General features: G+C 39.4%; 1 pseudogene; it reads right to left on the bottom strand.

Moving 5' to 3' along the window:
- Nucleotides 1–36231: 36231 nt before the first annotated feature.
- Nucleotides 36232–46480, bottom strand: LOC109679736 (protein lin-28 homolog A pseudogene; annotated as a pseudogene).
- Between the last annotated feature and the right edge of the window lie 25609 nt (nt 46481–72089).

Here is a 72089-nt window from a genome sequence, read left to right as displayed (position 1 = left end):
TTCAGGCAGGAATTATAGAGAGAGTTTACAGGTGACATGGCATGACACACAATCCTGTGCGGTGCTCCTATTTTGCTCTTTCCCTCATCAATAACTCATTTCATCATCTCTGTCACTACAGGAAAGGATGTGAGTGTAGAGGGAAAAAACCTGATGGCCAAGACATGCAGTGAATTCTTGGAGACCAGAATTATGGTGACTTCTCGTGAATTGAATGGGATAGCCTCTGCTGTCTCACCCTTCCTGCACTATACCTTATCCACTGTGTTGTAAGTCTCAGTGACCTTTAAGAATGTGATTGTTAACCTTAACCAGGACTGCTTTTGGTGGGCAAATTTGCGGGGTTTCTATTGGCATAGAAATCCCACACCTTCCATAAAGGTCCCCTCTATTGGCTCTTGGCATGTTAATTTCAGTAGCACTTCAGTTCATCATACTGCTTTAACAGCTGTCCGTCCTGCCACTCTCAGACAACACACCTCAGGACCTCTATATGGAACCAAGAGATATATCCACAATGATCAGTGTCCTGCAACAGAACAACTGTGTGTTCCATGTCTCCATGGGAACATTTCCTGAATTCCACGTTATCATATTAGTATGCCCAGGATAGAGTCAACTGAAAACTCACTGGATGACCATGTGGAGGGCAGGGGGGTCTGGTTCCGTGACAGTGTACTGGCCTAGAAAGTATGAGCTCAAATTCAAACCAAAGTAGCCTCAAAAGTCACCAAAATCTGTGTAGAACCGAGTGTCAGTGAGAAGATCGTGCCAAGTCTCAGAGCAAAACTTCTATGGAGCCAGGGGCAGGTCATCACGGCACTTAGGAAGCTGACATAGGACTATCACTAGTTTCGGATGCCTGGGCTCCAAGATCTGTTGAAAGATATCCTGAGAGGCATAGCGAGATTCTGTCTCAAAAACCAAAGTAGCATGGCAATGGTGGCTCATGCCTGTAATCCTACTTACTCAGGACAGAGATCAGGATGATTGTTGGATGGCAGTCCAGGCAAATAGTTCATGAGACCACATCTCAGCTATACCCAAAACAAACCCCGGCTGGCAGAGTTGCTCAGTAGGCAGACGGCCATAAGGCCAATTAGTTATAATCCAGGCTTTCAATTAGTCACTGGAGGCTGCGTGCTGGTGTCTCACACCTGTAATCCTAGCTCTTCAGGAGGCAGAGAGCAGAAGGATCACAGCTTGAAGCCATCCCTGGCAAATTGTTTGTGAGACCTTCACTGGAAAAAGACATCACAAAAGGGTTTCAGGTGAGACTTCAGGTAGAGGTCCTGATTGAGAACTCCAGTCTCATGGAAAAAACAGATCACTGGAGAACTGTGCTGAAAACCTTTGAAGGGATCTGTCCTTTCTAAATATCTCTTCTCATACAAAATCTACTGCACCCATATGGAGGTCCTCATGTGTGTTTTCTTAGAAGGGCAGGACACATTTAATATGAGGTTTCCCATTGTTAGCAATAGAAAACCGATATTCTTACACACTCTTCTGTGAATATTTGTGGTGTTATCTATTGTTCTTTGGTGTTGAGTATTTCAGTATTGCACTTTCATAATGTACACTAGTGTCAGATAATTATGGGCACTCTTATCCTTAAAATACAGAAGTTTCTCAGCTACTTCACACGTACAAACACATACACACATTCAGAGGAGTTTACACTTTGATTTGTTTATTAAAAGTGAAATATGTTGACATTTAGATTGATTTTGGGGTGAAAACCTAAACGTGTGATGAGTTTTATCTACACATGAGATATGTAACCCAGTTTTCATGTAACTTTTTGCAATTGTATTTTATCCTCAATTCACAATTTTTCCTTTTCCAAACAAGTCCAACTGTGAAACAATACATACATTTGATACTCTATGAAACTTAGGTGGTGCGAACACTGTTTGTTGTACAGGTAGATAAGACCTAGAGTGAGGCTGGGCTATAGAACTCGCCCTACACTTACGTGTTTGCCTCACTTCTTTTTATTTCTTTGGGTGGTACTTGCATTTGAATTCAGAGTCATGTCCTTGCTAAGTGGGTGCTTTACCTCTTGAGCCACACCTTGAGCCCTCTTTTGAGTTGGGTATTTCCAATTGGGTTTGGTGAACTATTTGCCTGGACTGCCCTCCACCATGGTCATCCTGAACAGTGCCTCTTCCGTAGTTAGGATTATAGGCGTGACTCACATTGGCATTCTACTTTGGTTTTTGATACAGGACCTTGCAATGGGGCCCAGGGTATGCAAAAACACACCATGTAATTCACTTACCTGAAACTTTATTCCTCTTATTTCAGCTACCTCCTTTTGGTCTCCTTGTCAGCTTCACACAAAATCCTCACTGTGTTCTGTCACTCACACTCAGTTCTAAACAGCTTTTGATGTCTTTGGATGGTACTTTGGTTTGAATTTGACCTCATACTCGTGAAGAACTACTAAACCACTTAAGTCAGACCCTTGCCCTCCACATGGACATCCAGTGATTTTTCAGTTGACCTCTATCCATGGCATACTGATAGGATTCCATAGCATTCCTGGAAATGTTCCTATGAGACATAGCACACATACTTCCTTTCTTGCCTGATATTAATCCTTGTAGATTTGTCTGCTGGTTGCATATTTAGGTTCTGAGGTGTATTATCTGAGATGGAAAGACAGAAAGCTGTCAAACTGGTATGATGACCTAAGGTCTAATCAAATCTCCATTCCAAGGTCTAAGTGTGGGGGGCATTTATGGAAAGTATCGGGTTTCTATTAGCATTTAAGAAATAGCCACAAATGTGCCTGCTAAAACACTCTTAGCTGAGGATCAAGGTCATATCCTTACAGGTCCCACACTCCTAAAACACCATATATAGAGAGTTGGACTGGGAGAGACAGCACAGTATCTCTTATTCAATTCATGGGAAACCCCCATGATTCGGATCCCCAACTCGATATCCATGACTTGGTCATCAGGATCTTATTCTCTACATTCAGTTCTCTGCCTGTAGTCATTGACATGTAGAATTGAATTATTGTGAAGGGAGAAAAAGCAGCATAGGAGCACCTGTCTGCATTGTGAGTCATGTCACTATCCTGGCATTAATACTTCTATTAAACCTGTACAGGTAACACACCTAAAAAACCAGATAGCATTGGTTGCCCTCAACGCAGAGAAACTAAAAGAGATACTTTAAAGCCACTGAGGCCAATAGGAGAAGGGGACCGGGAGCTAGAGAAAAGTTTAGATCAAGAAGAATTAACCTAGAAGGCAACACACATGCACAGGAAATTAATGTGAGTCAACTCCCTGTATGGCTATCCTTATCTCAACTAGCGAAAACCGTTGGTCCTTCCTATTATTGCTTAGACTCTCTCCTCAAGAAAATTAGAGATAAGGGCAAAATAGTTCCTGCTGGGTAGCGAAGGGGTCGGGGAAAAGGGACACTATGGGGGGGGGGAAGAAAATGGGTGGGGGGAGGGGGGAGAAATGACCCGAACATTGTATGCGCATATGAATAAAAAACAACAGTAAATATTAGAGTACTGACACTGCTCTCCCTGTTGAACGCCTGCTCATCACATTGACCTTGACTCTTATCAGGAAAATTAAGCATTAGAAGGAGCCAGCTACTGGACTCTTACAGCTGTACTTCTTGCTACAGTGGAGACAGAGATCACAAAGTTTGCAGTTCAAAGCCAGTGGAGGAAAATTGTAACACCCTATCACAAAAATACCTAATTACAACAGAAATTAGAGTACTAGAGTGGGGCCAAATCTCACATTCAAGTATAGGGACCGTTCTTGGATCTGTCTTAGGGCTTGCCTGTTTGATTGACCCACAGTACAGACTCCAACAGAATCTCTGTTCCTTTACTACCTACTGGCCACAAAATGACACAAATCCAGAATCTCAGATCATACATTTCTTTTCACTTGAACGTACTCAGAAGGAATCTGTATGTTGCTACTGCTCTTACTTAAGTGTGCCAAGTACCCCATTTACCAATCAGCTGCATGGCCCTTCCAGAAATTATCCAAGACTTACATATCAACAGTAATTCCCGAGAGTTTTTTCACAATGATTGAGGTTTACAACAACAAAGGTATAAAACTATTTCACAAATTTCTTGACAGCTGTGGCCTCATGCACGTGCACAGCCCAAGGGAGAAGCAATCTTCCAATATGAAATACCAATTCTTCTAGCAGTGTAGGCTTGCAATGCTAGAGAAATTTCATGTCATTCAACTCTATTCTCATCTAGTTGCAGCAGAGAAAATCTAAGTGTCCCCTAAAAAGCTCTATGAGCTTCTGAAGGGTGTCATTTCATAGTATACATTGATTTTCCTCATTATTCCCGAACATCAAGGTTTTGGATGGAATGGTTTCTCCTGAGATCTCTCTCCTTGGTTTGTTGTTGTCATCTTGATCTCTTCCTTCTCACGTTTTTCTCTGACTGTCGATGTTATTTACCTTCCAGTTACAGGGAAGGTACCTGAATCCTACTAGGGCCCAACCCCCAATTAACTGAATTTCTTTGAGTTATCAATCGGAGGGAAATATGTCGAAAGCATTGTCCAGTCTGAAGTACCATTGCAACGGATGCAATAAGCCTGGGTCGTCGTGACAAAGAAAAGACAGCAAGATGCAGAAGGAAGTGCTCGGGAAGCTTACATTAGCTCATAAATGTGGCCATAGTAACTGTCTTGTCACGTTAGAGTTTCAGCTGATAGATGACCTCCTGTTCCAGGTTAGCCCCAGGCTGGTTGCGGCAGTTCCTGCAGCTGGGCAGGAAGCGGTGTGGTTTGTGCTGCTTGTGGAGGCCCTGGGTGAATTCCGCTCTTAGCGCAACTACCAGTCTTTGATGTGCAGCCGAAAAAAAAAAAAAGAAAAAGAAAAGCACAACTTCCAACTGCCTTAAACAAGTAACATTGTTCCTCTGACACGTATTTCCCTTATCCGCCAATACTGTGTACAAAAATGAACGCAAATTGCTGGGGCAGGACACATTTCTGCTCATAACATACACGAGCCTTCTTACTAATTCATAGTCCGCTATCATCTTCAATAGCAGGGTAGTTCACCGATTCTATGGCGAACTAGGTCTTCCCTCCATAAGCTGCAGTGTTACAAATGCCATTGTGATCTTTCCCAACCACGCGGGTGTGGATTGTGCACTCTAACGTCAGTCAGGGCCTCGAGCCCTGTCCAATTGGAAGCACGGCGTGTGGGGTGACCAATCAGACACCGACACCGAGGAAAAGGGGCGGGCTTTAAAGACGCAGTTCGGGTCTTTAAGTGAAATTGACCAGCAGGGTCCTTCTAGGAATTAGCTCCAAGCTTTCTCCTCTGTTGAGGATGTTCAGGTGGCTTTGTCACAGCCTCTGTGGCCTTGAGAAAGGTCCGACTCAAGCAGATTAGAGGGAGGATGCCAGGCAACCTAAAACCAAGGATAGGACATGCAGGTCAGTGTCCTGAGGAGAAGGGAGGTGGTTTGTCACCATCGGTTTGCGTCTCCCCACTCCGCGTACTGAGTCCTCCTGGAGGGCAGCTGAACCGGGGTGGCCCCTGGCTTTGGCGGTTTGGGGTCGCGACCTCTAGCGCCTTCAGGCTGTGGGAGGGGCCGTGAGGACAGGGCGCGTGCCTAACGCTCTCCCTACTTGAGATTACGTGGAGGTGAGCCGGCTTGTGGACATGGTAGGATCTGTGTTCATGCCCACCCCAGGCGGCCTTCCTCCCGTTGGGTCCACCTCTTTTGCCCCCTGGTCTGCAAATATGTGGAAAGCAGTCTTCAATACAACCCCACCACCTCCCAGTGCAGCGCTTCTGTGCTCTAACCCGAAATCTCTAAATATCCTCCTCCCAAGCCTCATTGCCCAACACCGGCTTCCCCTGTCCTCGGCATTATCAACTATGTTTTTGCTCATGGCTCAGTTCTCACACCCGCTATTTCACCCTTTTCCTTTTTCAAACGGCAGTCGTACAAGAGGACTCACGAACACACAGTGGGGTGACACAAACCGACGGTTACAAACTGCCTCCCTTCTCCTTCAGGACGCTGACCTGCATGTCCTGTCCTTGCTTCTAGGGTGCCCGGCGTCCTCCCTAGAATATGTTTGACTCTTAGAGTTCTGAAGTGATCAGAGGATGAGGAACAAGCAGCCGGACATCCTCAACAGAGGAGAAAGCTTGGAGCTAATTCCTAGAAGGTCCCTGCTGGTCAATTTGCTTGAGCCTGACAAGTCACCTGAACGTCCTCAACAGAGGACACAGCCTGGACACAAGTCCTAGTTGTTCTCTGACAGCGACTGTCAGTTTAAAAACCGCCCCAGATCGCTGAAGCCCGCCCCGTGGCCTCTGCTTCTGTGTCCGATTGGGCAGCCTACATGCCGTGCCTCCAATCGGCAGAACTCTTCGCTCTGAGTGACATATGATCGCACCAATCCATAACTGCATAGCTGAGGGCGGTAACCATGACGAGGTCGAGACTGCGTCTTCCGGAGGGTGGAGCCGGCTTCATCATAGAACAGGTGTAGTCACCATACTGAAGGTGACAGAGGATTAGGAATCATAGCAAGAGGACAGGAGATGTGAAGAGCTGAAGTGGGAACCCTACAAAAATTCACCTGGATTTTCTTCCACATAGTGTTTGTGGCTAAGTGAAAAGGGCGTCCTAGGAGTAATACTCCTGGATGAAGTCCCCTTTAATTCTGGTTTTAGCTGCTGGTAAAAGACTGGCTGTTAGACAAACGCCCAGACAGCGCTACCGACGAAATCCCAGCATCCCCATCAGCGCCTCAGAGGCAGCGCAAACCACCGTCCTGCGTGGCGGCTCCAAGTGGCCCAACCTGCCTGGCGCTAACCTGCTACACGACGCCATCCCTAGGCTGCAAGTCTAGTTGTCACAATGGTTACCATGGCCACCTCTCTGACGCCAGCTCAGCGTCAAGAAGCGTTCCTGTTGCCATTTCGCTGTTTGCTTCCTCACGCAGATCCGGACCCATTCGGTTACAGTTGTCTGAGAAATAATTTTGTGCTGTTCACTGACAGTCCTCAGAAGCTCATACAGCCTTTTCGGAGACACGTGGAGCTTTCCGTGCAGGAAGGATATGTAAATCTAGACATGACATCAACTTTCTCCACTTTGAAAGCCTGCACGCCTCTAGGAGATTCCACGTCAGCCAGGTGCCTGTGGCTCCCGCCTGGAATCCTAGCTCCTCAGGAGGCAGAGATCAGGAGAATCGGGTACGACTGCAGCCCAGGCAAGTAGTTCTCCAGACCCCATCTGGAAAGAACCCATCACAAAAATAGGACAGTCCAGTGGCTAAAGGGGTGGGCCTTGAATTCAAGTCTAAGTACCCCAAGTAACCAAACAAACGAACAAGCAAACAAACAAAAAAATTGATTTACGTTGAGGCTACTGTACACGGAATTGTTTTCATATATTCTTCCTCTGTTTGTACTTTATTAGTGTATAGAAATGCTAATGATTTTTCTGAGTTGATTATATCTTGCTTCCTTGGTATAGCTATTGGTGGGGTCTAGGAGCTTTTGAGTAGAGGTTTTTGGGTCTTTAAGGTATAGGGTCATATCATTTGCAAATAGGGATATTTTGACAGTTTCTTTACCTATTTGTATTCCTTTTATTCCTTCTTCTTGCCTAATAGCTCTGGCTAGGAATTCCAGTACTATGTTGTATAGGAGTGGAGATAGTGGGCATCCTTGTCTGGTTCCTGATTTTAGAAGGAATGGTTTCAGTTTTTCTCCGTTAAGTATAATGCTGGCTGTAGGTTTGTCATGTATAGCTTTTATAACATTCAGGTACTTTCCTTCTATTCCTAGTTTTCTTAGAGCTTTTATCATGAAATGGTGTTGGATCTTATCAAAAGCTTTTTCTGCATCTATTGAGATGATCAAGTGGTTTTTGTCCTTGCTTCTGTTAGTGTGGTTTATTAAGTTTATTGATTTTCATATGTTGCACCACCCCTGCATTCCTGGGATGAAGCCTACTTGGTTGTGGTAAATGATCTTGTTGATGTGTTGTTGAATTTGGTTTGCCATTATTTTATTGAGGATTTTTGCATCAATGTTCATTAAGGAGATTGGCCTAGAGTTCTCCTTTTTGTAGGTGTCTTTGCCTGGTTTTGGGATGAGTGTAATACTGGCTTCATAAAATGTGTTGGGCAGCTTTCCTTCCCTTTTATGTCGTGCAACAGTTTAAGGAGGTTTGGTATCAATTCTTCTTTAAAGGTCTGATGTAATTCAGCAGAGAATCCATTAGGTCCTGGACATTTCATTTCAGGGAGACTCTTGATTGCTGCTTAATTTCATTTTGTGTTATAGATCTATTCGGGTGATTAATGTCCTCTTGGTTCAGTTTTGGATGATCATAAGTATCTAGAAATCTGTCCATTTCTTTAAGATTTTCGAATTTATTTCAATATAGGTTCTCAAAGTACTCTCTGATTATTTCTTGGACTTCCAAGGTATTTGTTGTTATCTCCCCTTTTGAATTCCTGATTTTACTAATTTGGGTTTTTTCTGTCCTCTTTTAGTCAGGTTTTCCAGGGGTCTATCGATCTTGTTTATTTTTTTCAAAGAATCAGCTTTTTGTTTCATTAATTCTTTGTATGATTTTTTGGTTTCTATTTCATTGATTTCTGCTCTTATTTTTATTATTTCTCTCCTTCTATTTGTTTTGGGATTTGCTTGTTCTTGTTTTTCTAAGAGTTTGAAATGTATCATTAGGTCATTGATATGAGATCTTTCAGTCTTTTTAATATAGGCACTCATTGCTATAAACTTTCCTCTCAGGACTGCCTTTGCTGTGTCCCATAGGTTTGGTACGTTGTGTTTTCATTTTCATTGACTTCCTGGAGCCTTTTAATTTCCTCTTTTATTTCATCAATGACCCATTGTTCATTAAGTAATGGGTTATTCAGTTTCCAGCTGTTTGCATGTTTTTTGTTTTTACTTTTGTTGTTGAGTTCTAGTTTTATTGCATTGTGATCAGATAGCATGCATGGTATAATTTCTGTTTTCTTGTATTTTCTGAGGCTTGCTTTGTGCCCTAGGATATGATCTGTTTTGGGGGAAGGTTTCATGGGCTGCTGTGGAAAATGTACATCGTGTAGAATTTGGATGAAATGTTCTATATACATCAACTAAGTCCATTTGATCTATGTTATGTTTTAGATCTAGGATTTCTTTATTGATTTTTTCTTGGGTGACCTAGCTATTGATAATAGTGGGGTGTTAAAGTCTCCCGCTACCACTGTATTGGAGTTAATATTTGTTTTTGGGTCCTTCAGGGTATGTTTGATGAAATTGGGTACATATAGGTTGATAATTGTTATTTCCTTTTGGTCTATTTCCCCTTTTATTAGTATGGAATGTCCTTCTTTATCTCTTTTGATCAATGTAGGTTTGAGGTCTACTTTGTCTGAGATAAGTATTTCTACTCCTGCCTGTTTTCGGGGGCCATTGGCTTGGTAAATCTTCTTCCAACCTTTCATCCTAAGCCTATGCTTATTTCTGTTGGTGAGATGGGCCTCCCGTAAGCAACAAATTGTTGGATCTTCCTTTTTAATCCAGTTCATCAAATGGTGTCCTTTGGTGGGGGAATTAAGTCCATTAACATTAAGTGTTAGTACTGATAGGTATGTGGTGATTTCTGTGATTTAGTTGTCTTAGTTGTTTGAAGGTTTGATTGTGTGTACCTAAATCGTTGTTACTCTCTACTTTCTTGCTTTTTCTTTTCCTGTACTTTGGTGGTGCCTGCCCTTTCAAGTGTGTGTGCAGAATCCCTTGAAGAATCTTTTGCAGTGGTGGCTTTATCATCATATATTGTTTTAGTTTTTGCTTATCATGGAAGACTTTTATTGCTCCATCTATTTTGAATGATAGTTTTGATGGGTAGAGTATCCTAGGGTTGAAGTTATTTTCACCCAGTGCCTGGAAGACCTCACCCCACGTTCTTCTTGCTTTTAATGTTTCTGTTGAGAAGTCTGCTGTGATTTTGATAGGTTTACCTTTGTATGTTATTTGTTTTTTCTCTCTTAAAGACTCGAATATTCTTTCTCTAGACTCTGTACTTGTTGTTTTAATGATAATATGTTGTGGGGTAGATCTATTTTAGTCAGGTCTGTTTGGTGTTCTGGAGGTTTCCTGTACATGTATGGGCATAGTTTTCTCTAGATTTGGGAAATTTTCTGTTATTATTTTGTTGAGTATATTACACATTCCTTTTGGTTGCACCTATTCTCCTTCTTCAATGCCCATGATTGTCAGGTTTGGTCTTTTGATGGAGTCAGTAAGTTCGTGCATTTTCTTTTCATGTGTCCTGAGTTGTTTAACTAATAGTTCTTTGGTTTTTCCATTAATTACCATTTCATTCGAGTTCTGAGATACTGTCTTCTGCTTGTTCTAGTCTGCTGGATAGGCCTTCCATTTTGTTTTGCATTCCTGTTTCGTTCTTTTTTCTTAGGTTTTCCATATCATGAGTCACTTTCTCTTTAATATTGTCTGTTTTCATCTTGAGTTCATTTATATCTCTTATGGTGTTCTTTGTTTCACTTTGGTGCCTTTACCTTATGGTCATTTTATTCTAAATAGAAGTTTACCCAGGTGAATCCTTAGGCTGATGGTGAGCTAAACAGGCATTAGAAACACAGAGGGTAATAATAATAATAATAAAATAAAATAAATAAAATTTATTTTCCAAGTTCAAAAGCAATAAAGTTTCAGTCTTAATAGATTTGGTGTTAGTCCTTCAGCATCCAGTGTTGGTGTCTGAGTAGTAGTTCTGTTGCTGTGTCATCAAAGTTCAAGTGCAATAAAGTTTCAGTCTCATCAAAAGGATTACCAGCATGAGCCACTTGTGCCCGTTGTTGCTTCCCTATTGTTTGCTTTGTAAAATCTTTTTTCTTTAAATAGCTTTGGATCTATCTTCCACATATGAGAGAACACGTGTCTTTTGTGTTTCTGAACCTGGCTAACTTCAATTAACATGGTGTCCTCCAATTGCATCCATTTACCTTTACACCCCATGTCATTCTTCTGTGGGGTTGAGTAATACTCCCTTAGCTGTTGTGAATAGTACTGTGATAAACATGGCTATACAGGTGTCTTTATTATATCCATTTTTAATGTTCTTTTGGGTAGATGCCCAGAAGCTATATGACTGGATGGTATGGTATGGCATTTCTATCTCTGGGTTTTTGAGGAATCTCCATATTGTTTTCCATAATGGTTGTACTAATTTGCATTCCCACCATCAGTGTGTAATGGTTCCTGTTTCACCACATCCTTGCCAGCATTTGTTGTTGGTATTACCCCTGATTCTGGCCTTTGTAACTGGGGTGAGATGAAATCTAAGTGTTGTTTTGATTTGCATTGTTTTTATAACCAGGAAATATGAACACTTTTTCATGTTTTTACTGGTCATTTTACCTCTTCCTTTGAGAATTCTCAGTTTAATTCATGTGCCACTTTCTTTATTGGGATGTTAATTCTTTGGGGGCTGAGTTTTTTTAGTTCTCTGTGGATTCTGGATATTAGACCCTTGTCAGATGAATAGCTGGCAAAGGTTTTCTCCCATACTGTGGGCTTTCTCTTGAGTCTGGTGATTGTTTCTTTTGCTGAGCAGAAGCTCTTTAGTTTAGTCTAGTCTCATTGGCTCATTGTTTCTCTTAGATGCTGAGCCTTTGGAGTTCTGTTTAGAAAGTTATTCCTTATACCAATCTGTTCTAGTATATTTCCTACTACTTCTTGGAGTTATTTCAAAGTTTCAGGCCTTATATTAAGGTCTTTGATCCACTTGGAATTGATTTTGGTGCAGGGCGAAAGACAGGGAACTAGTTTTAGTCTTCTACACGTGGATATCCAGTTTTCCCAGCAGGATTTGTTGAAGAGGCTCCCTTTTGTCCATTGTGTGTTTTGGGCTCCTTCATTGATAGCGTATGGATTTTCTATTCTGCTCCATTGTTCTTCCTTTCTGTTTTTATGCCAATACCATGTTGTTTTTATTGCTATGCTTCTGTAGTATAGTTTGAGGTCACTATTGTGATCCCTCCAGCACTGGATTTTTTTGCTCAGAATTGCTTTGGCTATTTGAGGTCTTTTATGCTTCCATATGTACTTCACAATATTGATTTTATATTTCTGTGCAGAATGTCCTTGGAATTTTGATGGGGATAGCATTGAACATGTAGATTGCTTTTGGTAGTATAGCTCTTTTCACAATGTTGATTCTACCAATCCATGAGCATGAAAGGAGTCTCAATTCTTCTGAATCTTCAGTTTCTCTCTTCAGTGGTGTATAATTTTCATTAAAAAGTACATTGGTGTCTTATGTTGAATTTATTCTGAGGTACTTTATTGTTTTTGAGGCTATTATAAATGTGATTGTTTCCCTGATTTCTTTCCCAGTCTGTGTATTGTTGGCATATAGAAAAGTTACTAATTCATATATATTAATTGGTTTCCTGCTACTTTGCTGAAAAAACTTATGATTTCTAATAACATTTTGGTAGAGTGTTTGAGGACTCTTAGGTACAGGATCATGTCATCTGGTAATAGGGATGGTTTGGCTTCTTCCTTCCCTATTTGAATTCTTTTTCTTTCTTGCTCTTGTTTTATTACTCTGGCTAGGAATTCCAAAACTCTATTGAATATGAGTGGAGAAATCAGACAGCCCTCTCTCATTCCTGACTTTAAGGGGTACGGTTTTAGTTTTTCTCCATTTAGTAGGATGTTGGCTCTAGGTTTGCAATGTATACCCTATGTTGTGTTGAATATCATTCCTTCTATTCATAATTTCTTCAGAGTTTTTATCATAAAAGTGTGCTGGATTTTATCAAAGGCTTTTTCTGCATTGATTGAGAGAATCAGGTGGTTCCTGTCTTGCCTTCAGTTTGTATGCTGTATAACATTGATTTTCATAAGTTGAACCATCCTTACATACCTGATTGAAACTGAATTGGTCATGGTAAATTATCTTTTTGGTGTGTTGTTGAATTCTGATTGCCAGCATCTTGTTGAGAATTCCTGCATCTATGTTCATTATAGGTATTTGTCTATGATTCTCTTTTCTTGTTAGGTCTTTATTGGAATAAAGTGTACACTGTTGGAATAAGTGTAACGCAGGCTTCATAGAATTAGTTTTATCGTGTTTCTTCCCTTTCTATTTCTTTGAAAATTTTGAGGAATATTGGTATTAGTTCTTCTTTAAATGTTTGGTAAAGTTTGACCATTAATTCATTAAGTCCTTGGTTTTTATTTGTAATGAGACTCTTTATTACTGCTTCAATTTCATTGCAAGTAATAGGACTATTTTTATCGTAATTTTTTTGGTTCAATTTTGTTTGAATACATGCATCTAGGAATTTATCCATTTTGTGTAGATTTTCCAGTTTACTTGAATATGAGTTTTCAAAGTACTCTCTACTTATTTTCTGGATTTCATTGGTACTTGTGGTTATGTCCCCTTTCTAATCTCTGATTTTAGTAATTTGCTTCTTCTCCCTTCTCCATTTTGTCATGTTGGCTAAGGGTTTGTTGATCTTGTTAATCTTTTCAAAGAAGCAACTTTTTGTTTCAATGATTCTTTGTACAGAGTGTTTGGTTTAGATTTCATTAATCTCAGCCCTGATCTTTGTTTTTTCTCTCCAACTGCTGGTTTTGTGATTGGTTTGTTCTTGTTTTTCTAGGAGATTAAGGTGCATCATTATGTAGTTTATTTGACAGATCTGTTTTTTTTAGTGTTATTTTATTTAGAAAGAAACAGTATTATTTTTATCTTTTCCAGTCAGTTGCACTACATTTATGAAATTGTGAATCAATAAGAATTTTTGAGTTCCCACTAAATGATTTATAACACAGAAGACTCAGTTGATTAAGAATTTTTAAGATGATCCACAATAAAGTCATGTGAATACTGAAGACTTTACAAAGTGAATACTGAGCAATCAAATGGGAAAATATTCTCTAATGTACTGTTGTACATTTTTTGAGACTATGTCTCAGTTTTTTTTAAACATAGGCCCTTATAGCTATAAAATTTACCCTTAGCACCGCCTTTGCTCTGTCCCACAGATTCTGCTATGTTGTATTTTCCTTTTTCATTTTCACTGGATTCTAGGAATTTTTTTAGTTCTTCCTTATATCTTTAGTCACCTGTTGTTTTTGTAGCAGTGTGTTGTTCTGTTTCCATATGTTTGAGTATTTTCTGAGGATTCTTTTGTTGAGGTCTAGTTTTTTTCCATTGTGATCTGATATGATGCAGGGGGTTACTTCTAGTTTCTTGAATTTGTTGGGACTTGCTTTGTGTCCTAAAATATGATCCATTTTGGAGAATATTCCATGAGATGCAGAAAAGGTGTATTGCCTAGTTGTTGGGTGAAATACTCTGTAGATGTCAACCTTGTCTATTTGTTCTAATGTGTATAGTAGCTCTGGAGTTTCTTTGTTGATATTTCATCTGGTTGATCTATCTTTTGGTGACAGTGGGATATTCAGGTCTCCCACTACAGCTGTGTTATATCTGTCTGTGCTCTTATGGCAGTTATAGCTTTTTTAAATGTAGGTGGTTGCCTCTATGTTTGTTGCATATATGTTAAGGATTGATATTTTGTCTTGATGAATTGTTCCTTTCATAAATATGAAGTGACCTTCATTGTCTCTTTTCATTGATTTTAGTTTGAAGTCTCCTTTTTCAGATATGAGGATAGATACTTCTTCCTGTTTCTGAAGTCAATTTGCTTGTAATACTTTTTTCCACCTTTTGACTTTGAGACAGTTATTTTCATATGAGTCTCTTGTATGCATCATATGGTTTGATGTTGTTTTTAAGTCCAATTTGCTATTCTATGTCTCTTGATTAGAGTATTGAGGCCATTTACATTCAGTGTTAGTATCAAGAAGTACCTGTTGTTTCCAGTTTTCTTTGTTTCCCTGTTGTTTAGTTTTACCTCTTCCTTGTTTATTGGTTTGCTTGCTTAAAGGCCTTTATTTTCTCTTGAGTCTACCTGTCTCACTCTAGTTTCTTCTTGTACATGTAAAAGTCCTTTATGTAACTTCTGTAGTGCTGGCTTGGGGTCTCAAATTCCTTTAGTTTTTCCTTGTAGAAGGTTTTAGTTTGTTGTTCAATGAGGGAGGATTGTTTTCTTTCAGGGCATGGATTATGTCTTTCCATGACTTTATTGCATTTAGAATTTGAGTTGAGAAATCTTCTGTTATTCTAATGGTTTTGCATTTATATGTGGTCTATCTTTCTCTTTGTGAATTTCAGAATTCTTTCTTTGTTCTGGGTGCTGAGTGTTTTGATTATGATGTGTCTGGAGTGTTCCACTTTTGGTGGTGATGGTTTGGTATTGTGTAAGCTTCTTGTACCTAGGTAACTCTCTCTCAAGGTTTGAAAATTTTTCTGCTATTATTATATTAAATAGGTTGTTAATGCCTTTAGCTTGTGTCTCCTCTCCTTCTTCTACAATCCTGATTTATTGGTCTTTTCATGGTGTCCTAGATATCTTTCATGTTCCAGTCATATTTTCTTACCATTTTTTCATGATCCTTTATTATTTGTTCTAATTCCTCTACTCTGTGTTCAGTTCCTGATACTCTATTTTTAGCTTGCTGCATTTGGTTTGTGAAGTTTCTATTGTGATATTTATTTGGGATATTGAGTTGCTTATACCAGATTGATTACTTTTCTTGGTTTCCTGCCTTTATTGATTTCTTCTTTCGAATCCTACATAGTCTGCTTCATTTCATTCATATGTTTATTTGTATTTTCTTTGGACTCATTTAATTGTTTATTAATGTTTTCTTTTAGGTAAAATATTAACTTTTGTTAATATTTTGTTTTTCTTTTTTGAGGTCATTAATCATTTTTACTCTTGTTTTTTTTTTTGAATTCATTATTTAATAGCTCTTCCTGAACACAGGTGTTTGGATCCTTAGTGGTAGTGGTAGAATTGGCTTTTGATGGAAAGTGGTTGTCTAGTTGTGTCCTTCTGTGTTGAGATTTATGCATCTGGAGTTGCTTTTGGTTATGGTTTTAATCTCTTCTACCCCTGTAGTTGGTGTTTTGGGTTATTTTTCCTACTGGGGCTTCAGCAGTGTTCCTCAGAGAGGGGCATGATAGATATGTTATCCCTTGCAAAGTTCTTGTTGTGCTGCCAATTAACTCTTTTCTCTCCTCTGTGAGGAGGCTGGAGCTCCTTCTTTTTATGGGGGCACAGGGACTCTCCTACAGTCACAATAGTGATCACTGTGTCTCTCCACTGTGAGGGATAGGCCTCCTACAACCAGAAGAGTAGTGGATTGCCACTATAGGGAGTATCTGTGATTCTGGGTCCTTTACAGGAAAGACATGAGTCTCCTGAAGGGAGATGAAGTGTGAAACACTGGGCTTCTGTGTGCCTTGGGGGAAAAGGGCTTTTAGTACCACCTGAAGAGTGCCAGGTTTTAGCCTTCCTATCCTCAATGGGAAGTCTGCCGTTTTTTCTCTTTGATGGGGGAGCAAGGGCTGTCTTGCTGTCATGGACAATGGAGATTGCTAGGCCTCCATGTTCTGTGAGGAGTGAATCCTTCTGGCCAGCAAGTCAGCAAGGCCTGAAGCCAGGAATTCACTTAGATGTGTTGTGGTATGCTACTGGCACTGTGTGGCAAGTTGAATTATTTGGTGCTAACCAGGCAGCAGTGGCCTGAAGCCAGGAATTCACTTAGATGTGTTGTGGTATGCTACTGGCACTGTGTGGCAAGTTGAATTATTTGGTGCTAACCAGGCAGCAGTGCCCCTGGGGTCTACATGCATAGGGGCATGGGCTTCCTGGAGACATGGCAGCTGCTGCCAGCTTAGGAGAACAGAGCCTGCAGGCAGGAAGAATTCCAGGTCCTGATTTCCCACACAGGTCTGGAGGAGTGCAGTTCTGTGGGACTACAACTTGCTTTGTAAAACCAAGCCAGCAAGTGGCAGGAGTTTTGGGGTCTGATTTTCTGCATGGTCTTCTGGAAGCACAGTTCTGTGGTGCTGCTGCTGGCTTAGGAGAAGAAAGCCTGCATGCAGCAGTAGTTCCATGGCCCCAGGTCAGTTTTGTGGTTGCCTGGGCAACCAAGCCTGCTCTCTTGTGCCTTCTGTTGCCCATGGAGCAACAGGAGACATGGGAACTGAGTACATAGGGGCATTGGTTTCTCTGGCACTTCAGGATAAAGGTAGCAGATCATGTATTAAGGGAGGTCATGGAGATCTGAATTCCTGTGCATTCTGGGCAGCAGGACTTACTGCTGAGTAATTAGTCTGGAGTCATGCATGATGTCAGGGGCAAGGCATCAGGAGTGTTGAGCTGAATGTCGTTCTTCCCATGGTTAGTTGTTTCTCTATTTGTGGATTCAGAGAGGGTTTTACATATCACTAGTTATGAAATCTGGTAGGTGCCTTGTGGGTTCCTCTGATTTTCCTTTCTTGGGTAATTGGTTGCCACTAGGCTATAGGAATGTCAACAATTAGCCATCTTGAATGCTGCTGGCCAGCACTATTGACAAATATAGTTCCAAGTCCTCTAGAATCTGTAAGTATTGAAAACGGATGACACCAATGGATGATCTATTGCTTCTTTGGGAGTTTCTGAGAAGAGCTGGGATCTTCCAGGAATTTTGTTTTCTTCTCAATACATTTTTTCAAAGTCTTCAAACTAATGGTTGCTATATGTAGTACTTTCCATGGATACTATAATCAATTATCTAATAAAAAAATTACTACATTTCAGCTCTTAAGGTTGCAAATCTTCTATGCACTTCATTTTGTTAAAATCTGAGGGCTGTAATCCTTTTCACTGCCTTTTCCAGTATTTGAGGCCATCCATTCCCCTTGTTTCATGGCCTCTTCTACCACCTTCATAGCAGGCAATGGTGTATTAAGTCCTCCTGACACTGCCTTATTCTGACATTTCCTATTTTTATCTCTTATAATTGTGAAGATCTTTGTGACTCCTTGGGATCATATAGCTAATTGAGGATAATGTTCATATCTGTTGTCAGTTTATTAAAAGCCTAAATTTTATCTACTACTATATTTGCCCCTAGATAATTAGAATACCATACTCATAGGTTGTAGAGACCAGGGCATGAATGTAATTGGAGTGAATTATTCTACTTGCCTTATCATGTTCCCACTTGAGACAAAGAAGGTGTAACGTGATGTCTGTAGTGTGCAGTTATTCAAAAATCAGGAAATGTTATTTACTCATGTATGAAAATGGAAAAATGAGACCTGCTGAAAAATTACAGTAATGGAAGGAGATGGAGTAAAAGAAAATGAGGGAAGAGGTAAATTCAACTGTGAAGTTCTGTAAGAACTTCTGTAAATGTTACAATTTACACGAAGTACAACAATAATAAAAATTCTAAAAAAGAAAACAGATATTACTGCTCTGAACATAATGCAGCTTCACGGTGTATTATTGAATGAAATAAGGCAGTCTTAAAAATTCACACTGTAGAATTCTATTTATATGATGCTTAAATGGGTCAAGAAGTTATCTACATTATTAATATTATAGATAGTTTTCAACATGGGGCAGAAGTGGTATCTGTAATGGGCATAAAGAACTTCCTGCGTGACTGGCTTGATTCTGTCTCTTGGTCAGGCATCTGTTGACATGAATGTATTCATTTAGTGAAAACTCATTGAGATTGTTTTATATGGCACTTGTCCAATATGTATTCAATGCTAATGTTTGATTTTTTAGAAAGATTCACCAGAAACTCACCTTTTAAATCACCTTTGATTCTTTTACCTGTATTCCTACCTGATATGTGGTTTCAATATATAGAGATGAAAAAGCAGCTACTGTGCAGTAATAGTGATGACAAACACATTTGTGTGGTAGTTTAGAAAATAGAAGAAGCAGGGTGTGCTGGTGTCTGTCCACATTCCCAGCACTACAGACTGAAGCAGGGGGATTTTATACTGAGTTACAGAGCAATTCCACATCAGCTTTGTCTACTTAACAAAAGCCTACTTCCACAAAAAGACAAGCAAAAGAAGACCAAATCTTTAATAATGCTGCACACTTGTCAGAATATTCTTGATTTCTATAACTTAATATCTCTGGTGATGAATAAATCAAGCTTGAATTTATTTTAGCCATGATTTTGGTCTGTGTTTCTGCTATTTGTACCTGATGCCCATCTGTAACTTGAAGCACAGTTCACAGATATTGTAGACTTTTATATACCATGTCACATATGTAAAAGATCATCAAAAGAATCACAAATGGTTGTATTCTACAAATGACAGGATTTCATTGTGATTAAATTGGTTAATTATGCTCTGATATTTATATAGATCATGGTTTCTTTGTTGATTCATCTGTTGATCACTTAGTTTAATTCCATCCAAGGCTTGTGTATTGTGCAAATCACTGCCACCAGTAATCCTTGAGGACATTGTGTTAAGCTAAACATTTTGGACACCCTGAATTTCACTCATGTGAAAAAGGTAAATACACTAATCTCATAGGACATAACATATTGGCTCCCAGAAGGTGGGGAAAGGTCATGGGTTGAGGAGGTAAAAAGAGCTGGTGCACAGATACAAAAATAGTAGGAGAAAAAGATCTAGTGTTCTAAATCACTGCATGGTGACTATAATTAGAATAGCAGTGTACATTTGAAAATAACTAAATTAAAGGAAATTGAATGTTCCCAACACCAGAAATAAAAACAATATTCCAGAGTATGGAGATGTTACTCAGGCTGATTTGATATTTGCACATGGTATACATTTATCAAAATACCACACATTACTCCATAAATATGTACAATTAATAGGTAGCAAGTAACATATTAACAAAGGCTACCTCTTTAACAAAGGGATGCATAACTTGGAGAAATGGCTGTAAAGTTAGAGAATGGTACTCAGAGGGAGGCCCAGGGTAATCACAGTGCCACAAAGAGATGACTAGTGTCAATATTTGGAGGAAATTTTTTATGCTGAGGCCAAAAGTGGGATAAGTTTTAAATGAGGAGTCTAGAGGCCATACCAGTGCCCATTTTTGTCTATTCCTGAAACATTACATTAGTGCTACTTAGGGACCATAACTTTGAGATAAGAATTGGTTCCAAGGGTTGGGTTGGTTAGGTGTGGGTGTGATGTGGAGCTGAGCACAGGGTTTGGGCAAGGCGCTGCTATCCTCCTCCATGCCAGGGACTAGTGACCCTGTCTACTCAGGCCCACCCCTGTGGCCCATTGTTCCACTTCCTGTGTATATGCGTTTATTTATCCTCTCATGCCTTTTTGGTGGAGTGGTTGCAGGTCAGTCACCGCCATGTATGGAGGGCAGCTTTGGATGTGTGCTGGGCCCTTTTTATGTATTGCCTTAGCTATAGTGGGTATCACTGCTGAATCCAGGGAGTCTGGTAGGCTGGGTGGGCATCCCCATGTACAGATGCTTTCCCCTCCTCCCTTTGTGGGGGTGGTGTTAGTGTGTATATGTGGCAGTGGGAGGCTCATGTCAGTCCACAACCCCACTGGGTCCACCCCTGCTGTCCACTGCACCTCCTTCTGTGTGTGCATGAGCATGTGTTTATTTCCCTTCTTATCTCTTTTAGGGGGAGTTGGGCAGTGGTGACAAATTTGAATACCTGCCAGGACCTTCCCAGGATTATCTTAGCTGTGGCAGGGGTTGTGCCTGGGGTGTGGGTTTTGGGCACTTGTGTGTTGTAGAAACCCATGTCTGTCCTTACCCCCACCAGGTCCGCCTCCTAGACCAGTTTTGTGAGTCTCCTTCACCTCTGCCAGAAAGCAGCAGCCAATTTAAAGCAGGTGCAGATGAATGGGCATAGCAAACTAGGTGTGGGAATAACCCAAGAAAGTCATAAAAGACCATGAAATGAGTTTCCCATGGGAGTCCAGGGTCCCAGGAAGTACCAGGAGGGAAAGGCAGAAAGAGATCAAGGACAAGATGACAGGACCAGGGAGGGAGTGTGTGAGCAAAAGTATGTCTGTTGCTTCTGGCAGGGACAGAAGGGACGACCTGACATCCTAGATGTGGGAGAGGGAACAGAGCCAAGAGACAGGACACACTTGAGGGATTAATGGTAAGGCACGCTCTCAGGTCGGTCTCACTAAGTGGTACTGGAACACTGTCAGCCACACAAAATCTCCACTCTTGGGTCGCTGCCTCTGGCAGAAAGGGGTATTGACAACTGGGAGAAGACTAAGATTGCCAGGTACCAAAACCAAGCCAATCTCCTTCAAGTAGCACAAGGCATACCTGAATAAACACTCAGCTTGGTTTCAGCTCACAGGAAGGGAGCAGAAATCACCCCCAGAGGCCGAATCACTGTGAGGACAAAGTTGGCTAGGAGCTGTGGGTTTCATACTGTGACAGGAAAGTCCCTTAGGAAGACAGGAGCAGAGAGAGAGAGACAGGGGTAACAGCACAGGGAAGGTTGCTTTTGGCTAGTCCTCAGCAGATGTTTTTCCCCAGCAGAAGTATCCAGCAGGGCACTGAAGGCTAATGGGTGCACTGTAGGCAAACTCGTGCTGGTATGGTGCTCAGTCATACCAACCTTGGTTCAGGAGAGATGTCCCTTTGTGCAGTCACCAGAAATGTTATCTGCCAGTATGAAATGTTGTGGGTCGGTGTCAAGGGCTCTTGCCTTCACAGGCCAGATAACTGGTTTTTGAGGCAGCTGATTGACTCATGAGACAAGGCTGTTACACAAAGTAGGATTTATTGGAGAGAAAGGTAATGCTATAGCTAGAGCAGTGCAGTGGAGTCTGGAAAACTGTGTCTCCCTGCTCAGGTGAAGGCTGGGCCTTTTTATGGATGCTTTAACTATGCGTTAGGGTAAAGGTTAGGTGGGTTCTTATCCCCGGCTGTGGATTTGCAAGCATGGGCTGTCTTCGATGAGGTGGTCTGTTTGCCCCTTATTGGTGGAAGCAACCTTGAGAGCATTTTGTTTATCAATCCTGTGGCAGATTTATGAGACCATGTATCTCCCCCTCAGGATGCAGTACTCAGTGCTCTTCATGGGGGATGGGGTACTCAATAATCTGTCTTTTAGGTTCCCAGACCCAACATTGCTATTTCCAATTTGTCAATCTATATAAACTTCTCTTGGAGTAATGCATTATATGATCAACTCTAGTCCTTGATTATGATAGTTAGTGTGGTAACTATGCTGAATAAGAAATCACATTTCTGACAATCAAGGACAAAAAAAAATCAGGACCGGTTCTAAAACCACCAAGTTTGCTAAAATTTCCATGAGCAGGAGATAGTGATGCATGGTGATGGTCCCACAAGTGCAAAGCTATGGCAGAATAATGTCCTGTACTACAAAATGATGTAATTGGCCTTTGTTATCAAGGGTGCTTTATTCCAATTGGTAGAGAACACAATATGGACATGGTACATGAGAAAAATGTAACAGTCTCTTCTACAGCATTAAAAAGCATTCTTCTGAAATTCGTGTTATACCAAGAGATAAATGGGCATTTTCTTAGATTTTTAATCCCACTGTGAGAATAAGGAAATGTGAAACTAATGAATAGTAACAGTTGACATGTCAGAGAGAGCAGAAGGCTTAAAGATGGATAACAAAAGATTTGTACAGAAGTTGAAATCAAAGAATTGAACATATCAAAAAATAAATAGAAGTGATATCTACTTCCTCAAGATGATAAAAATAATTTCTTACTCTAAGTATCAGTCCTGAAATCAGCAATAATTTCGTATGCCCAGAATAATTGGTGCTTTAATAGTTTCTGTCTCAAAGAATATCTTCAGAGCCCTCTTGATGTACTTATTCCTCTGACTGTATATGAATGGGTTAAACATAGGGGTTACATGTCTTACATCACTGATGTTGTAGCTCTTGAGTGAGAATTTGGTGTCACAAGAAAGCTTAGATACACTCTTAGGATCATACAGTTTAAAAAGGGGACAACTAAGAGGTGGAAAATGCTTTGTACTTCCCCTGAGCTGATGAGATCGAACATATGGAGTAGGAACAAAGGGTGGCAGTGAGAGGACCACCACCCAGCAAGGTAACTGCAAAGTTTATCACCATATTATTAATAAAAGTCCCAGAAAATGAGGGGTAAGCTAGCTGATAAAGTTCACAGAAGACAGCTTGAACTTCCACATCTGTACAGAGGACAGCTGCAACACCATGAAGCTCTGTAACAAGGAATTCAAGGCACTTGTGACCCAGGACACCAACTGGCCACAGAACTGGTTGTTAATAATGACTGTGTAGTGCAGGGGGTAACAGATGGCCACAAAGTGATTATAGTCTATTATACTCTGTCCAACACTCCAAATAATGCAAAAAAGTAAATCTGAGTGATGCAGTCTTCATAGGTTATGACTTTTCTATCAGTCTGGATGTTCATCAGCATCTCTGTGTCAGTGATAGAGATGTAGTAGATATCCACAAAGGATAGGGTGAAGAAGAAGCACATGGATGTGTGCAGGTGGGAGTCTGAAATGATGGCCAGGATCATGACGAGGTTCCCAAGCACCAGTGGGAAGGTTGAGAAGGAGTAGTGTAGACCAGAGTCTCTCCTACTTCAGTGTGAATATGGGTCCCTTGGAGATGTTGTTCAAATGCAGGTTGTGACTGAGCACATCTAGGTTGGCTTAGAGATTTTTCTTTTGCAACATAGGGGCTGTTGATGTTGATGTTGCCAGATAAATTGTTGATGTTTAACAGATAAATTTTGATTAATTTATGTGTTGTAACCTAAAGTTTTGAAGTTATACTATTTTGTGTAATAACTTAATTATCTGATAAGCATCTTCATTACCTCACAGTAGCATTTTCTTGGTGAGAATTCTTAAAAGAAACTCTTAGCATTTTTTAAGAATACAATATATAGGCAGCTATAGTCACAATATTTACAGTAGAGCTCATAATCTTATTCCTCACACAGAACTGTCATTTTGTGTCCTTTGACCAAACATCTTCTCAGCCACCCTACCACAAATTCCCAAGTCATTCATAAGCATCATCATAATATTGGTAAGAAATCAACAATTTTGGATTCCAGATGAGAGATTATCTAACTTTTCTTTCACTGTCTTTCACATATCATAATGACTGCTAGCTACATCTATGATTGTAGAAGGAGTCACACTCCAAAAAAGAGATCCATTTTGGATTTGTATTTTGTCTTGGCGATAGGCTGTAGTGGGATTGATAGCATGAATCAAGGGATCTCTGGAGATATTTCAGCTGCTGTGTTGCAATCCTGCCACAGCCACATGACAAATGCAAGTAGATAGGGGATAAAAGGACATGTGGAGGAGAAGCAAGTGTTCCAGCTAAGGAAAACCAAGATCTGGCTAATATTCTAAAAATCCCATCCAATATTAGCAGAGCATCCCCAGCTGACCCACAGCTGATGACAAATGCATAAGGGGACCAGATGATCTCTAAAAAATACCCAAGGTGCCATCCCTTTGAAAAAACGGCATTGCATTTAAGGACTTACAAATAGCTAACATGTTCAGTAACCAACAGAAATATGACTAAGGCAATCATAACAATTTGGTACTTTGTATTGTTTTCATTTGCATTGATGCTGAGGAAATCATTCACATTTACTTATTTCTAGAAATCTATTTGATATGACTCTGTTTAAAATGATTATATGCAGGTTACTTTTTAAGAAAAATAGCATGGATTTTTATGCAGGAAGAATTGTGACCCTAAAGTGCAAGACTGAGCAGAAATTAAACCTCCCCTGTAAATTAGACTTCAACTATGAAGATCAAAGTTATTCTAGAGCATCTCAGTGATACACATGGATGATTTTTTATTCTGTTCACTCATCACCGTTTTTAGTGTTTATGGCAGAATTCAGAAATAATAAGCATTTAGAACAATGCATAACTCAGATTAACTGATTGTAATGGAAGTTTTCAAAAAGGAACACACAGATAATTCAATAACAAAATGGAAAATGTGTCATATAATTCTTAGTGAATGAATCCCTTCAAACCTGGACAACTGCCATCCAAACTTCCACATTTATATTTACAGTGTGAAGAACTATTATAGAATGAAGACATTTCTCTCATCCTATTTCAGGTCTTTTCTGCTTTTGAGGATCAATTAATAAATGTTATTATTTCAAATTTCTCATTCTATGTAGAATTCCCTTGTAGTTCTTTGCTAAACACATTTTGCTTGTGAAGACAGTGGGTAGTGTGGACACCAAACTGAGTAAGAAGACAGAATACTGATAATGAGAAGAAAAGTCAAAGAGCAATTATAACACATAAAGGTGTGTTAAAACCTAACTTGTTGGTAAGAGCCATTAATGGAATGATGCATGAAGGGATAATCCACCCAAGAGTGATTTTTTTCCAAGAGATGGAGTATAACACATTGCTATATTTTATATTTTGTAAAACAAAAGCCAATGTGTGTTTTTGTCTACATAGGTGGAGCAAAAACGATTATATTTAACAGTACCAAGAGAAAAATAATTTGGTTTGATATACAATATCTCAGAAGTTATTGTTAAAAATTCATACTCCACCTTATGCTCTTTATGTAGCTGCCACTAATTTTGACATATTTTTATGTCATCATAATAATTCTTTGCTTTCTTCTAGAAAAAAGAAATTCTCAAGTTCCAATGGTTAAATATAAGTCTTCACTTTTCTAATCCAATTTTTAAAATAACCGTTTTGAAGAACCAAATTGGTAAAGTAAACCATTCTTAATATGAGAGGGGGAGAGAGGAATAGAGGAGAGAGGAGAAAGGAGAAAGGAGAGTGAGAAGAAGAGAAGAGACAGAGAAAGCTTAACACATGTGGTTGAGCTTCCTTTGCTCTTACTTTTATAGAGATGTTGAAGTCAATAAAGTGGAAAGATCAGAAAATAAATCTTGACAATTTCTTCTTCCACAATCTGATCAAATTTGATACTTTCTCACTGTGATGTTTGAAGATTTTGATCAATAGCATTATTTCTGTCCCAGGATAATAGGCAATTTTATACTTTCTCAGTGTTTCCAAAGCACCTTTGATGTCCTTTTCCTCAGATTGTAGAAGAAGGGATTCAGCATGAGGGTGACCACAGTGTATATCACTGAGGCTGTTGAGCATGAGTGTGAATTTTGTGTCCCAGCAGCACTGAGGTACACTCCTAAAAGTGTAGAAAAAAAAGGAGACACTGAGAGGTGAGACACCCAGATGGAAAATGCTTTATATTTGCCCTGAGTTGATGAGATTTTATGTGCAGATGAAACTACCTTAGAGTAATAAAAAAGGATACCAGTGAGGGGGCCAACCCCCAGCAACACAGCTGCAAATTTCATCATGATATTAGTAATAAGAATGTCAGAAAAGGCAAGGTGGGAAAACTTATTAGGTTCACAGAAAAATGTGGCATTTCTTCCTGTGTACAGAAGGACAGGCACAGCACCATGAAGCTCTGTAACAAGGAATAAAGGGAACTTGTGATCTAGGACACCAATGCCAGCAAACCATATAGCTGTGGGTTCTTGATAACTCTGCAGTGCAGGGGATGACAGATGACAACAAACCTGTCATAGGCCATCACAAGAATGAAATTGTCCAACACTACAAATGATGCATAAAATAAATCTGCATAATGCAGCCTTCATAAGTTATAGTTTTGCTATATGTTTAGAGGTTTCACCAGCATCTTTGGTACAGTGATGGAGGTGAAGCAAATGTCCACAAAGGACAGGTTGGAGAGGCAGAAGTGCATGAATCTATGCAGATAAGAATCCCTAACTATCCCGAGAATAATCAGCAGGTTCTCAAACACATTGACCAGCTACATAGAGAGGAAAATCCCATACATTTGAAACTGTAGTTCTGGGTCTTCTGAAAATCTCAAAAGAAATTCTGAAATTTGGGTATCATTTTCTACTTCCATTGCAAACACCAGAAATTGAAAAGGAATGTGATTACTTTTGGTATTAGTTGTTCATTTAGATGCCTGTCTGTGCCATCTCTGCTTAAGGATTCCTGATGCAGTCTATAATGTCCCCTAAATATGTTGAGTTATCCACAGTTTTTATGCACAAATCTTTCATGTACTTTAGAAATGCAAACAGAGTTATAGCAGTGTTTCTGGCTATGTCTAGAAAATGACTTGAGTATGCTAAGAAATCGAAGTCCCTAGTGCTCACTCATGAAAATAATATAAATAGATAATAAACTTATCAAACAATATGACCTCAAAGAGAAGGTGGAATATATTTACTTTCAAAAGCATAATACGTGCTTGAGGACATAGATTTGATCATTTTACAATGTGCATGTTTACTAAAATATCACATTGTACCCCACAAATGTCTACAGTTTTCATGTATGATAAAAATCAGAAATCTAAATATCAAGTATAGTCCGATGTGTTAACTTTCTATTTACATTTGGAGCACCTGCATTGTGTCATCTGCTGTGTATTTTAAGTGCCTGTAACTCAAAATGAACAATAATAAAATTGTTCAGGCTATTAGCTAATGATAGGAAAATGTGTTTTAACTCGGTCTATAAAAAGAAAAAAATTAAAATGTTGAGCCATTGGGATTTACAATGGTCAGTTGCTTATATTCAGTAGATAAGTAAAGCCAGCTTGCATATTCTCTTGTTACAGATATTTCTTATCATAAAGGTGATTTCAAGGACCAAAGATGCATCATTTCCCCCTCAGTAACAGGGTTTCCAAGTACCCTTATTACATTTGAGTTTTTAATTTGGAGAGAGCTGAAGAATAAGCAAGTACAAACTAGAATTATTTAAAAATTCATAGCACTTGCTTTGAATACATTTGTTCTGCTAATATTAAAATGTCTACCATGAAAATAGAATTCTTTCATTGTATGCAACTTTACTGCACATGAAATTTACTGAGTTTATGTCTAAATGCGACATTGTATTATTTCAGCTTCTGAAATAATTTGTTTGTATAAGGTGTTTGTTTTATTTCTTTGTTTCATAAATATAGATCTCCCTATTAAAAAATAAACAATCAGAAATCTGTTATGTAAAAATTGAGGGGACTGATTGCTATGATGAAAAAGTGGGCAGCTATGATGGAGAGTGGATGAAGGTGTTTTTAATGTCGTTTAGGTAAGACAGATAACAAGATGGCATATGAACCAAGATTTAAAAGAGGAAAGATTGGAACCACAAGGTTAGTGCAGACTTTTGTGTCTGGCAGGAAGAAGTGCAATGGCCCTGAGGGTGACGTATGTTAGGTCATATCAGAGTTCAGTGCAAAGCATTGGTGGTGACCAGAATGATCAAGAGGGAGATCAAGGACAGATCCTGGCTAAGAATGTACAGAAAGGAGGTGGTCTCCCCACTGCTGCATAAAACAAAGAATTCCTGATGTAGAGAATCCTTCATTCTCATGGTGTCACTGCAATTTGTTTTAAGCCACCTCTGAAAAATAATATGTATACAGATAACTTCACATACATAATGTGTAAAGTCTTTTGAGTTATACATTTACAATCCCTGGTCTCGCCATCACCACAATTAATAGTACAGACACCCATCATCTCTCAGAGATGTTACTCTCTACTGTCTTGCTTTTTCTTATCCTGTCTTTTGGTGCTCCTGCCTTTTCATGGTTAAGTTGGGTGTCACTTTTTGTGTGCAGGATCCCTTGCAGAATCTTTTGTAATGGTGGCTTTGTGGTCACATATTGTTTTAGTTTCTGCTTATCATGGAAGACTTTTATTGCTCCATCTATTTTGAATGATAGCTTTGCTGGGTAGAGTATCCTGGGGTTGAAGTTATTTTCATTCAGTGCCCAGAAGATCTCACCCCACGCTCTTCTTGCTTTTAATGTTTCTGTTGAGAAGTCTGCTGTTATTTTGATGGGTTTACCTTTGTATGTTACTTGTTTTTTCTCTTACAGCCTTCAATATTATTATTATTATTTCCTTAGGTTCTGAACTTGTTGTTTTAATGATGATATGTCGTGGAGTAGTTCTATTTTGATCTGGTCTGTTTGGTGTCCTGGAGGCCTCTTGCATTTGTATGGGAATATCTTTCTCTAGATTTGGGAAATTTGCTGTTATTATTTTGTTGAATATATTACGCATTCCCTTCGCTTGCACCTCTTCTCCTTCTTCGATGCCCATGATTCTCAAGTTTGGTCTTTTGATGGAGTCAGTGAGTTCTTGCATTTTCTTTTCACAGGTCTTGAGTTGTTTAATTAATAGTTCTTCAGTTTTTCCTTTAATTACCATTTCATCTTCAAGTTCTGAGATTCTGTCTTCTGTTTGTTCTATTCTGCTGGATTGGCCTTCCGTTTTGTTTTGCAGTTCTGTTTCGTTCTTTTTTCTGAGGTTTTCCATATCCTGGCTGTTTTCTTCTTTATTGTTGTCTATTTTTGTCCTGAGTTCATTTATCCATTTATTCATTGTGTTCTCTCTTTCACTTTGGTGTTTATACAGTGCTTCTATGGTTTCCTTTATTTCTTCTTTTGCTTTTTCAAATTCTCTATTTTTATTGTCTTGGAATTTCTTGAGTGTCTCCTGTACATTTTGGTTGACCCTATCCAGTATCATCTCTATAAAATTCTCTTTGAGTACTTGTAGTATGTCTTCATTTAAATTATTCTTGTGGGCTTCATTGGGTCCTTTGGCATAGTTTATCTTCATTTTGTTGGAGTCTGGATCTGAGTTTCTGTTCTCTTCATTCCCCTCTGGTTCCTGTACTAATTTTTTGCTGTGGGGAAACTGGTTTCCTTGTTTTTTCTGTCTTCCTGTCATTGTCCTTGGTGTTGTTACTGTCCCTGTACTGTGTGTAATTAAGTATTTTCTAGCTTGTAATAATAACAATGGTAATATTGAGAATGGAAGAGTGAGCTGAGATGGAAAGCAAGAAGTTAAAGAAAAGGGGAAAACAAATATACAGACAAGAGGGAGAAAGCAGAACAAGGTATCAGACAAGAGAGTTTCAAAGGTATAAACAGGGAGTGTTAGTGTACTAATCGACAGTAAGCTGAACAGACAATAGACAGAGAGAGGATTGAAAATCAAAGATAAAAAAAATAAAAAATAAGTATATGAAAGTAATATCTATTTATAAAAATGAATTAAAATAAAATGGAAAATAGAAAATTAAAAAAAAAAGCCAAAAATCTTCCAAGTTTATATGCAATGCAATTTCAGTCTTAATAATTTGGATGTCCGTCTCACTCTCCAGTCCTGGAGTTGGTGCCTCAGATGTTGTTCTGTAGTTGTCTCATCAAAGGGGATGCATAAAGTAGAACAAAACTACACTCACACACACACAGAAGAAAAAAAAAAAAGCCCCACCAAGTGTCCCCAGTTCAAATGCAATACAGTTTCAGTAAGTTTTTCAGGTTGCAGGTGTAATTCGGTTGTTCTCTCATCAAAGGTAGGGAGAAAAAGAAAAAAAAGCGTCTGGAGGCAGTTCTGAGAGTGGTATCTGCAACTGTGGCTTGCCTGCCTGCTGCTCTCAGCCTGTAGCTGGCGGCGTTGTTTATGCAGATCTCTGGGGTGAGCTAGCACTCACCTGGTCCCACAGGCTTTGTTTGCTCAGAGTTCTCCTGTGCAGGAGCCTCTGCTACAGGCTTTCCCCTTTCCAAGCACTGGGAAAGGTGACACTGCCCCGCGTTGTCAGGCCTGCGTGTTTATTTACAGTTCACGTGGGAAGTGGGTCTTCCCTCCTCTCACAAGCGTCCCTGCTCCTGGTTGCTGGGCGCGCCCCGCTCCCGCCAGAGCCTCTCCGGCCCGCCCGGCTCGTTTATTTACAGTCCCGGGAAGGATTCCCTTCCCCCAAACTTCAGCGCTCAGGGTGCCCCACCCTCTTTCCAGCGTGTCTTAACTGTTCTTATTGCTTAGTACTCAGTTTCTCTTTTTTTCCCGGGTGGAGGTCAGTCTGTCCAGTGGGCTATGCTGCTCTGGCCCAGGCTTTTCCGTGGGGAACCGCGGAGTTTAGACATGTTACTTTTCTTCCTATTTCATGAAAAAGTTTGAGGAGTTTGGTACTAGTTCTTCTTTAAAGGTCTTGTTCCAGTATGCTGGAGTGGCTTTCAAGTGTAGTTTTTATTTCACATAAGGTATTTTTATTCCCAGGGTTTCTGTTTGATTCTGGTTTTGTTGAGACTTTTTTTAACTCCTCTTTCATATCTTGCACTGTCTCCTTTGTTACCCTTATCTCTTTCTTTATAATCTCCTTTGTTTTGTGTCGGAGTTTGTTGAAATCTTTTGAGTTCCTTATGTTATATCTGTATCTTTTTGAGTATTTTATTGTTTTTCTCTTGTGATTCATTGAGTTGTTTTTGTCCGTCCACCTTAAACTCATTAAACATTGTTTCATCGTTTTTCTTGTGTCTGCAATGGAGGATTCACCCCCTCACTTTCCAGCAAATTGTCTATTTTGTGACTATTAGCCTTTGAGTAGTCAAATTCCCCTCCCTTCTTTTTCCCCATGTTTATTTTGTATGCTTTGCTCCTGTGTTGTTAATTAGTTTGCTAGGAGCTTTAATGACCTGTTATCGCTCTCTTGAAGTTACCTCTATGCTCTGACTATCTTAGTTATTTAGATTGCTGTAATATTACTGTCCACTGACTTGAGGTATAACTTAGCAATGACAAATTCACAGATTCAATGTCAAAGCAGTAATTTACATAATACACAAAACCCTTGTAAATATTATGTACAAAGAGCAGGTAATGGGGAGATAACAGTTGTTTGCATAGAGTTTGATAGTTAAGTATTTAAAATGATGGTGCTGGAAGAGCAGGCAGGGAGAGAGTGATGGGGCAAGGGGGAGAGGAGGTTTGTGTTGAGGGGGCTATAGGGGTTATAAGTCCCTAATGTGTATAAAAGTGTAGTTCAGACTTTATGTGTGACAGTGCTAATATCAGGGATTGGAGAGAGATAGGAAGAATGGAGTAATGTGTAAAATTGTTATAATAGATTATTTAGTGACTTGTTTGTGTGGTGGGGGAAGGGAAAAAGGTGGAGAATAAGAGGCAAAAGAAAGGAAGGTAAAGAAAAGTTAAGAAGAGAGAAAAGAAGAAAAGAGATACAAATGGGGGATAGAAAGGTAGGGGAACTAGAGAGGATAAGCAAATGGTAACTTGAACTGATTGGAAAAAGATGATAGATAACAAAAATTATAAAAGGAAAGATAAAAAATGAAATGTATATGCAAATAGTTATTTTTATTTATTATGAATTTTAAGATTTTTATTTATTCAAATGTTATATTTATTGTTATATACATATATATGCATATATATATGTACTTGTCTAAGTCTCTTCCTTGTTATGGAGGGGATTAAGCTTCCTTTCAGTTCAGTGACTGCTCTGGGCTCTTTCCTCTTATTTCTAATTCAGGTGCTGACCCTTCATTCAGGGATTTTCTTGTGTCCCTGCTCCTACTTAAGGTTGATATGCTGGGATGTGTGGCAGTTGATGGTGCTTCTCTCCACTGAACAGCTTTTGGGGGGGATCAACTCAGGGTATTTGAGCCCATGCTGTTCTTGGGAGGAATAGGTCATCTGCTTCAGTGTGGTTTTTTTAAGGCAGTCACCAGCAGTGGCTTTTTGGTTGACAGCCTTTCTCTTGGAAGGCTGTTAGTTAGATTCAGCTTATTACCAGTTTCTTGAAGGTGGTCAAATGTGCTGCTGTTTTCCCCAGACTATGGCTGGGCTGTCCTGCCGCACACAGGACAGGTCAGCTCTGCACTCTGACCTACCCCCACTAGACAGAGGTGAAAATTTCCCTCTGTTTATTAGGCCACCAGTGCTGTCCAGGAGGGATTCACTCTCCCCACAAACTGTGCTAGACTGTGATTGCCACCAGAGCAGATCATGGGGCATGCGCAGGGTGGTCATTTCACTCATGGTATCAGGGCTCAGCCTGGATTGGGCAGGCAGGCAGCCATCAGAGGTTTTTGTGCCAGTGAATTTTGGTGGATCAAGGACAACCTAGATGCTTGCAGCACTCCTTCTGCAGCTCTTTGCCTTGTGTTTTTGCTCTTTAGATAGCAGAGAAAGAAGAAGAAAAAAGGAAAAATGCACCAGCAAGTGTGACATCTGCTGCCAGTCCACAGTGCCCAGTCTTGTAGGACTGCTATGTGCTATATAAAACTAATTTAAAAGTTAGTTATTGTATATTATGTTTCCCCAATTTTAGTTTCTTATTTGGAAAAAAACACGTTATATATCTTTGCTACCATGAATCTGAAGCGTTACGTCATACTCGTGGGAGCTCAAGGTTCCAGGTCCTACTAGCTGTCTGCCATCTGGCTTAATCTGTATAGCTATCATAAACAAAAAAATATCATTTTTTAAATAAAAACAGATAATACAAGGGCAGAAAAGATCCTTCCTGGATGGTTGGTACCAGTGGGATGGTTGAGGATGTAGTGAGAGGGTGTAGGAGAGTGAATATGGAGCCAATATTGTGTACACAGGCACATAAGTGGAAAAATGAGACCTGTTGAAACCATTCTAGGAATAGTGGGAAGGGGATAAAGAAGAGTAACTGAGGGAGTGAACTCAACTATGATATATTGTAAAAACTTTTGTAAATGTCACAACATACTCCCACCACACCAATTATAAAAAAAGTCTCTAGTATTTAAATCTTTGAATAAGTCGGTGCACATCTATGGTCACCAACAATTATTGTTTTCATCTGCTTTCAACCTATAATTGCACATATTGGTATCTATGTCAGTCCTGGAATCAATCTGCCAGGGATATCCAGAGAAGACTGAACTTCAATTTTCATTTGCTAAGTCTGGATGTGGCAGGAGGCATTCTGCATAGGTTCAACCCCCAATTAACTGAATTTACTATAGTTATCAATTTGAGGGAAGTAGGTCGAAAGTATTGTCAGGTCTGAAGTACTATTGTAACGGGTGCAATAAGCCTGGGTCATCGTGACCAAGAAAAGACAGGAAGGTTCAGAAGGAAGTGCTCGGGAATCTTAGATGAGTTCATAAATGTGGCCATAGTAACTGTCTTGTCACGTTAGAGTTTCAGCTGATAAATGACCTCCTGTTCCAGGTTAGCCCCAGGCTGGTTGCGGCAGTTCCTGCAGCTGGGCAGGAAGCGGTGTGGTTTGTGCTGCTTTTGGAGGCCTTGTGTGAATTCTGCACTTAGCCCAGGTACCAGTCTTTGATGTATAGCAGAAAAAAAAAAAACAAAAGAAAGCACAACTTCAAAGAGCCTTAAACAAGTAACATTGTTCCTCTGACACGTATTTCCCTTATCCGCCAATACTGTGTACAAAAATGAACGCAAATTGCTGGGGCAGGACACATTTCTGCTCATAACATACACGAGCCTTCTTACTCATTCATAGTCCGCTATCATCTTCAATAGCAGGGTCGTCCACCGATTCTATGGCGAACTAGGTCTTCCCTCCATAAGCTGCAGTGTTACAAATGCCATTGTGATCTTTCCCAACCACGCAGGGGTGGATTGTGCACTCTAACGTCAGTCAGGGCCTCGAGCCCTGTCCAATTGGAAGCACGGCGTGTGGGGTGACCAATCAGACACCGACACCGAGGAAAAGGGGCGGGCTTTAATGACGCAGTTCGGGTCTTTAAGTGAAATTGACCAGCAGGGACCTTCTAGGAATCAGCTCCAAGCTTTCTCCTCTGTTGAGGATGTCCGGCTGCTTGTTCCTCATCCTCTGATCACTTCAGAACTCTAAGAGTCAAACATATTCTAGGGAGGACGCCGGGCACCCTAGAAGCAAGGACAGGACATGCAGGTCAGCGTCCTGAAGGAGAAGGGAGGCAGTTTGTAACCGTCGGTTTGTGTCACCCCACTATGTGTTCGTGAGTCCTCTTGTACGGCTGCCGTTTGAAAAAGGAAAAGGGTGAAATACCGTGTGTTAGAACTGAGGCTTTGGGTTCACTTATGCAAAGGTTCTGCAAGATAATGTTCTGGAGAGATAGTACTGCACCCCCAATTTATCAATATATTCTTTCCTCCTTTCACACCAGAGTATTGCCCCATGACAACAATCTAAGACTGTCACCTCTTTTTTTTGTGATAATGAGGTTTGAACTCTGGGCCTAATGCTTGCTAGGCAGGTGCTTTTGCCACCTGAGCCACTCCACCAGCTGTCACCCTCTTAAATAAGGCCCATCAAGACACCTCTACCATGTCTGGAGACTGTGGCAGGTGACCACAGGCAGGTTGTGCTTCCTATTTTTAATGCCAGAACTTTCAACAATGAGAATTTGTTACATGTTTGACTCGAATGTCAGTCCTCAAAACTTCTTGAGAACTATGTGTATCCCCACTGTTGGACCTTCCACAACCACAGTAAACTCAAATGCTACATTTCCTGTGTATCCATACCTCTTCCCTCTAACAGAAATGACAATGATAGCTAGTAACTACAGTTTTGTCACCAGTTTATCTGCCAGCTGTGAAGTAATGACTCTCAGAACGGCATGTATAGCTGGGTGCTGGTGGCTCACACCTGTAATCCCAGCTACTTGGGAGGCAGAGATCAGGAGGATCATGGGTTCAAGGCACTCCTGAGCAAATAGTTCTCAAGACCTATTGTTAGGAAAAACACCACTAAGTAAGAAAGCTCACGAGAAAAGCCTCACGTTCATAGAGCAAAGTTTAATGGCAGGCCCAAACTGCCAGGCTGGCCAGAAAAGATGGAGCAGCCCAGAGTCTGGGCGAGGTGTGGCTTTTATAGAGGGGGGAGGTTAAGGAACTTAGTGCATGTGCAGTAGTCTCTGGTAGGGGTGGGGCTGTCTTAGAGTGTGGGAATTTGTTTAAGGGCGGGGCTGTCCTTAGAAGTTTCTCAAGTGAGGTCTGAGGACAAAATGGCTGCTGATTTGTAAATGGCGACATTACTGTTCTATCAGTTCCACTCCAACCTCTCAGTCTGTCTCTACCCAACAGCTCGAGGGTTCTCCATAGGGAAATTCTGAAAAATGCTGTTCTGTTAAGCCCTCCAATTCTTTTTGTTTTTTGGTGGGAATGGGGTTGAACTTAGGGCTTCTTACTTGAAGAGCAGGCATTCCACCACTTGAGCCACACCCCTAGTCCATGTTGCTCTGGTTATTTTGGAGATGGGGTCATCTCTCAGGGCTGGCCTCAAACCTCAGTCCTCCTGCTCTCAGCCTCCCAAGTAGCTTGGATTGCAGTTGTGAGCCACCAGTGTCTGGCTAACCCTCTTATTGTTAGGACATGGGAAAACCTCATGTGGCTGTTGAAGCCACAGGGTCAGTCCCTGCTTCATCTCCATATGCACTCCCCAGCTCTCCCCAGTTCTCCAGCGTCAAAGCCTCCTATGGGAAACCAAGCACATTCAGACCACAGGACCCCTGCACCTGCTCCAGCCTCTCTCTGGGTTAGCTTTCCCTCTGTTTTTTACATGTTTAAATCTTACCCAATGTCACCTGCTCAGGAAGTCCTTCAATGGCTTTCCCCCATTGGGTCACCACCTCTAGGACACTGTCAATTTAGCTCATTTATGTCCCTCAGTGCTATTGTCACAATTTATAATATATAACAATTATGATACCAGAATTCAGCATCGTTACTACTTATACACACAGGTAACAAAGTTTAAATGCTCATGTCCCTTACATGAAAGGACACAGTGTTTGAATGGAAGCCACAGACTTTGAGTCATATTCATATATATATATATATGTATATATATATGACATATGAAGTCCCATATACTTTAAGTCATGGTAAGAGGCACTCAAGCTGCTTTTGCTGAAAAGCACTGACTCCTTACTTGAGCCCACAAATTAACTAAAAGCAGGAAAAGCTTGGCATCATTGTCTCCATTTTGTATCTGTCTTTGTGCTAAGCCATTCTCTTTACAGTCACTTCACAATCACCTTGGATCCAAAAAAGGACAAAACTGATAATATCTTATGACAATGAACTGGAGCTCCCTGGAGCTGCCACCATTCCAGTGAGGACAGTTATCCCAAGAATTCTCTCAAACAGGAACCAGATTATTCTCTCCAGTGATAACTTTCCAAAACTGGACCAGACCACCTGACTGACGAAGACTGCTCTGCAAGTCACAACTATACTTGGGATGAATTGTTTAACTACACATACCTTTGTCCCCTGCCCTCAGTTCTTTTGTCTGTTTAAACCTATAGCTCAGGTCTGTACCCCAAAGATGGCTGAAGATGAGCTGAGTGCTCACTCTGCCTTTTCCCGTGGCACATCCTGAAGTGTGTAATAAACCTCCTTTCTTTGCCTTCACCAGGACTCTTTATTTGGCATTTATGGGTGGGTGTCTGGACCTGGCATATGGAATCTCATGAGTTTGGCCTTGGGTCCAGAACTCCAGTCTCATCATCTCTAGATGACTTAGAATACTAATACAGTGTAAATGGTGTGTACAGAGTTGTTAAATGGTATTATTCAGGGAATAATGACAAGGAAAAATTCTGTTTGGGAGAGATGCCATTTTGAAAAAGTATCTTCAATCTGCAGTTGTGAGGAAGATTAAGTGAGGGAAAGATCAGGCCTCACAGAAAAATATTACCTCTTTGATTAACCATGCTTTGGCTCAGGAACTACCCTCAGCAGGCTGGGAACCACCCATGCCCTGCCCCACTCATTGATTATTGGGTGGGAATCTCCCAGTTCTTCTCTTTCCATAGGTTAACGTAGGTTTTAAAAAGCACCTGAAGAGTGGAAATATGCTTTCTCAGCCGTGGACTCCACCTGGGCCTCACCGTGTTTCCCTTTCTATTTTCCTTTCCTAACTTTTAATAAACTACCTTTACACCCACGTGTCCTTCCATGGATTCTGATCACAGACTGCACCAGTGCCATTAACAGTTGGTTGAATTTGAAGATATGGAACTCATGCATGTGGAATTTTTTCTGCACAGATATTTGCTTAACATCTACATTTTCCTTCTGAATTTAAACACTGAAATTTGGTATTTTGTGTAACTGGCTCAATGTTTTATCCTGAGTAGTGCCTAGAAGTTCAATGTTTTATCCTAAGTAGTGCCTAGAAATGTCTGCACACAGAAGGAGCTCAATAAATGTCCATTGAATACAGCAGTGTTTGTAATCCTCACCCTGATAACATGCAGGACTGGGGGGTGGAGGCTGTGCCGTGGTGTATTGCAGGATATTGAACAGCATGAGTTGTTCTGACCTGTTTGATGCTGTACCAGATCTTCCCTCCACCACGTCTAACAACCTGAATGACTCCAGAAACTTCTACATGTCCCCTCGGAGTGCGGGATAAGAACCATGGGCCTACACAAATGAGGGAAGTCTTCACTTATGTGTTCAAAGCCACCGCACTCTTGCCTCTATGGCAACCTTGGAACTTGGTCCATGTGCAGATCAATTTTACATGTCAACTTGGGAAGGTCATGGGATGTACAGATATCTGATTAAACATTATTTCTGTGAGGTATTTTTGAAAGACATTAGCACTTGAATTGTTGAACTGAGCAAAAGATGGCCCTGTTCATTATAAATAAATTAAAGAATTAAAGGTTGGATTCATGCCCCTTTTGTCTGCATGCATGCATGAGCTGAGACATTGCTCTCCTGCCCTTGGCACTAATGGGTTCTCAGCCCTTCAGACTCACATTGGATCTATACCATCAAGTTTCCTGTTCATATATATGTATATATATGTGTGTATGTTTGTGTGTGTGTGTGTATATATATATATATATATGAATGTATGTATGCATTATATGGGCTTCTTGAAGTACTGGTGTTTGAACTCATGGCTTTGCATTTGCTAGGCAGGCACTCTACTCCTTGAGCCTCACCTCCAGCCCATCTCTGGCTCTTTGATATTTGAATTACACCACAGATTTTTCTGGGATTTCTGTTTTGTGGGATTTCTCAGCTTCCATGATAGCATAAACCAATACTTTATAATAAATATCTACCTGTCTGTCTATGTGTCTAACTATCTATCATCTACCTATTACCCATCTGTCCAGATATTATTGGTTCTATCTCTGGAGAACCATGATTAATGTCTTAGTTAGAATCCTAATACTTCTGTGTGTCACTCCACTAAGGCTTTTGGGAATATCCCCAAAATAGAAAGGTCTTCAGATTTAGAGGCCACTAATAATAGTTAAATTTATATTGAAAAGCTAGCATTAATTGACTGCTTTTTGTGGGGCAGACCCAGGTGACTGCCCTATACAGAACCATCCTAAAAGTTTAATACATTATTATTTATTATTGAATCTATGTTAATGGTGGGAAAATGAACATAGAAACAAGATGCAACTTATCCAAAGGCAATTTATTTGATCACTTAACCAGTGCACACCACTACCCACATGTTAGCACTTCTCTATGTCTTGAGGGAGCAAGGTGTCACCTGTGTCACTTCCTATCAGCTGTTGCCATGTGATGAGTCATGGGAACCATACATGGATGCTTGGAGCAATAGACAGGTGGTGGCTCCTGGAGAGGGGGATTCTGGGAGAAGAGGGGCTGAGCATGAGTCTTAATTGGAGTAATACACCTCTCAAGGTGGCCTCTGTTTGACCACAGGGTTTTTAAGTGATGTTCCATACCCTCTCTCTCACTGAGTATTAAGGTGGACACATTAAACATTGGTGGTGGCCTGGTGCCAGTTGCTAATACCTGTGATTCTTGGTACTTGGGAGACTGAGATTGGGAGACCCTCAGTTTGAGGCCAGTGTGGGTAAATAGTTCGTGAAACCCCATCTCCGAAATAACCATGGCAAAATGGACTGGAGGCATACCATAAGCAGTAGAATGCCTGTTTAGCAAGCATGAAGTCCAGTCCCACCATATAAAGAAAAACCATTGCTGGCCTCTATTGAGCATTTCCCCACCTCAGACTTCTCTAATTCCAAGCTCATCAAGAAAATATGTCAGGATAGCATCCTAAGTACTGTTTATTAGAAGTATGTGTGTATGCAAGGCATTGTGCTAGGCCACTCACAAACATTCCCTTGCTTTACTGTCTTAGAGGGTAGGTGCTTCTGTATTCTTAGAGGTTAGAGTGGAAAGGTGATATAACCAACCTAAGGACACACAGCAATATTTGCAAAACAGAAACTGAGGAACAACAAAACTGTCAGTTATCCAACTTCACCAGGCTGTCTGTGTCCAGATTCAGGCTATTGCATACAGTCAAGGAGACTGTACACAATGTCAGGAAGAGAGAGAACCAAGTGCTGGTCAGTCAGAATGGTGCCATTGTGATCAATAGGATTATACAGACTGACTATGAAACCTACCCCTGATGGCTTCCTCGTTCTCAGCCTCAGTTCCTCTTTCTGGAAGGTGAGTGAGGTTGATGACTTGCCTACTCTGAGATGTGACCTCATGATAGATTCCATGCAAATCTTAAATATCCGAGAGACAAGATTCTTGCTTTGGTAGGAAAAGTTCAGGTTTGTCATCATAATCTAAGAAAGATTTTCTTCACCCTAATATTATTATTTTTCTTTTTAAAACTATCATATTGTTTTAGTAGGAGTACATTGTCACATTTACAAAAGTCCTTACAATATTATCATATTTGAATTCACCCCCTCCATCATTCTCCTTTATCCTCCCTTCCCCCATTCCTGGAATAGTATCAACATGTCTCATTTTTCCATCTTCATACATGATCAGCCTAATATTTTTTTTGCAGTACTGAGGCTCGAACTCAGGGCCTACACCTTGAGCCACTCCACCAGCCCTTTTTATGTTATGTGTTTTCAAGATAAGGTCTCACAAACTATTTGCCCAAGGCTGCCTTCGAACCATGATCCTCCTGATCTCTGCTTCCTGAGTAGCTAGGATTACAGACGTGAGCCACCAGTGCCCAGCCAATCAGCCTAATATCTGTTTTTTCAGATGAAGAGAAACTTAACAGAACCCGTAATATTTATAATTCTGAAGATGGTGTCTGGATGCTAAACCAAGGGCTCAAAACTGATCTCCTGTAGGGTAGACACTTAGAGAAGTAGGTCTCTGAGTGATAGCATCCCCAGCCAATCTCCACTCTACTCATGCACTTGATCTCTGACTCCTTTTCCTTCTGGCTTCCAGGTGCCAGAACTGATAAAGGATATGTTCAGTGGCCCAGAATTCTATGACACACAGTCTCACTATCAGATCCTTTCCAAATTTCTGTCATCTAAGGAAATGTATTGTCAATTAACATACACGAGGTAAATTCTGTTGCCCCTAAAATCCAGAACCAGCTCAGTACAGGGCTCTGAGGAGCTTAGCTGAGGGAAGGCCACTGGCCTCTCATTCCAACTGCAAGCTTGTTTCAGTCAGCAATGTGCCGCAGCCTTTTCCCTGGGCTCCTGCTGCTTGAAGGCCCATCATCCTCTGTGGGTTGTCAGGCCCTCCACGGTCTGTCCTCAGTCTGTATTTCAAGGTTTCCCTCTCTCCATGCTCAGCTAACCTCCACGGCTTTGCCCTAACTGTTGTCTCTGTCAGGATTGCTACTAACACATTGCTGGCAGACTTCTTTTTGTGCTTCTCACTCCTCCAGGTAACATGTTGCCTCTTCCATCAGCCTAATCAATCTCCCGACCCCTCCCTTCACACCTTCACAGCATCTTCGTCTTGCCCTCTTGTATCTTCTCATGAGTCAACAAATATGTGTATTCAAGGACATTTGATACGGGAAGATTCTAGTTATCAAGAACCAGCAATGATGGAGAAGTATGTCATTCTCCTCCCTCAGCTTCCCAGGGTTCAGGTTAGAAAGCTGTGCTGCATCCAGGGATGACAGAGAAATCAGAAGTGGTAGGGAAACCCTGGGGTCTTCAGGAGCTCCATATAATTCAAAGAACCAATCAGGGGCTTAGAGAGGCACCTAGAGGTGATACCTAAAATGAAGTCTAACGCTTATGTACTTATGATTCAGGTGAGGCAGGTGGACGAGGGGTTGCCATGTAGAGGTGATAGCTTTGCAAAGGCTGAGGTAGACAAAGGTGTGCTGAGTTCAGGGAATATAGTGTTTTCAATGAGCCTGACCTGGAGTTCTGAGGCCTGACTCCATGGGTTCCAACAAGTCAGGTGTAGCCACTTACCCAATCACACCAATAAAGACAGGAGCAGTGGTGAAGGGCAGAGATGAGGGGATTTGTAAATGCAGCAGGCATCTGTGGGAAGAGGGCCTGTAAGAGTTTAAACCCATCTTCAGAGTACTTACGTGAGTTTTGGTTTAACTACAAGTATGAGGGGTATGAGAATTCCAAGAATATTATTATTGTTATTACTACTAAATCTTACAACAAATTTTTTATTCTTTTCTTATTATGCCCTGTTTTTTATTCTTTTGTTATTATACCCTATGTTGGATAATTTAACAAAAATTAATTTTGGGAAAGGATATCCTAATTTCTATATGCTTGTGTCCCCTGTAGCATGGCAAAGTAAGTTGTAATTCACAGATGGGCAGCAATAAACAACAGAGCCCAAGTTACAGCATGAGATCCCCAGACCCCTAGCAAGCATAGGTCACATTGCAGGCTGGCCATCTGGCAGGAGAGCAGGTCAGTGAGAACAGACATACACAGGAGGCAGTCAATGTCTCGACATCCTGCTTACAGTGCAATTTCCTCTGGTTATCTGCAGAGGTGTGTATATGTTTCCATGTTGACACTGATGACAATATGGCACAAAAAAAAATCTGGAGGACATGCAAAGGCTTATTACTCAACTAATGCAGAGCTTCACTCTTGTAGATATACAGAACCAAGATCAGGAACAAAGAGGCAAACACAGAGAAGCAATGCTTATTCTGACAGAACCTATAAGCAGAACAAGGGGAGGAAAATGTCAATTATCTCTGAGAAGAAAAATTTGACATAAACCTCTAAAGGGGACCAGGTTTAGCAGGCCCTATAAGTTATTAGTTTTTATCTCCAGAAACTCTACCAGATTGTGCAGTAACAACCAGAGAAATGTCACGTCCTGCTTCTGAAAGTAGGCAGAAAAGAAGCCACTTTGAAAATTGTGGCTTTCATAAGTTCAATCGTGAAGAAAAACAAAGTATATCCCCAAATCCCAATCAACTGGGTGATCTTTCTTTTCTTGTTTCTTTTGTCTTTCTCACTCTCTCTCCCCCTCTCCCTCTCAATGGTACTGGCAGGTGAACCCAGCACTTTGCACAGAGTAGGCAAGATGGAGATTTCTAAAGCCAAAAGTGGGCTGGCAGAGTAGCTCAAGTGGTAGAGCACCTGCCTAGCAAGTATTAGACTCTGAGTTCGAATCCCAGTACTGCAAAAAAAAAGAAAAAGAAAAATCATCTAAAACCAAAGGTTTGGGAGCAAGTAAAAAACCAAACTTTAACCCCTGTCTAAAATCCCTGCCACAACACTGGAAAGGAAAGAATCTAATTTCCACAGGTACCCCATTAGCCTAAATAATAAAATGTCAACTTACTGACATTAACAACAACAAAAAAGAATTACAGAGAAGGAGCGAAATACAGCCCAGCAACGAAAAAAATTAATTGAGAGAAACCAAGTTTGAGAAACCACAGACAATATACTCACTGGACAAAGTTTCAAGCATCTATCTTGACTATATTCAAAGAGATTAAGGCAACCATGGTGAAAGAATTAAAAGAAATCAGGAAAAGGTTGTATGAATAATATGACAGCAATAAAGAATTGAAACTTCTCAAAAGGAGCAAGGCATACTATGCTGGGTGCCAGTGGCTCATACCTGTAACCCTAGCTACTTGGGAGGCTGAGGTTGGGAGGTTTTCCAGGCCACCCTGGGAAAATAGTTCATGAGTCCCCCATCTCCATCAAAATAACTAGAGCAAAATGGACCGGAGGCATGGCTCAAGCAATATACCACCTGTATTGGAAGTGTAAAGCCTTAGTCCCGCCCAAAAGAAAAAAAAAGGAGCCAAGCATAATGGCAAACATCTGTAATTTCAGCATTCAGGAGCCTGAGGCAGGAGATTTTGAGTTTTTTGAGACTAGCATGGGCTAGAGTGAGTTACAGGCCACCTGCAACTATTTAGCAAGCCTCTGTCTCAAGAAAACAAAAACAGAAACAAAAAACTCAAAATATAAAAACCCTGAGAAGAACCATATAGAAATTACACAGGTGCAAAACAAGAATTTAAATGAAATCATCACTCCAGTTACTCAATGACAAGACAAAGAATAAACTTAGGTGAGGTTACCATTGATTTTATGCAGCCTGAAGAAAAGAAAGAAAACAGGATTAAATTGAGATGGTGTCACCAGGATATCTACATTGTAAGAATTAGTAAAAGGTCTCTTTGAGAGAAGTTAGAACTCTGATCTCATAAAGAACAGAATATTAGACAAGAATTAAATGGCCACAATAAATGCTTTGGTTCTTACTTCCTGTATTCACAATAATATGTTTGTTCATATTGTTACTATCGATAATATACTGGCTGGTTGTAAGGACTAAGAAAAGTAAATGACAGTGATTGTATATGGGATGGGGAGGAGCTGGAAACATTACAAGGTACCTGCAAGGCCTGTGAAAACAGTGCAGTGTTATTGTAAACTGCGTTTACATTGGCTGCAATGGTACTGTTAACACTGGGAAATCCCTTAACATTTTTAAGTTTAATAAACATACAAGACAGTCTAGTGAAGCAAAGAAAATGGGATCATAAAATAAGAACACAGAAACAGATGAGAAGATTAAACAAAAACCCAGAACAACTAAGGCCAACAGGCAAGCAATAGTCCAAAACTGGGGATATAAAGAGTACTTCCAGAGAGTCCCATATGCCAAACAAGAGAAAGAAAGCCAAGGTAGTAGGACCTCATGAATTGCTTTAGAATGAGTAGGTGCTACTTTGAGAGATAAAAACAACTGTCAACTACAATAACACTTACCACGTTCTCAAAGTGAAGAACATACCTACTTAAAAAAAAAGTAGAAAACAGTGACGGTGTGGTACATATTAATCCAATGTCAACAATATTTAAATGTAAATTAGCTAAGCACAGTAATTAAGAGTGTCAGGGTACATAAGAAAATGAGATCTGTGCTGGCTACATGAAATACCATTTGAAATATACAGACATAAGGGTCAGTTGGAGAGAGAATGATCACAGGATGTGAAATATCAGTTGGATAGGAGGACTAAGTTCAAAAGACCTATTACACAATATGGTGACTAGTGAATACCAATAAATTGTACTCTGGAAAGTCACTAAGAGATTACATTTTAAATGTTCTCACCACAAAATGATAAGGATGTAGTAATGTATGTATTAATTCAGTCGATTTATCACCTCCACAATAAGTACATAGTTAACAGCATCATTTTACATTATAGATGCATTTAATTTATACGCACCAGTTAAAAAATATATAAATATTTAAAAAGATAAAAATGACAAAGACAGATTAAATGCAACGCTATGAAGAGAGATACATTTCTATCACAAAAAGAAAGCTGAGATAACTATATTAATTTCACACTAAACAGGCAGTAGTAGTGTTAGGAAAATCACAAAGGAATGCAGGGATCAAATGATAAAGGGATCCATTAAGACATTATGTTGTCTTCCCCTAAAGAGAACATCAAATTACATGAGACAAAAAAGATACAGAACCAAAAACAAAATTACAGATCCACAATTATACTTGGAGACTGCAACAGACCACCACCAGGAATTGACAGTTGAGACAGAAAATTAGTCAGAATCAACTGAAGTCATCTGACACTGCAATGAGTAAGTACAGAGAACTCTAAATACAGAGGGCTCTAAATACAGAAATGGATCTTTTACTTTAGAAAAACTGAGAAAGAAGAGCAAGATAAAGCCAAATTAAAAACAGGAAAACAGGCAGGGTGCTGGTGGATTACACCTGTAATCTATCCTAGCCACTTGGGAGCTTGAGATCTGGAGGATCGAGGTTCAAGGCCACCCAGTGCAAACAGTTCGAGAGACTGCATCTCAAAATAACCAGAGAAAAATGGACTGGAGGTGTGTCTCAAGAGGTAGAGCACCTGCCTTGGAAGCATAAAGCCAAGTTCAAAAGTCACTCCCACCAAAAAAAAAAAAAGCAGGAAAACTATAATTGGCAAAGACACCAATGAAATTATGCATGACAAATCAAGAAGAAATCAACAAAACTAAAAGCCCCACCAGGGCCAGTGACACGGATGGACTCCAGGCCTTTGGCAGACTTCTTCAAGGTGAACTCCACTGCGTAACCCTCATTCAGGCTCCGGAAGCCCTCCATGTGCAGCTTACTCTGGTACTCAAAGACGTCTACGGGAGGGCAGAGCGCGACCCCAGCGCGGGCGGTCACGGACAAGAAGCCGAACCCCATGCCCACATTGAACCACTTACAGATGCCGGCACCGGGCAGCAGCTGCGGCTCTTCTGCAGCCCGTGCCACGTCCACCGGCGCCTCCTCGGGCGCCTTCTCTGCCGCCTTGGCCCAGCAACCTGCAAACTGCTGGTTAGACACTGAGCCCATGGTCGTCGGCTGAGCCTGTGGCCCCAGGACCCTGGTCGGGCGGCTGCTGGCCCCAGAGAAGTCCGGAGGCCGGCTAATAAGTTTAGTAAGAGTAGAATTGCACATTAAGAATAAATACGTCTGAAATTAGTTCCTCTAGGGTTCCAGTGACAAGGTGGAAAAGGCTTTGCAGATTCATGCTGTGAGTACAGTCCCACCCCTGCCTGCGGTGTTTTCGGTATGATGGTAAGTTAACTCAGCCTCTGCTACAAGTGGTGTAGAGTCTTCTCACCTAGAAAGGCTCAAGATACAAGCGTGATTGCTTACTGACCATAGCTTGCCTTAAACATCAGAGTAAATGCCATTTATTTCCACTAAATCTTCCCATTTCTGACAAATACATTTGTTTTTGTTACAATCATAATGAAGAAATTGATGAGATGTGACTTCTATGCTCTGTAATCAAAGTTAATCACTTAAAAATTTTATTTTAAATAGTGGAATTCTTATTAGTATGTATATTAATTATACAAAATGAGGTTTTCTTGTGATGTCACCATACATGCATATACTATAATTTGATCATCTTCATCCGTTCTTACTCTTTCTTATCTCCACTCCACCCAACCACTTTTCAATTCCTCTTTCACTTCCTAAATAGCCTCTGTTTTATTTCAATGAACTTGGTTGTTCTTTTTTTTTTTTAATTCTGCAAGTAAGAGAAAACAGGATATTTGACTTAGTGTGCCTAGCTTATTTCTGTTAACAGGATCCTCAATTCAATACAGTTCCTGTAATCTCTCTGTAATTTTTCTTTACCCATTCATCTATTGTGGTTACCTAGTCTGATTCTGTAGCACTGCTGTGAATAGTGCCATGACAAACATGTCATACATGCAACTCTCAGGCAGCTGATTTTGATTCTTTTAGGTATATACCCAGAAGCAGTGTAGCTAGATCACATGCAAGTTCTATTTTTTGTATTTTGAGAAACCTCCATACAGGTTTCCATGTTGGTTGGACCAGCTTTCATTCCCACCAGCAGTGGTAAGACTTCCTCTTTCCCTGCATTCTCAGCAGAACTTGCTGCTTTTCTTTTTGTGAAAATAGCCATTAAGACTAGGGTGAGGTCGAATCTCCATGCTGTTTTAATTTGCATTTCCATGTTGGCTAAGGATTTTGAACATTTTTTTCAAGTATTTATTGGCCATTTGGACTTCCTCCTTTGATAAATATCTATTCAATTCTATTGTCCATTTATCAATTGTGTTATTTGTGATTTTGGCTTTTAATTGTTTTAGTTCTTTAGATTTCAAGATAGTAATCTCTTGCTGAATAGATATCTCACAAAGATTTTCTCCCATTCTCTAGGTGTCTTTTCACTCTGTTGATTGTTTCTTTTATTGTGCAAAAGATTTGTAATTTGATAGAATCCCATTCTTCAATTGTTTGTTCTTGTTGCTTCAGCAATCAGTTCTATTTAGAGATTCACTGGCTATTCTTTTATAGTCACGTGTTTTCCTCTAGTAGTTTCAAAATTTCAAGTTTACTTTAAAGTCTTTGATTCAGTTTAAATTGATTGTTTTACAGGGTGAGAGCTAGAGATCTATTTTCAGTCTTCCATGAATGAATATTCAGTTTTCCTAGTACCATTTGATGAAGATGCTGTCTATTCTGCAACACATGTCTTTAAGCATCTTTGTGGAAATGAGATGGCTATAGCTGTGTGGGTTTATTTCTTGGTCCTAGAGGACCAAGAAATTCAGTTAGTCTATTCAGTTAGTCTAGGTATCTGTTTTATTTAGTTAGTTAGTTAAATATCATGCTGTTTTGTTACTATGGATTTATACTATATTTTGAAGTCAGGTGAAACCTCTGACATTGTTCTTTTTCTCAGGATTTCTTTTGTTATCTAGGTCGTTTGTGGTTGTATATGAATTTTAGAATAGTTTCTTTTCTATTTCTGTGGAAAATTACATTGCTTTTGGTAGGATAACACTGAAATTTTGTAAGGCTTTTTGTATAATGATCACTTTCTCAACATTTATTCTGCCTACTCATGAACAGGAGAGGGTTGTCCATCTTCTATGTCTTCTACAATTTCTTTCTTCAGGGTTTTATAGCTTCATAACAAGGTCTGTAACTTTTTTTTGTGGAATTGGATTTTAATTCAGGGCCATGCACATGTTAGACAGGTGCTGTACTATTTGAGTCATTCCCCTGGACCTTTCTGTGTTTTTCATTTTTCCCCTTTTGCCCAGGGCTGGTCTGGACCACCAAACTATGGTCTTGTACTAGCTATAACCAAAGGAGTAAGCCATCATGACTGCCACAATGTCTGGCTTATGGATTGAGATGAAGTCTCACTAACTATTGCATTTCACCCAATCTCTACCTCCCAAAGAGATGAGATTACAAGCATGAATCACGGTTCCCAGACCATACATTAAGCTTATTCCTAGGCTTTCTTTTTTTAGATTTTCTGAACTTCTGTGATTGGTTTTTGAACTTATTTTGTAGCAAGTTCTTTGTTGGTATGTAGAGAAGCTGCTTATATTTCATTTTGATTGTGTATTCTCTTGTTTTATTGAAAGTTTATATTAGATCAAAGAGACTTTTGGGTCTTTTTATAACATCAGAAAACAAACATAATTTACTTTTTTCCTTTCATATTTGTATTTCTTCTCCAAGATTTGGGAAATATTCTTCTATTATTTGGTTGAGTATGTTTTTATTATACTTTTGGATTGCACCTCCTTGACTTCTTCTATCCTCACAGGTTTCGTATTTAATGGTGCCACAGATTTTTGTATATGCTGCTCATACTTTCTTATTTTTGTCTTAATTATTGTCTGAATGCTCTAACCTATTTACCTTGTCTTCAGGTCTTGATATTCTGTCTTCTGCTTTATGTACTCTATTGATGAGGCTTGTAACCCAGTTTCTATGACTTACTGAGTTTTTAATTTCCAAGATCTTAATTTGAGTTAAATCTTTTTATTGAATTCTTCTTTGATATCCTTATCTTCCTTATTTCATTCAACAGTTTATATGTATTACCTTTGAATCCATTTAGATATTTATTTGTGTCTTCCTTAATTTTGTTGGCCATTCTTGTAATAATTCCTTTGAATTATTGGTCTGGGATTTCATCTAGTTTAGTATTATTAGAATCTATTGGTTTGGAATTGTTGAATTTTGGATGAGTCCTGTTGCCTTTTTTTTCCCATATTTCCAGTATTTGAGCACTGAGAATTGCACATCTGTGGCCAAACTCTTGATTCCAGGTTTGAATCTTCTATACTCTTTGGTTAAAATATTTACAATAAGGCAGGACTGTGCTGTGCCAGGGTCAAGGTTTAGTTTTTCACCACTGCAATTGAGACACAGCTCAGCAATAGGTATTTTCCAATAAGCTCAAGCCACCAGAGATTACCCATTATAGCACCACTCAGAGATGGGAATACTGCTGCAGAAGCAACTCTAATGATAGACACACCCAATATGGAATTGAAATGTAACTTTATTAAATACACTTAACATTTCAACTCCAATAACCTTATACAAATGAAGAAACAATGCTAATAACATGGGAGATAAGATGATACTAGTTACTAAGGGTGGGAATGGATAGAGAATAAGAGGAATAAGAAATTCAGTATAGGAAATGCAGAGAAAAAAAATGGAAGGACAAAATGGAGAAATACAATGGGGACCTAGAAAGATGAAGAGAATAAAGAAGATCTAGCTAATAGTAAAGTGAGAAAGAGAAGATCATAATAATAATAATATTGAGCAAGCAAGCAACAAAACAAAAATTATGATAAAAAAAGAATTGTAAGAGGGGAATATAGAAAGAAGAATAGGTAAGAGAGAGAAAACCAATCGAATAGAAATCAGAAAAGAAAGAAGGCAGGAATAACATATTATTGAGGCTTAAATATTTGAAGTTGAGTGTTATGACTCAAATTCTAATCCTAGCACTTAAATAGTTATGGCAGGGAGACCACAGAACCTCACGTTAACTGGGCCATGTGAAGATACTCTCTCTTGAAAGAAGAACAAATCAATACAATACAAAAATGTGAAAGAAAAAGGAAAGAAGAAAAACACAGAATGACATACAGGTCAAAGAAATCATATATTGAATGGAAAAGTCATGCAAGGGAAGTCTGAAAGTAAGAAAGAGAGAAAAATAAACTATAAAAAAAATAAGATTTTTATATGAATATTTAAACTATCACTCTGGTTTTAAAAGTCTCTACAGAAAAACAAGCAATAGAAGAAGTGGGGGAGTGGAAAGAAATATTTAAATAAAGAGAAAAGAGCCTAAGTTTCCATTCCTAGAAGGGAGCCCGTCTTGTGGGCCATAGTGTGATCATGCATCAGTGCCTACTAGGTTTTCTCTTGCTGGTGAGGGCAGTGGGCTTGCTGTTTAGGTGTTATCTATTTTTCTTTGTGTTTACCCAGCACCACAGTGTGTGTTTCAAAGGGAGGGCCAGAGATGTCCCAAAGCTATGGAACACTCTGCTGGTCTGTCTTCAATGCTGTGCCTCCCAGTGCTCTGCCCAGATTTAAAATGACTTCCCCACTTCCTTTTGACCAGCCATTCAGCCATATGAAGTTCTGCATGTTTTTGATGCAGGCCTTCCTCTCTAGCTAAATAGGCTCTCCCTGCCAACACTCATTGAACTGTCTCCCACTGAATCTTTTCTTTGAGTTCCTAGAGACCAGATGATAGGAGAATTCCTGCCCCCTGATGCTGCTAGCGCAAGGTTTTTACACAATGTGTCCCCTGTAGTGTGCTGTGCTGGAAAGAAGAGAGAATTTTCTGGTGTTTCTGCAATATGCAGATTCTTACACTGCAGAGCTGCTTATTACTGAGTCCACTTTTAATTGTGTTTTCTTGGTCTCTCATTCTTTTGTATGTGGTTGCTTGCTCTGGCCACTCAGCTACTGTCCAGGCTACTCACTGAATTATTTTCCTTGCTCTGCTCTCCAAGATTCTTTGAATTTTCCTTATTTTGTTTTGAATAAGAGCCTGTCTTTCCACAACTGCAGGCACAGTGTCTGCTTTCTGAAGCTTTCATTGGTTCCTTCTTCCTTTTTCACCTTAGTCCTCACCTTCTGCAGCTGTGCATATTCCATTACATCATGGGCACTTGACCCACTGGAGCAGAATTTCTTTCCTTCTATTCCACTTCTCAAACCACTCACCTTGGCTTTTAAAATATGGTTCTTTCTGTGTGATACTATATTTTTTTCCCTTCCCACTGTCATTCACATCAGACAAGAGTTGCTTTCCAGATATTCCAAGTCCCACCCCAGAGATCCTAGTGATGTTTGGGTCTGATTATAATGCCACCATCTTAAAACTCCTTAGATAATAGAAGTTTTAAATAGTAATTTGTAGGCATTAAAGAGCTTTGTTTACATTGTATTGAAAATTGTCGTTTTAGCCCATCTTTTTCACATATACACACACACTCAGACACACACCCACACATGCTCATGTGCATGGCTTCCTGCTGAAATAATGCAAATTTATGGAGAAAAAATAGAAGTAAGGAAAGGAGGAAAAATAAGAGAGATTGAATATCTGAATACAGATTTTTTTATGGTTAAACATGCCTCATTTTTATTGAGACTCAGGAAGATAAGCGTGAAATGACACTGTGAATTGAATGTGGCTAAGAGGCAAGAACAGGAAAAAAACATGAGGTAGAAGAACGTTAAATTTATTTTCTTCTCCCTTATCTTAGCTCCTTTCAAATATATATGTTCCTTTATTAAATGAGCAATTGGTGAAAATAATATGCATAAGAACTCATTTCAATAACAACTTACTATAGTGTGTAGTAAATCAAAGACTAACACAAATCTGGTAACTGGATTTTATGGTAAAAACCAAGAACAAGAGCAAGACAGTATATTTAAAATATATTTTCTAATAAAATCATTACTAGTCATCACATAGCTCCCTAGTTAACAAATTAAATATATGAGAAACTGTTATTTTTGTTTGTTTTAAATATTTTAGCAATCATTTTGTAATATCCAATTTTCCTGTGATATCCAATTAAATTAGCCAGGTTCCTTCTGGCACATAGTTCATTTGTTATTTTCTTAATTGAGAATAGGCAACATTAGCAAGCACATTTAGTGATAATAAAAGCATGTTTTGTTTTTTAAATAACAGTCTCTTTCAGACCCGTCATTAATTCAGTTACCTTTTATTGTCATCTGCATTTAAATATAGATTATCTACCATTCTTGGGGATATATCCAAAAGAAAGTGACACAGGTTACTCCAAAGGCACTTGCAGCACTATTCACAATAGCCAAGTTATGGGAACAGCCAAGATGTCCCACTATTGATGAATGGATAAAGAAAATGTGATATTTATACACAATGGAATACTACTCAGCCACAAAGAAGAATGAAATCTTATCATTTGCAGGCAAATGGATGGAACTGGACAACATCATCCTGAGCAAGGTTAGCCAGGCCTGGAAGACCAAAAATCATACGTTCTCCCTCTTATGTAGACTTTAGATCAAGGGCAAACACAACAAGGAGATTGGACTTTGATCACATGATGAGGTGAGAGCACACAAGGGAGGTATGAGGATAGGCAAGAACCCCCAAAAAACAAGATAGCATTTGATGTCCTCAATGCAAAGGAACTAATGCAGAAACTTTAAAGAGACAGAGGCCAATAGGAGAAGGTGACCAGGAACTAGAGAAAAGGTTAGTTTGAGAAGAATTAATTTAGATTTAACACATATGTACAGGAAAGCAATGCTAGTAAACTCTCTGTATAGCTATCCTTATCTCAACAAGCAAAAACCCTTTGTCCTTCCTATTATTGCTTATATTCTCTCTTCAACAAAATTAGAGATAAGGGCAACATAGTTTATGCCTGGTAGTGAGGGGGTAGTAGGGGAGAAGGAAGGGGTAGGGGGAAGGAGGGAGAAATGATCCAAACATTGTAGGCACATATGAATAAAAGAAATTTAAAAAAACAATAAAAATAGATTATCATTTATCTACATAATTACCTAACATCTATGGTGAAATTTAATTCTAGTTCAGTTGTTTGTTCCTAGCCAGTATGCATTAGTAGCCAATCCTGAACTACAATTATAAATATATTGAAAAATACCATTACAATAGATGGTAATTTCCAATGTCTTAATGACAGCTTGTATGGAATATGATCTTAATTTCTTAACCCATATAATAATTTTGTAAAGTGCATAATGAAGCACTAACTAAATTTCTTTCATCCTATAAGTTTATTTACAACTATACCTACATATTCACTTATCATTTGCTTTCAATGATAAGTTAAACGATAGAAGCTAGATGAAAAAGTAAAGTAAAATGGAAGTAAAATTTTGTCTAAGCAGCAGTGTGTCTCCCTTGTCTCTTGTTGATGGCTCTGGGCTGTCTCTTCTCCTCAGAGGCCCCAGTTACACATACTGGTTCATGGCTGCAGAAATTTAGACATACCTAAATTCCTTACATTGACAGTACATTTACTGAGAGTGCTAGCATAGTAGCAGGGACATGAACAGGGGCAGAATGGGTGCAATATAGACTACATGGGGAGACTCAGGGATAATAAAGAACCCTGAGACTGACTATAATAGCTGTAAATGTGTGCTTGCTCGAATGTCATTTCTTACTGTCACATTTCTGTGAGATATTTGAAACACCATCATTTATATAAAATTCTTCTCAAAGACTGTAATGAAATATGAAAATACCCTTTCCACTAATTCTTAAGTAGTTCAAACTCAACTTTCAGATCACCACGTACTTTATCTTGTAAAACATAAAACTTTAATTACCAAAAAATTACTTTATTACACATAAACAACCTGGAAAGTTAATGGATATAAAAGAAACCTATGAGTCATATGTATTGTGGATTTCTAAAAGACAAGATTGAGAACAAAGACAATTAGATATTCTTTATTGTCACTTTGTAAGTGTCCATTGTAATTGACTTTATTTCAGATAATTGAAGCTTTTTAAGTTATATAGAACTGAATCGGATAGTTACTGAAAACATATTGTAGAATACTGTGCATTGAAATTAAATATGAGAAGTCACACTTTCTTTGATTAAAAGTGAAAAGCATAAATGTTCAAACTACTTATAGAGTAACTAGCATTACTAGAACTTCATTGTGATTAAAGGAATATGAAAAGTTTTCTCTTTTCCATTGTTCCTTGGGGGTTTCTCCTGCCATAACAATCCAGGATATGCTGCACAGAGCTGTGAACAGTACATTCATAACTATCTACTTCTTGCATGTGAGCAAATTTCTAACTGCAAATTGTGCATCTCTTTAGTATCTGTTGGTTTTATTAATATAATTGTATGAGGAATAATATAATATACAAACATAGTGAACTTTTGTCTATATCATATGTTCATATTGTAAACACATATGCATATCTCTTAGGTTAGAAAACAGAAACTCAAGAAATATAATTTTAATTCAGAATATTCTATTCACCATTATGCAGTTTGGTCTAGATATTATATAACAAATAGTTCATTTTTTGGGTTTTCAATTAACAATGATACTAAATTTGTATAAAATTGCATAAATTCTGCGATGTTCGGTGTCTTGCAGTCACCTGTTTTCACTTGCGTTGCATGTTGTATTCACATTCATATTGTATTGTCATTTGCTATCTTAGATTTTACTTTGATTTCCATATCATGCTGTATGTGCCTTCATGCTCCTTATTCTGTACATATCCATTTGTCATTGCCCTTGCCAAGAGCATGTGCTTTTCTGCCTTAAATGGACTGTGACACAGTTGGCAAATCGATGGGATCCCCTCCAGCTCCTCATTTTTCAGAAAGCCTGACAAGAAACATCTACTCAAGATGGACTCACAGACTGACTTCAGAACATAAGCAACATAGAATGCAAGTTAATGCTATAATGCTAGGGCAGGCTTAGAGCTTAATCTGTAGCAACAGATCTGAGCTTTACAAAAAGATTGCAAGAGTCAAAGTTAGAAAGCAATCTTTTTGTAATGGACATATTTTGACTGTCAATTCTCTGATACTGTTTTTGCAATGAGAGAATAATTTGCAGCACAGTTTCTTCCCCATAAGGAAGGTTGATACCTAATGGGATAATTATCACTAATATTTGAATACACATGATGAGAAACATGGATGGCCCACGGTTATTGAGCCACTGTTCAGGAATATGTAATTGTTCTTCAACTTCCTTTCAATTCATACCAGCTGTGATATTTATTGATAATCTCATCCCACTCTTGGGATCCTTTAGGAATGGGTATATATGCTGCTGTCTAAGACAGGAAGCAGAGATGGAAGTAGTGTGACTCCTAGACCTTCTCACATTTGGATTTTCTCTATGTAGTCTCTATTGTGAGACCCCAAGAGGAGGAGGGTGGGCTCTGGCAGCCTAACAATTGGAGACGCATAAGGAAGAAAAAAACTCAGATAGAAGAAGCTTGACTTTAGGTCAACTGATGACCTCCTAACTGAGCTTCCAAGATTCTTTCTCAACAGCTGGACCTACTATATGAGATCACCTATGGACTCTTATTTCATATGGTTTGAGTCAGAGTTCTTTTCCTGGTTGCTAAATCATCTAATGTGATGCATCCTTCATGTGATTATGCTTTGTTTTAGCCTGCGTTGTAACTGTAACTATGGAGCAATAGTTTATTATAGTAAAAACAACTCCACACAATCATAAGATTCCATTCTTGACCTGGCCTCAACTTACCTATGTGACACAAAGCCAGTCATTTTTCTAGTTAAGGCTGCAACTTAGAAACTGAATCATACTGAATAATAGAACATACAAGTGTGGCATTCTTTCATTTATCCATTATATAAATTGCTAGCAGATGCTATCTGTTAACACTAGAGTCATGTCAGTTCAGGATCCTGTTGTCTACTAAATATCGTTATAATAAGAATAAAGGAAAAAAGTATAAAGAAAAAAGTTAAAAAAGAAATAAAATTCTCTAAATAAAATTCACTAAGTAGATTTTCTATTTTATTGATTTAAATATGTAAATTAATAAAGAGAGACTTATTGAAATTAACATCTAATCATTATTGATATATCATTTTCAAGGTAGGAAATTTCAGTAGATTAGTGATATTTTTCCACAAGAAATATGATGAAAACAAGGATAGTTTTTAAAAAGTTAAATAATGTTCAAAATATTTTGTTGAATTTAGATGTTGCATTTGGGACCTCAAGACTACACTCATTCTGGATAATTCACAAGAAAAATTCAGAGAGGTTGTTTTATTCTTTGTTAGCATTCATTACAATTAACAGTTGGAGGCTAAAAGAGAAAGACATATAGGACAAAGTCTAGGAGAAACAAGGCACATGTTTTCTGTGTGGCCTCCCCTCAGAGTTATGTGAACAATATTTATAATGTTTTCTTAGAAAAGATTGAGACAACCTATCTGCAGTGTTGCCAACCTGCCAATCACTTATGCTGTGATGCCCATGGTTTTTATTGTGGTTCACTCACAAAAGTGTGGAGCTCTTGTATAACTGACCTTAATTGATAGGTTTCTTCCTGCAATGGTCAAGCTGATACATAATGGCAACAGACATAGGCATAGAAAAAAATATGCAGGATAAAATGCATCATAACATTGAACTACTTGGCATAGCTCAAGGTCTCAGGTACCAAAGATATAATTTGGAATCAAAATATCTCAAGACTCAGAGTTTTTTCCCAGGAGACAGTATAGGTACAGTTCTTTCTTTAGAATATGAAGGGTTTGAGCACACAAGCTTGTTGAATTAACTGTATCATACAGTTATTTTGGTAAATATTGTGTTTGATTAGGATAATAGTACATAATTGGAAAAACAATATGTTCCATAATAATAAATTGTAACAAAAAATTGCCTTTGATATGTAGTAAGAACATGTAAATGCCACAATGTACCCTCTCCCATCAAAACAATAAAGAAAAAAATTGCCCAGTCATTATACCAAGTGGAAATAGCCAAAAACTCATCATTTTGAAATGAAATGACATAAATAATTGAAATAAAGCAAGGTGTAACTTAATTTTTATGTTTGTTTGCTTTAATCAACTTATTGTTAAAATAAAACACATGAAATGCTTTGAAGTAGAAGAAAAAAATCAGAAAGTCATGGAGTGGGACTTTTCACAAAACATTAATAATCCTGATAAATAGAAAGGACTTTGTTTCATCTATAAGGCATCTGAGTTTCTTTGAAGAGTCAGCAGCCATAACTTCCTAAACCAACTCAGGCAATCCCACTGATAGGAAGTGTGCTTCATCTTTGAAAACTGTAGGTATGTAGTTTTAAATGAACACTCTCACATTTGCAACATGTTTTTCTGATTATATTGCAGCAGTTTAATGTTGTGTTTAGGATAGAAAGCATAGAATCAGGAGATTTTGACTGCATAATATGCTTTTTGTAAAATGAGCCACTTTTCTTACTTTTCTTTCTTTATGACTTAGTAAACCTGATGAAACAATGGAAAGGAAGCATTTTTTGAATGTTTAACATGTAATAACATACAAATGTTAAGAATGGGTAGTGGAACTCATTCCCTCATGTAACATTCTTAGGTATGTTTGAAAATAACTATTGCTTTGTGGTTATTTAAATATGTATGGTGAAATTACTCTAGTATATTTGTTCTCATTTCACTTTCATTTTCCTGTGTTTCTTCCATGAATAATGAATACCTAATTTTGATAACAGCAGAAGAAACAAAAAATAGTGCAAAGAACTTAAGTATGGAAACAAAAGGTTTTTGCTGATATACAACTATATGAAAATTATATACATATATATTAATATATGCATATATATATATATATATATGTATATAATTTTGGTATACTACAGATTTAAATTTTCTCCAAAACACAGAGTCGCATAAAACAAAATTGAATTTATGTGTGTTCTAATGAAAAAAACTGCCTTTGCTTCCCTCACTAGATGGTTGAAATTTTGTGCCAAATATTTGAGAGTTGCCCTTTTCCTCCTCTTACGATTATAGAGCAAACACTGGAAGTGCACCAATTCAGAATTATTAAGGAGTACTCCCTATGGTACAGTTCATTTGGCTGCAACTAACATGCCTGCTTTGTTTCTTCTTGGTTCTTTCAAAGTCAGAATAATCTACTAAATGATTCTAATCCTTGCATACAAATTTGGCTTTGAGGGTTTTATCTTTGGTCTTCAGAATTTATTTCTGAGAAATCGGTGCAAAGATATACTCCAAAATAAGTCCATTTGGTCCCAGAAAACACTTCCTTCAGCAAGTTTTAGAGAGAAATTCCAGATGCCTTTGACATCAGAAGGGAACTAGAGGCCATTGGTGAGAAACGAACAGGCTGACCCATCTAAGGGATTTGGCTGAAGACTGATTTGAAAGGCAAGTGGGAAAAAGTTCCCACTTGAGAGAGAAAGAAATATATAGCACAGAAAGAAAATTCTAATTGAATCCTAAAGTTGAAAAAAGTTTAGCTTTAAAACTTGTAATTATAAATTCCCTTGGGCCCAAGTTTATTGTGAGGTGCATAAGCTAATATATACATTTCAGTCTGTAGTTGAATTCTGTCAAATGTTTCTGGACTATTCCCTAAATTGTCCTCACTACACCTTTCAGTGCAAAGTTCTGCACAGATCATCATCAGCTAGGTGCTGAGTGCTCAATAAAATTCTTACAAACATAAATTGATGTGGCTGTATCCTTCTCTACACAATCTAGAGAATGTGGCTGCTCTAATATTTATACACTCTGACATTGCATAATACCCCATGTAAGAATTAAAATACATTGTGGCTCAACTTCACCTCCTATTTACTAAATCAGAACCACCAGGGTAAGACCAAAATAGGCACATATTTTTAAAATGGCATGAGTGATTTTGATACACTAGGAACCTCTGAAATGCTGACTTGCTCTAGAAATATTTTATTCCCAAGTTTTCTGAGTCCTGAGACCAACTGAATACATGCTGTTATACTTGGCAAGGTGCAGCATGGACAAAAAGAGAATCCTGAGGGTGGCATGTCATCTGCTGCATGTTTCTGTGTGACAATGAGACATCTCCTCTTTCCCTATGACCTTCATTTTTATTTTCTATGAATGTAATTTCTATGATACAGCAGTGAAATAATAAAGGTATACTGGAATGACATACCAGGGAACAAAGTTGTATCTAAATTTTCTGACAAGCAAACTAGTCCTTGATTGTATATATTTAAAAAAAAACCCACACAGGATTAGTAACAATATTGTGTCTGTTTCCATGTCTATATTTAATTCTATCCATACCCTCATTCACACTTACTTCCATACTAATCTCTTTTAAGATTTTTGTTTCCAATGTTTTTAAGTGTGGAAGGAAGAGTTTTATTCTTAGACTTAAGCACAGCAGTTAGGCCAAGGGAGATTTTCTTGTTCTGAGAGAGCAGAAAAGCCCAGCTACTTAAGCCAGGGAAACTAACCTCAAAGGGTATGCCACTGATAAGATTTCAGTGAAGTTTGCCAGATTAAAGGCTGACAGCTAAAGAGAGAGAGATAAGGATGAAGTGTTTTAGCTTTGTGTCTGTCAGGTGCAGAACATTTCAGCAGAAATGCAGCAATCTTACAGCAAGCCTTAAAAGATGGCCCAAGACCTTCAGCAGTCTAAGATCCTGTAAAACAAGAGCTATTAGCATCTGCCAAACCTTTGGAGTACAGGCAGGACTATTGATGGTGGATTTCTTACTCTATAAATCTAAAAGTAGTTAAAGAAATATAGGTAAAGATTTGGCTCTTCATTTCTCTCTCCCTCTTTTCCTTCCTCTCTACCTTTCTCTCTCCCTTCTTCTTCCTTCTCTCTTATCTTCTTACTGGCCACTTACTATGTTCCAGTCATGGTCTTAACTCAACCTTGATGATATAAAGACTAAAAAAAACATAGTGAATTAGGCATACATACTAGATGTTATTTAGTATAAAATGAACATATCAATATTGAAATCCAATCATCAGAAAATAAATTATTTTAACAAAGGAATAAATGACTTAAGTGTGAAGCACTTGCATTAAGTACTCTGACTTGGAAACTCAATATAAGAGTTTTAACTCCACTTACAGAAATCTTTCACCTGTTGTCACAGTTAAAATATCATATCCACTGTCACCATTCAGCATGATCTATAATTTTTTTCTACGTGGTATTGGGGTTTGAACTGTGGGCTTCACTTGTTAGGCAGGTGCTCTACCACTTGAGCTATGCCACCAGCCCTTTTTGCTGTGCTTACTTTGGAGATAGGGTCTCACTTTTTGCCCTAGCCTTCCTGGACTGTGATCTCCCTGTTGATACTTCCTGCCATTGCTGCAATGACAGGTGCATGCCAGCAGGCACAGCTTTTTTTCCAGTGAGATGGGGTATTGCAAACTTTTTGCCTGGGTTGGTCTGAAACAATAATTCTCCTGATTTTAGCATCCTGAGTAGCTAGTATTACAGGTGTGGACAACCAGGATTGGCTTACTAATTGCCTATGTGCCACACAGTATGTTAAAGATTTAGCATAAAGTAAAATACATGAAGCTCTTTACTTTAATCTTCATAACAACTCTGTATAGTAGCTGCTAATCATATACTCCTGGTTAAATGGAACTGACAGGGCACAGAAAGGGTAAGTGTCTTATTTGCAGTAACACAGCCAATGAGGACAACCTATCTATCTCAAAAGCACAAGCAGTGTTTTAGAATTAAAGTACATGCTGCAAATTTAACCTTATATCATGAAAGCAATGCCACTGACCTCTCTATTATTCCAAACTCAGGCTCTTCATCAGTTCAAAGAAAGAGGCTACTTATTTTCTAGTTCTAATTAATTTGTATTGAATCTATATAATATACTGTATATGCGGTTGAACACAAACTCAGAGGATGAAGCAATTTATTTAAGATTCAGGGCTTTTAGAAGGCACTCAATTTTTGGTTAACAAAATCTAATTGGCATCAGGCATATCTTTTCTGTTTTCTGTGTTTGTGCACACATGGATAAAAGCATACTTACACATATGCTAATTTCTACACACACAAAATTGCCTTCTAACCTAAAATTTCTTAGATTTTTCACTTTTGACAACATTGTCAAAGACAAATGGGAAGATAGAATGAAATGCAGTGTTAGAACATTTTGGAGTTCATTGTTAGTGGAGATAAGGGTCTACTACACTTGAAAGATGTAGATTAATAATAAATTGTTGAAGTAAATGTGACTCTGAAAGAAGATATTATTTTCATTCCTTTATGATCCTCTTAAAAAGAATAAATGAGCACAATGAACATAATATGGCAGGCTTGGAAACAATTTGTGTAGAATTAACCAATTAAAATGATACATATTTAATGTCAGAAAAAATGAGTGAGTGGAAGGCTACAAAATCAGTATATAAAAATCAGCAGTTTTTTATACATCAGCAAAGAACAGAATGAGAAAGAAATCAGGAGAATAATATCATTACAAGTAGCCATAAAAATAAAATATAGAGGAATGAATTGAACACAGGAAGTGACAAACTTGTACAATGATCATTATAAATCACTGATGAAAGAAATGAAGGAAAACAAGATGGAAAGATTTCTATACTCACAGATCAATAGAACCAATATTGTGAAAATGGCTACACTACCATAATCAATCTGTTTGTTCAATAAAATCATCCTCAAAATTGCAATGGCATTATTCATAGAGATAGAACAAACAATCCTAAAGTTCATATGGAGGCAAAAAAAAAAAGAACCTTGACTAGCCAAAGCAGTTATGAGCAAAAAAGAGAAATTTTGGAGGTATCACTGTAATTGACTTCAAACTATACGACATAGCCATAAAAATAAATACAACATGATACTGACACAATAGACACAAAGACCAATGGAACAGAACAGAAAAATGAGACATAAATTTACGCAGCTGTGCCCACCTGATTTTTGACAAAGTGGACAAAAGCATACACTGAAGAAAAGAGAGCCCCTTAAAAATGATGCTGGTGAAACTGGATATCCACATATAGAAAACTGAAACTAGATCCCAGTCTTTCATACTGTACTAATATTAATTCAAAGTGAATCAAAAGCCTTAATGTGAGACCTAAAATTTTGAAACATCCATAGGAAAGAAGGAAAATATTTGAACCTAAAGGCATAGGCAATGACTTCCTGAATAGAACTCAATAGCTCAGAAATTAAGAGAAATGGTTGACAAATTGGACTACATGAACCAAAAAAGTTTCTGTAAAGCAAATGAAACAGTGACTAGACTGAAGAGACTGTACAGTAGGAGAAAATTTTTTCCAGTTATACATCTGACAAGGTACTGAAAACCAGAATTTACAGGGAACTCAAGGATGCAACAGAATTGGAACCATTATACACCCGCGCCGCCGGGTGCACTTGGGAGCCTGAGCAAGTTTGTTAATGCCGTTAAAGCAAAGGTGTGGAATTTGGGCTTCTTAACTATTGCCGTGTGTCCTTAGGCAGGTCACATCCCCCTTCTAAACCTGCCCTGTAAGAATGTAGCAGTGAAACCGTGTTTATGATCTGCACAGCGGTGTCTGACACACACACACTTTCAATAAATAGTACTTAGGATGCCTTCATGTCAAATTTGCTTGATGAGTTTGGTAATGGGGGGCAGTCGCTGATGCTGGGGTTTTAGCCCAGGGCTTTGTGCATCCTAAGCAGATATTCTACCTCTTGAGCCACACCTCCAACCCCACCTGATGGGGTTGGAATCAGAGGTGTCAGATGGGGAAATGCTTAGTTGAAGTCAACAGCTTTTACTTTGTCCATTTTGGTATTCAGTGAGACAGAGCCCTGGGACATCAGCAGAAGCCCTGTGGTCCAGCAAGGGGCACTACTGGGAGAAGTGCTTCTCCAGCTCAGGGTCATGCTCAGACCTTCCTTCCCACAATCCAGGACTACTCCTCTCTATGGCTACAGCATCCATGAATGTTCCCCATGATTCGTCATCATGGCCACAGCTCCACAGGAAGTGACACTCAAGATATAGAGAAGGGCTGACTTATGGATAGGACTGTGCAATGAGCACAGTGACAAAGCAAATGACCTTTTGTAAACTGCATCTTATTGCCTAGCCTCAGTTTCCCATCATGAAAATGGGTTTAATTATAATGTATACACCTTTTAGGATGGTTCTCAGAATTAAATAGCACCTACTATATAGGGCAATTGACAGTGCCTGGGACACAGAAAGCACTCAGTAAATGCCACATTTTTAATATAAAATTAATAATTGTGGCCTCTATTGCTTATTTGGGGAATGTAGAGAGGGATCCTTTGCTCTTCTTTGCCTTTGAGATATTCCCACGAGGCTTAGTGAAATGACACAGAGAAATACTGGGGCTCCAACCACGATATGGATAGTATTAGCTGTGGTTCTCTAGAGACACAGGACCAGTAAGATACGAATAGAAGACAGGTAGACATTAGGCATATGTTTGTTATAAGCATTGGTTCATGCAATCTTGGATGATGCAAAGTTCCACCCAATGCCATCTTCACACTGGAGACCCAGAAAAATCAGTGGTGTAGTTCAAATGCCCAAAAGCCTGGACCATGCTGGTGTAGGTTCCAATCTGTCCTGAGCAGCAGGGGTTTCAGGGAGAAGGTCAGAGTTCCAGCTTGTGCAGACAGGGAGGGGGAGCATGAATCCTACCTTTGAAAAATTCTAAGTCACTCAACATGTTAGATGTCCACTCATATTGGAGAGGGCTGTGTACTCACTGCACTAATTCAGATGCTGGTGTTTTCCAGCAACTCCCTCACAAACACACCTAGAAATGTTTAGTCAGATAATTGAGAATCCCATGACCCAGTCAAGCTTACAAGTACAATTACACATCACTTGGACCAAGTACTAAGGGCACCAAAAGAGGGAGGACTCCTATGGTTTGAGATATACTTGCCTCATTCGTGTATAGAGTGGTTCTTATCCAGGAGTAACTGGGTTCCCTGGGGTACATTTGAAGTTTCTGGAGTCCTCTTTGGTTTTTACAACTGAGAAAGGAATAGATGTGGCACCATATCGAGCAGGTCAAAGGCTGTTCAACATCTTATAATGCACAAGGCAACCTGGCTCTAGCACTAAATATCAATAAGACAAAGGATGACAAACCGTATTCATTTAATAATCATTTTATTGAGTGCCTAGTGTGTGCCATGCTGTATTCACTTGACAAACATTCATTGAGCACCTAGTGTGCCCCGGATATTTTTCCAGGTATAATCAGAGATATAAAATTGAACTAATTAGACAAGATCCCCAGTCTACATTTACAGTTTGAGGGAAGACATAAATATAAACAAATACAGTGAACCATTTATGCATGGGTTCCACATCCTCACATTCAACCAACTGCAGACTGAAAACATCTGAAAAGACTGGCATCTGTGTAAACATGTAAACAGTTTCCTTGTCATAGTTCCCTAAACAATACAGTATGACGACTCTCCACGTAGCATTTATATTGGATTAGGTATCCTAAGTCATCTAGACATGATTCAAAGACTGTGGGAGGGTGTGCACAGTTTCTGTGTGAATACTGTATAAGGGATATGGGCATCAAGAGCCTAGTGTTTGTGAGAAGTCCTGCAACAAATCACTCATGGATACTGAGAGATGACCATCTGAATTAATATATAAATATAGTATATATGCTATATGCATATGCTCAAGTCTTTTACACAAAAAGGTATAGTATTTGCATAGAACCTACACACATCTTCTCATAGACAATACTTATTTATTTTGGTGATACTGGGGTTTGAACTCAGGGCCTCATGCTTCCTAGGCAGGTGTTCTACCACTTGTGCCACTCTGCCAGTCCTTTTTTTTGCATTTTTTTTCAAGGTAGGGTCTCCTGAACTATTTGCCTGGGCTGCCTTTGAACCATGATCCTCCTGATCTCTGCCTCCTGAGTAGCTAGGATTGCAGGTGTGAGCCACTGGTGCCTGGTCTTGACTCTTCACTTTGTCTTTCTAAAATGGAATTCCTAAGAACAGGGTTGTTATCAGGCTTACATAAGATTTTGCACATAATATGCCTAACAGTGGGCCTGGAATAGACTCTTAATAAATTGAGGATAGGCATGGGTGTCCTAAACCAGTTCTTTTAAATTGTAACAATCTAGGAGTGTAGTTTTTCATTGGTGAGTTTAATCCATTTCCCTTTTTAGTACATACTGTTGTATCTGGAATCAATTCTAGAATCTTATTCAATAGTCTATTATAAATAAATTTAGGTAATATCTACAAACACATATAGATCTATTTAGCCTATATTAAATATACAAATAGGTACACTGCTTTCATTAAGCAAAAAAAAAAAATATGTAGGAACACAAAGCCAGCCATGATGGTGCACACCTGTAATCCCAGCCCTTGGGAGGCTGAGGCAGGATGTTCTGTCCACATCCATACCTTAGGGCAGTGGGACAATGAGGGCTTCAGGGGCCCGGTGGGGCGCGGCCCGGCCCTTGAACCATGACTGTCCCTATCCACACCTTCCAAGTAGCTAGAATTACAGGCTTGAGACACGGTTCTCAACCAAGTCATCTCTTGATTTTTTTAGGGGACACTTAGATCAATAGACCCCTGGCAAACCTGAAAAGGAGAGATAACAACAAACACCATGGGAATTCAGGAAGTCAAACTACTCTAACCAAGATCAATTTAATGAACACTGATGCAAAAATCAGAGCGACAGACAGGGCTGATCATTTTGAGAAATGTCCTAATTTAATTGAAAGGGCATAATCTCATGTTTTTTGGGATAAGTGTAATACTGGCTTCATAAAATGTGTTAGGCAGTTTTCCTTCCCTTTCTATTTTGTGGAACAGCTTAAGGAGGGTTGGTATCATTTCCTCTTTAAAGGTCTGATAGAATTCACAGAGAATCCATCAGGTTCTGGACTTTTCTTTTGGGGAGACTCTTGATTGCTGCTTCAATTTCATTTTGTGTTATAGATCTATTCAGGTGACTGATGTCCTCTTGGTTCAATTTTGGATGATTATAAGTATCTGGTGACTTTTTTGGATAGCAGTCTGCAGGTGACCATGATCCTGGAGGACTCCAGCCAGGGATTGAGGGGGTCTGCTTTGCATTTCTCAGTCTATGCCACAAAGTATATCCGTATTTAGAAGGTATTTTACAATTCTCTAATGATAGTGAATGGACACACTGCAGACACCTGTGATTCAACACAATGAGAAGTCTCAGGTCATGCCTGAACTTTAGATCACAAATAACATGTACCAAAACATTTAATGAGAAAACAAATGCACTAGGCTTATACGTTATAGAGAATCATGATAGTCAATCCCACTAGACAGAGAAGCAGCTGATTCAGGGCTAAGGAGGTATTGACAGAAATGATCAGTGATGACATCCTCATTTACTCACACAATGATTCCCCACAAAAGAGCAACAAACACATCATCTTTAATACTTTGTCACCTGCAAGACTTTACTTTTCTTAACACGTCCTTATTTTCATCTTAAGTATTATGATTGATTTTTTTCTTTTTTTTTGTCAGTGCTGGTATCAAAGTTGGTCCCTTGCATAAGCTGGGCAAGTGTTCTACAACTGAGGTACAGTCTTAGCTTTATTTACATCCTATAATGAATAATTCATCATTTGTGTCTCATAAAAGTATAAGCATATCATTTTAGGAATTATTTACCCATGATGCTACAGTCAGGGCAGTCTTTCAGGATTGCCTAATTATATATTTTTGTCATCTAGCACGCTGGCATGACAAGTTATGTTTGAAAAACACCATAAAAATCCATGTTTTCTGAGAACCAACAGCTTGACTACAATACTGATGCCATCTTCAGTCACTGCTAGGCTTGTACTGTGACAATTTAATTCAACACATCGCTCTCTCTATAATCATATGTATTATAAAGCATGCCAAGGAGTGAGTGAGCTTTATCTGAGATAATGATAACCACTGACTTAAGAGGGACTTACTTGTGATTTTTTAATGGGTTGTTTTCAAAGTTCGATGTCATGCTGGGGCAGTGGTATTCAATGTAGTACTTCTGATCATGATGCTGTGCAGTGGCATGTGAGCACATGAAAAAAAACTGTCACTATACTGTGTACTATCTTCACTGAATTCATCTGACACTTTGTTGCCTAACAACAACAAAATCATCTAAGGATTTTGCACAACGTTAGGCTAATGAAGTGACTGGGATGATTAAACTTAGGATAGGTTAAGGTTTAATGTTCACTGGAGTAGATGGATTAAATACATATCTCACTTTATGGAGGTTGAGCATCTGTACTTACAGAGACCACTACAATACATCGGAGGAAATACTGAGTATTTTCTTACTTAGTAAGTGAGAAAGGCAGAAGCCGGCCCAGAAGACTGCAGTTGGAGTCATACTCACAGAAAGGCCAAGTCTCATGAAGAGACATGGCAGAAACCTCCAAAGAAAGCAGTGCTCCTCAGTGACTAGGTGGATCAAGACAAAAACAAGACATTTTCCACGCATCTCTAAAATTGGTAGAACACATTTGGAATCATCAAAATGAGGGAAGTTCTGCTCTTCTCACTAAGATGATTACCCTATACTCCTTAGGACTTAGATTTCCTCCCACTCTGTTATTCCAGCCTCCCGGTTAAGGTTATAATTACAGAGAGAGAATGATACTCACTCACTCAGTGCATCTAACAGGTATGCGTCACTACAATTAATCACAACTAACCCATTAAGACAAACACAAATCCTGACAGAAATTCTACGGAGAATGCTCTTACTGATGAACTACACTGTCATTTGTAGATCATGGACAGATTTTGTGGCAAATTCTTTATAACTTACTTGACAAAAGGTGTGGTCCTTGTGATATGTGGCAAGTCTAGTCTCTTTTGATCCGTAATAGACATATTGCAATAAAATTTAAAATGTTCTAGCAATTTAAGCATGAAAAGTAAAATTTACACGACTAAGAAACACCTTTATCGGAATGCACATATTAGAGACTAGACATAAAAGAAAAACTCAACAAACATGAGTTAGATGTAATCTGATTATAATTGTGCATTTGCAGACATCTCAGAAAAAAAAAGTTAACATCTGCTAATTTACAATCTATCTGAAAACAGTTAATGTTCCAAAAAACATTTACAGAAATCTTTTTTTTTCTGTACTGGGGTTTGAACTCAGGGCCTACACCTTGAGCAACTCCACCAGCCCCTGTTTCTTTTGAAGAGTTTTTTTTGAGATAGGGTCTCACAAACTATATGCCTAGGTTGGCTTCGAACCTCAATCCTCCTGATCTCTACCTCCTGAGTAGCCAGGGGTACAGGCATGAGTCACCAGTGTCTAGCTTATGGAAATCTTGTTTAAAGAAAATATACATTTAAGCTGGGAAGTCAGTGGCTCATGTCTAGCTATTTGGAAGGCAAGAGAGCACGAGGATCGCAGTTGAAGTCAGCCCCCAGACAGTACACAACTCTATCTTGAAAAAGCCTATCACACACACACACACACAAAAAGGGGCTAGTGGAGTGGTTCAAATATAAGAGTGCCTATCTAGCAAGTGCGAGGCACTGAGCTTAAACGCCAGTACAATATATATACATATATATATATACATTTAAAGTTTAAAGATATAAAATCCATGGAAGAAAGAAATGTCATTTGTTCTGGAAAAAAAGAACATAGAAATAAATCCAAAGAACCTGCAACACAAGGCCAGTAGGAAAATAGCAACAATTAACAAAAGCTCATTCTCAATGGAACATTTACCAAAGTTATTAAAAGCTACATAAAAACTAACCCCACTACAATATTACAACTATATCTGAATTCACCCATGAATCCAACAGTTCTAGATGAAAGCAAAATCTTATTAGCTGAGTGGACTTAAAAGACAGTGCTCATTAAACTCAAACACAATTGCTTTAACAAAACATAATGAATTATGTCACCTTAATGCACTTAATTTCTTACAATGAGTTACTGTTGGGGACAGAGTCTTGTTGGTCACCAACTTACAAGCTTAAGTGATTCTCTTGCCTTAGCTTCTCATGATGGGACTACAGACAGTTAGCACCATGCCAAGCTTATAGCTTATGTTAAAGAGTAAAAATTAGAAACACATAGTCCAGAGTTGTTTTAGAATGGGCCATGGAGGCCAGGTGCAGGAGCTTACACCACTAATCCTAAGTAGTTTTCTTTTCTTTTGGCAGTACTGGAGTTTGAACTCAGGGCCTAACACTTTTTAGGCAGGTATTCTACCACTTGACCCAACCCCCAGCTCTCTAGCTACTCTTAGATGATTGAGAGAGAATATCGTAGTTGGAGGCCAGCCTGGATAAAAAAAGAGTTAGCTAGACCCCATCTCAACATAAAAAGTGGATGTGGTGGTGCAATCCTGTCATACCAGCTATGGAGGAGGGTAAGTAGGATGACCATGGTCCAGGCCAGCCCAGGCAAAACACACAAAACCCTACCTGAAAAATAAATGAGGCATTGCTCAGGTAGTAGAAAACCTGCTTAGCAAGTATGAGACCCTGAGTTCAAATGCCAGTACTGAAGAAAAAAAAAAGAGGCTAGTGATAAAATACATAACTTTTAGTAGATTCCCTTTAGGCTCTGTATTTTCTGGAGCACTACACAAATTAACTAGAACCAACCTCTTCATATTGCTCACTTTTGACATTTTCATAGAAACATGTAACTCCCAGTCTTTTGACAACCAAGCTATGACACTGACTATCTGGTAACTCGTTTGACTTTGGGCATTTATTCTGTATTTCACAGGAACTCTCCCCAGCTGTTACTGTTTTGCACTGAGACAAACATTCATGTTAGCTCAAAACGCTGTGTTTTACTGATTTCATAGAAACATGTATCTCCTGTTCTTACACAAACCTAGGTAGAAGTTTGACTATCTGGGAACAAATTTAACTCTGGGTATTTAGTCTGTATTTCACAGGAATTATCTCCACCTGGTGGGATGGCGCTGGACTCCTGGAGGAAGAGTCAGGGCAGGGGGCAGGGTGACAGTCCTGTTGATCAGCAGTTCCTGGGGACCCAGGGTCGGAGGTAGCCCTGCTGCGGAGCTGCGGCCCCCAGGAGGACGTCGCGTGCGCTGGGCTGGCGGACATGCGGGACACAGCCTGCTGCTTGATGTCGGGACACTTGCGCGGCCCGCCGCTGGAGGGCGCTAGCCCCACCTGGTGGCCGCGGTCAGGACAGCCTTCGCCACCACTGCTGACCCACGGGCTGCCGCGGGCGCTCGGGGACGCCTTCCGCCGCTGCGGCGAGGGTGCACCGGGTCCAACGAGGGCCTCAGGAGCTCCGCCACCGAGCCTCCGGAGGGACAATCAGGAAGCTCCGGCCCGAAGCAGTGGGGGTGCCTGAACCCCAGGCAATGAAGATGAAAGAAAAAAAATTTAGAAACAAAGCCCCAAATCAAAAAACCCCAAATTGCCCGACATCTCTTCTTTGAATTAATATAAACGGGAGATGTTTATTTTAAAAAGTTCCTTTCCTTTGTTTACGAAAGTTCTTAGAAAACTTACAAATTCCTAAAAACAATCGGCAAGACGACTGAGTCGGGTTGCGCTCTCTTGGACTCAGCGGTGTCCCCTCTCCCGCTGTCACTGCGGCTGTCACCTTGGCGCAGGGGCTGGGGCGGTGGCACCAGGTGAGAATGGCCGCGGTGGCGGCACAGAGTCCCAGGGGCGCCGCGGAGCAGGGCACAGGGACAGGGGGCGCCCGCCACCACCGCAGTTCCCCATGCTCCCGCAACGGCGCTCGTTGTCTCCGGAGGGATTTCCCTATGTGAGGCTCTCTAAGCCTAACCTTCACAGATTTTCTTCATGTGTGCACGGTACAGATTGAATCCAGCCAATGTCTACGTGCCCAAACCAAAATGCTGTCCCGAAAATTCTCCGCCCCCCACAAAACCCAAGTTACAACTTCAGAAAGACAAAGCACCTGTCCACATCTGCACCTGGGTCTCCTGCTCCATGCTGCTCAGCGGATTCTCACTGTCAACACTCCTGCTGAGCTTCAGGACCCGAGGGACAGAGGGCAGCTGCCAGAAAGCGCCAAAGGGACCCTCAGTGCACGCCCTTTGCAGCCTAGGATGCCTTAGCTTGCTTGCCAGGCGCCGGTGGCTCACTCCTATAGCCTACTTGGGAGGCTGAGATCGGGATGATAACTGTTCGAGGCGAGCACAGGGAAACAGCGACATCCCATCTCCAAAATAAGCAGAACAAAATGGACCGGAGTGGTGGTTTAAGCGGTAGAGCACCCACTTCTCAAACGTGAAGCCCTGAGTTCAAACCCCAAAAAGATGGCTAAGTTTGGAGTTCTGGCCTCAGGCCTGTGCCCTTCCCTCAAGGTTATTCACCTACTTCGAACTAGCACTGTAAAGTGTATTGAGGGAAAAAATCTCGGTGTTTGGGAAAGGAACCAATAGTCCTTGATCTATCTTGTATCAAATGCATTAAAAAAAAAAGGAAAATAGTAGGACACCTT

The sequence above is a fragment of the Castor canadensis genome, chromosome 14 (genome assembly GCF_047511655.1).
Source record: "Castor canadensis chromosome 14, mCasCan1.hap1v2, whole genome shotgun sequence".
NCBI classification, from domain to species: Eukaryota; Metazoa; Chordata; class Mammalia; order Rodentia; family Castoridae; genus Castor; species Castor canadensis.
This window is presented reverse-complemented; position numbering and strand designations above follow the sequence as displayed.